The sequence below is a fragment of the Benincasa hispida genome, chromosome 9 (assembly GCF_027475165.1).
Source record: "Benincasa hispida cultivar pf3 chromosome 9, pf3_genome.v1.1, whole genome shotgun sequence".
Classification (NCBI taxonomy): Eukaryota; Viridiplantae; Streptophyta; class Magnoliopsida; order Cucurbitales; family Cucurbitaceae; genus Benincasa; species Benincasa hispida.
Genome location: NC_143486.1, coordinates 26,179,206 through 26,251,294, shown reverse-complemented (window position 1 = coordinate 26,251,294; position 72,089 = coordinate 26,179,206). Strand labels below are relative to the sequence as shown.

The 72,089-nt window shown below is 34.0% G+C and overlaps 2 protein-coding genes across 4 annotated transcripts; one reads left to right on the top strand and one right to left on the bottom strand.

Moving 5' to 3' along the window:
* Positions 1 to 60,815: 60,815 nt before the first annotated feature.
* Positions 60,816 to 63,197, top strand: LOC120085061 (uncharacterized). 2 transcript variants are annotated; one of them, XM_039040905.2, is made up of 3 exons: positions 60,816 to 61,152; positions 61,463 to 61,627; positions 62,481 to 63,197. In XM_039040905.2, the coding sequence occupies exons 2-3, from the start codon at positions 61,480 to 61,482 to the stop codon at positions 62,888 to 62,890; spliced, it is 558 nt and encodes a 185-aa protein (XP_038896833.1). In that variant the 5' UTR covers positions 60,816 to 61,152; positions 61,463 to 61,479; the 3' UTR covers positions 62,891 to 63,197. The 2 variants fall into 2 exon arrangements, with proteins under 2 accessions (XP_038896833.1, XP_038896834.1); XM_039040906.2 differs by having other exon boundaries at positions 60,951 to 61,152; positions 61,463 to 61,564.
* Positions 63,198 to 65,279: 2,082 nt separating this feature from the next.
* Positions 65,280 to 69,934, bottom strand: LOC120086029 (homocysteine S-methyltransferase 2). 2 transcript variants are annotated; one of them, XM_039042428.2, is made up of 7 exons: positions 69,559 to 69,934; positions 68,446 to 68,502; positions 68,131 to 68,360; positions 67,787 to 67,916; positions 67,326 to 67,529; positions 66,779 to 66,850; positions 65,280 to 65,790 (listed from the first exon to the last, which is right to left on the bottom strand). In XM_039042428.2, the coding sequence occupies exons 1-7, from the start codon at positions 69,739 to 69,741 to the stop codon at positions 65,650 to 65,652; spliced, it is 1,017 nt and encodes a 338-aa protein (XP_038898356.1). In that variant the 5' UTR covers positions 69,742 to 69,934; the 3' UTR covers positions 65,280 to 65,649. The 2 variants fall into 2 exon arrangements, with proteins under 2 accessions (XP_038898356.1, XP_038898357.1); XM_039042429.2 differs by having other exon boundaries at positions 68,889 to 69,874.
* Between the last annotated feature and the right edge of the window lie 2,155 nt (positions 69,935 to 72,089).

Here is a 72,089-nt window from a genome sequence, read left to right as displayed (position 1 = left end):
ATCTCAGCATTTGTGAGGTAAATAAATAAAATAGTTTTCCACCCATCTTAATTATTTTTTCTATTGTTTTTTTTTTTTTTTTTTTTTTGGGGGGGGGGGGGCCCCGCTTGTGACTACTTTTTCCCCCTTTGAGATGGGATTTTTTATTAATATGGGAGCACTTTGACCAATTGGATTACGTTTATAGATTTTTCTATTTTTGCTTTGGTGTTATAAATTAAACCATCTTGAAATAAATTTTATTTCCTTAAAATGTAATTTATTTATTTATTAATATTATAAAGCTGCAAATGTTGGTGGAATTGAATCTTACGGTCCATATGGTGTTTCCAAAACAAATCGCCACGTCAGATTTAAAAAGAAAATTTCAAATTAATAATGATGATGATATGATTATATTCTCAATTATTGGACCTTATTTCATTTCCGGCCCAATGGACCATACAATCACCGTAATCCTTTCTGCGCTTCTTCGATTTCTCGACCTTAAATGCATCAATGGACGCATTTACCCCTGAAGTGACATATATCTATTTATTTTTTATTTAGAAAAATATCCATTTACCCCCTAAATTTTATTATAACTTTATCGTTTTATCAGTTTATAATATCTGTTACATTTTATTTAGATAAATATCATGTAAAATCTATTAATTTATAAATTAAATCTATGAATTTTAGTAAGCAAATTAATTTATGCCTAATCATTTAGTTTTTTGTTTTTGTTTTTGAAAAATAAGTATATTTTATCTACATTTCTTACAATGATTTATCTTTCTTAAATACTTTCTTAAATACAATAGTTGAATTATTAGTCAAATTCCGAAAACAAAAACAACTTTTTAAAATATACTTTTTTTAGTTATCAAATTTTGACTTAGTTTTTTAAACTATTGGTGAAAAGTAGATAAGAAATGAAGAAATTTGAATGTGGAAAGAGTATTCAAAGACTTAATTTTTAAAAACAAAATGGTTACCGAAGGGAGCCTTAGATTCTTCATTATTTTTTCCTTTGAAAATTATGCATATATCCATCCTTATAGTCCATTTTGTTAACTTGACATTATAAGAAGTCTAGACATGTATAAGAATTGATGTGTAGATGGTTTTCAAATGTAACCTTAATAAAAAGTTTAAATTGATTCATTTATGGTATTTTAGGAGTTTAATTTATATAGTTATAGGTTTCACACGACGTTCTTCAAACGAAATGTGAAAGATTGTGTTAATTGATATACTTAGAGACTACTGATGTTAGACGATATAATATTAAATTTGTCTTCATCAGTAACTTAAGCTTTTGGATCAATCACTAATTAAGGGTCAACCGATGATTTAAGATGGTACCATAGCAGATTGGTTTAGGAGTTCATGTGTTCAAACTCTTGCCATGTTATTTATTTTTCCATTAATATTGATTTTTATTTGTTGAATCTTCATCATATTTAAACCCCTAAAATTTAAGGGTATAAATTGATTTTTTTTCTTCTTTTCTTTCATTGGGTTCAACACACTTGCGGGAATGAAAGTACTACAAGAAAACAGAGATTCCACAATACCTTAATCGTTAAATTGAACTAACGATGTTTGGTATCTTATTTATTAATTCCAATTAAGACAAAATATTATTAAGAAGTAGTTAGAATTATAATAAAATATGATTACATGCTCAATTGTTGATGAGCGGGTCTAATTTTGTTGTTATATTAGTTGATTTTTTTTATGTGTTGAGTAGTGTTTTCAAGTAACATATCTCATGTCAAAATAGGTTAATCAAACACCATTTTGTAATACACCAATTTTTTGTTAACTAGTTTTAACAAAATTTTTAGGCTTATTTAGTTGGATTTTTTTAATAAATTCAAATAATTGAAAATATAAAATAAAATGGTAATTTAAAGTGTTGAGATTAAAATGGTTTAAATTTTATTTTGTACATGATCCTTGAATAATATTCTATTTTGGTCCATAAATTTTTAAAAATGATAATTTTAGTTCTTAAATTTTGAACGATGTTTTATTTTTGTCCCTAAACTTTAAAAAATACTCGTTTTAGTCCTTAAGTTTTTAAAAAGTGCTTATTTTGGTTTATGATATATGAAATTTTGTTAACTCTTTGACAAAATGGTAAAGTGTCTTGTATTTTTTAATGGCTAGGTTATGCTAAAAAAATCTAGAGTTTCAATTTTGAATAAGGTGGCAAGGCGAGAGAATTTAAAAGACATTTTTAGTTTAAAATTTTGGTCATTCAACATTTTGGCGTGTTGGTTGGTGGTATTTTAATTCACGTTTATCTTGTCCAATACATCTAGAGCCTAGTCATAAAAAAATACAACTCTCTCACATGTCTCTTGAATAGTTAACATAATTTTAATAATAGAGATCAAAATAAATAATTTTTAAAAGTTTACAAATTAAAATGAACATTTTTAAAAGTTTAAGAACCAAAATAGAATCAGATTCAAAGTTAAGGACTAAAATAAGATTTAAACTAATTAAAATATACATTTTGAAAGTTTATGCATCAACATGGTTATCCTAATGTATATATTTTAAATATTTCAAAAAATTAAATTAAAGTAAACCTTAAAATATACATTTTGAAAGTTTATGCATCAACATGGTTATCCTAATGTATATATTTTAAATATTTCAAAAAATTAAATTAAAGTAAACCTTACAATTTCATCTCAAAACCAATTGTCTACATGCCTCCTCAAGATGGTGCTTCTTTTAGGTTCATCAATCTTGATCGGATCACAATTTCTTCTTATTGGACCGACATCACTCGTTTGGACTTAGTATGAGGTTCTATCTCAAAATCAATTGGCAATAAGAGGAGTAATCCATTTATCTTATAAAGAGTGTGAGTCTTCTTGATTTTTTTTGTGTAGGATTCTCAACCATCATAATACTATAATAGACCGAGAGTGAAAATGATGGGAAGGAAAAGAGAGGCTTACAATGGAAAAGAAAAACAAATATAATTTATATTTTTTTTCTTTTGATTTTGTTTTGATTGTATTGATGTGAAGGGTTTCACCTAGGATAGAAAAATGATGTGGAAATATAAAATAAAAGTTTTCATTATTATTTTCTTAAAAAAATAGATATATTGAGAAAGTGCATTGACCAGAGCAAAAATTCTGTCCCTATGTTGATACCAATTCAATGTCATAAAACCTGCATCACCACACCACCCATGTCCCCTATCAAATCAAAACAGGTATTGTCCATCATCTTCATTTAATGCCCAAATATTTTCCTTCACCATTTTTCTTCTTTTTGGAAAAAAAAAAACTTATCTTATACAAATTCACATTCCTTTACTATTTTTGTCCTTCTATATATATATATATACATATAATAAACATACTTATCTTTCTCCCTGTAAAGAAGAATATTTTATTAAGGTTAAGAAAATATAGAGGGGAAAGACAAAATTGGATGATGGACAAAATAAGAGAGGACAAAGATGTGGGTATTGAGAGTAAATGTGATATACATATATATATATATATATATTGCTTAATAACCCAGTATCTCAGTCTATGTTTGTACAAAGTAAATTTTTTCTTTCTTAAAAAAATATCAATTTTCTATTGTAGAGTCAATTTCTTTTTAAAAAAGTATGGACACACTATATTCATTTGCAACATTCTCATTACATTTAATAGCATATCAATGATAATATCAATATACTATATATTAAGTATATTAATTTCTTCTATAATTTTTTTAAAAGATATTTATAATTAAGTATGAAGTTGGTGAATTGAACACCTCAGACTTTGAGGTCGATAATACAAGCACTATGTCAGTTGAGTTACGCTCTTGTTGGCAATTTCTTCTATTATTTATATATAGATAAGTGGTATACTTAAATAATCGTTGCATATTAAGTATATCGAGAATGTACCTACATAGTTCATATACTTAAATATAAAGTATTTATAATTCATTTTTAACATATAATATCATTTATCAAATATAATAACAACTAAAGAAAAACATTTAAAAGTCAGTAATTACATCTCAGGTGTATCAATAGTACAAGTGTGTAACGTTGTAAAGTATATCCACAATATATTAGTCAAGTGTATCGACGGTATAAACATGATGTATATCATTATAAAGTATATCAGTAGTATATTAATCAAGTGAATCAACAGTATAAATGTGTGTATAATTATAAACTTTATCAACAATATATTAATCAAGTGTATCACAGTATAAACATGTGTATCATTATAAAGCACATCAACAATATATTAATTAAGTGTATTAGCATGTAAGCGAGTGTATCATTATAAAGTATATTAACAATATATCAGTAAAATTTATTCACAATTTCATTATAAAGTATATCAATAGTATGTTAGTCAAGTGTATCAACAATATGAACGAGTGTATTATTATAAAATATATCAACACTAGATCAGTAAAGTTTATTTGTGGTTTCATAATAAAGGATATCGATAGTATGTTAGTAAAATGTATTGACAATATAAATAAATGCATCATTATAAAGTATATCAACAAAATATCAATAAAGTTTATCAAGTATAAATATGTGTATCAATATAAACTATATTAATAGTATATCAATATTTTACCTCATCATTAGTTATCAACCATGGTACATTTTTTTAAAATTAATTAGTTGAAAAATATTGTACTTACTTCAAATAAATTAGTTAGATTTTTTTTCCAAATCAATTGGGAAGACGAAAAGTAGAAGAAAAAAATTGGGATTATTATAAATATTATGGTAATAGATGTTCATCAGGTGCTCATGCTTAGTGTCCATTGACCATGTGTCATGCCTCCATTTCTCAAAGTGTTGTCATGTGTCTCAACATTACATATTATTAGTATCCATGTAATCTACCTCCTACTTGGCAAATTGCTTATAAATAGTGGCATTTAGTGGGTTTTAGAAGATACACATATGCTGCAAATTCCATGAAAATTGGAGAAAGTAGGGAATTTAGATAAATTTCTTATTTTATATTTTACTAATTTATTTTATTTTGTTTATTTATATTTTATGTTTAATTTATTTTAATATTATTTATTTTATTATAATATAATATTATATTTATTTTAATATCATATTTTATTGGTATCCATATTCCTGTTGTGCTCCTCAAGCTTCTTTCATTTTCCTCGCTAAAGGTAGGTCCTAAAGGTATACTTATTTTTCTCCCTCTTCGTTATAATTAATAAATTAAATATTTTTTTACATATTTAATATATATTAAATTTCTAATATAAATACAATATTTTGTAAGAGTGTTACTATGAAAAAAATATTACAAAATTAGAATTTGTAGCATTTGATATTAATGGTAATAATTTTTTGTCATTAGTGCTTAACGCCAAAATACAACTGAATGCCATAAAAATGTGATTATCAGAAAATATTTTTTATTGCCACGTCATTCACTAAATTAATGGTAAAATTTCAAATAATTGGATTTGGGACCAATTAAAAGTTGACATGTATCTCCAAATTGAAGTTGAAGACATAAATTAACAAATTCCGATGATGTCACGTGTTTTCATCACAAGCGTTGGATTGAATGAAACTAATTTGACCCAATTTGATATTATAATTTGGGCTAAAGTCTAGTTGAGCATAAAAATGAGCTTAATTTGGACCAAATGTCAAAGTAGGTCCAAGTCCAACTAATTGGGTCCAAAGACCAGGCCCATGGACCAACCAAGCTCAAGTCCACGAATCCTAACAGAGAACTCTATAAATAGAGGAGTTCTCTTCATTTATAGGGGTTGAAAATTCTACACTCCAAAGAGCCTAGAAAGAATTCTCTATAATCAGAAGACTCTTGACTCCTGAAGCTGCACATCCCTTGAAGACACAAGTCTCTTGAAGATTCAAAGTTTCTTCCAAGACTTCAACTTCAAGAATATCACACGTTCTGCTTCTTTAAGTCAAGTGTACGCATTCAACTGAGAGAGAATCAGAGGATTAAGTACTAGAGATCAAACCACATCATATCAAATCAACATCAACATAAGTTCAACTTCACGACATAAGTTTCTTCAGAAACCTTGTGCAAACAAATTGGCATGCCTGGTGGGACCTCTCTATCTCTCATCTCTCTCTTGTCATCCAAATCAACAAATCAACAAATCAACAAATGACACCAAAGAAAGTTGCATCCAAAGCTACTGCCATATGCGACACTTACACAGGACCTGTCACCTGCAGCCATTCAAAAGAGATCATGCAGGAACAAGAACAATGTTCTATCCTCACAAAGAAAAGTTGGGAACAACTAATGGAATCTCCTAAAGGCGGGATCTTCATCAGAGAAAATTCCTTGTTCGACAACTATACTTCTACTTCTGAACTATTAGAGAAAGAATCACACTTTGATGTAGTGTCTCTAATAATAGGCAGAAATGCACGTTATCATAGTACTAAGTTCTTAAATAATATTGGATTGCGTTGATGAAATATGTTAAATTGCGTCCATTAAGCATAAATTCTATAATATTGCGGTCACACGCGTCCAACGCATTAGAGCAGTTGATCTTTATATTTTTATGCAGAATATGCATTAACGTAATGCAGAGATTGCAATCATAGGAATACATTGATCGAGCGCAGCTTCACCGCAAAACTTTGCGTTGATCGTGCTCGCAAACATTCGCCCAAGAAGAATCACCGCAACTTGGTGGGCGCATCTAGGTGAAAGGATAATTAAGATCGATGGGATAGAAAGCTAACGGCAGTCGGATCCAAATTAAGTTGACAGCCGATAATGGTCACAAAGTACATTCAGCTTTATTGGTGACAATTATCCAGCACATCAGTCAGGAATTAAAGTTGTCTCATCTGTACAACCAGGAGAGAGAAGCCGCCTTTCACCATGGAAACTCTATAAATACTGAGTGCATTCTTCAGAGAAGGGGTTAAGCAGTTGATTACTTCATCACGTTACAAGTTCACGCCTTGTCCATAGTTTTCTTCCATTTTAAGGCGGACGCAAGGAAGAAGGTGTACCGATAGATTGTTCCGGCAAGCTTGGGAAAGCACCGGAAGCTCCAAGATAGAGAGAGGGCCGACGCCTGCGGAAGCGGAAACATTTATAGATCAGAATAAAGATTAAGTGTAAAAAGCCTCGGTCAGCAAGGAATTGCTACCAGGCTCTCTACCTTTATTTTCCATTATCATTTTGTACTCAACTCAGTTATAAGAATAGAATGTCTATAAGAATGGAATGTCTTTCTCTATATTTGTTCACTCTCTATTATTTAAGCATGAGTAGCTAAATTAGTTGAATGGGTTGAGAAGTAGTTAGCTAGCATAACGATGGAATCTTCATCCTTGCGATTATCTTGTTTATGCATGCTTCATTCGTCTATTAGAGATACTCGGGAGGGTAGTCTAAGGATAGGATCTAGACTTGGGAAGGTCAGGTCAGAATCTAGGTTTGGAAGAACCAGATTAGAACGCATAAACGAGAGATAGGGGCTTAGGAATGAGCACTATTTGTTATTAACGCATCACATGCATCTTAGCAATAAGATATGATTGTATGTGGTCACCTTACTTTCATGCATTTTGCATCAACACATAGGACAAGAGTAGAGACTTAGGGATAAGCTCTAGGGACATTTTGCATTCAACACATGTGTCCTATACTTAGGAGCATCGCATTTACATTGGGAAATGACTTGTTGTGCATGGTTGTAACATGATCGAAAAGTTTTGACGCATTTTCGAGTAACGCTAGCTAAAGATCTTCTCGACCCATTCATCGTATACTCATTGCATCTATCAACGCAACTCTCTTTCTCAAATCCGCCACCTTTATTTACTTCTTTTTTCATCAAGCAACAACATACCCAACACCTTATTTATTTACTTGGTTACCACAAAATTTTCATAAATATTATCAACGCAACTATTTTCACAAGTCCTTGCGTTCGACCCTGGACTTACGAGGAAACTCAAAGGAATTTAAACTTGAATTCCACTGGGAAAACTTGAGTGCATCAACGCAATCCACTAACGCATATCATCCATATTTTCATTCATAAAAATAACGCATTAAGTTTTTGGCACCGTTGCCGGGGACTTCGGCAAAATAGTTGTTAACGGTAATTTTTTGTGATTTCTTTGCAGAACTCTCAATCTCTGGCGAACTACGACCCAGAGATTGAGAGAATATTTTGAAGGAGACTACAAGACCACCAACAGCAACCACAATTCGATAAAGAAGAGATGGTAGAGTAGTCTGGAGGAGGAGTACCAAATGATAATAATGACATGGCGAATTTGATTTTGTTGGCAAACGATTACAATAGGCCCATTAGGGACTATGCATCACCAAACCTCTATGATTTCTCTTTGGGAATCATGAGGCCTGCCCTCGACGGAAGCAGATTCGAGATGAAACCGGTAATGTTGCAGATCATCCAGACTGCAAGTCAATTCGGAGGAAGGCATGGTGAGGATCTACACACCCACCTCCGAAGTTTTATTGAAATCTGCAATAATTTTGTGTTCCTTAACTTCTCTGCTGAAGAAGTTCGACTAAAGTTGTTCCCATTTTCTCTCTGTGATCAGACCAGAAAATGGGCTTATTTGCTCAAACTAGGAGAGATTACTTCTTGGGAGCAGGTAGTGGAGAAATTCATGAAAAAGTATTTTCCACCTACCAAGAACGCAAGGCGAAGAAAGCTTATTACAAATTTTGAACAAGATATGGAAGAATCGCTTAATGATGCCTGGGCGAGGTTTAAAAGGTTGGTCCGAGATTGTCCGCATAATGGGCTGCCAGACTGTCTTCAAATGGAAATTTTCTATCACGGTTTGAATCCTGCTTTACAGACCGCTGCTAATGTGGCAGTCGTTGGTGGTCTGCTTGACAAAACTTACGAGAAGGCAAAGAATATTCTGGACCGCATCTCCAAGAACCATGAAGATTGAAGGGAGAGTGACCAGAGATTGAGACTTAAAGATTCCGACACAAATAACAGTGCCATTGTTTCATTACAAAACCAAATGACCGCAATGATGAATTTGATCCAAGGAATGGCGATCGGCAGCCCAACACCGCAAGGTGGACAAATTAACGCAATCAGTCAAAACACCACAAGGTGTACGACTTGCAGTGATGGGCATGCGATGGAAGATTTCCCGCAAAATCCATAGTCTATATATCTTGTAAAGAATAACCCCTTTTCAAACATTACAACCCCGGGTGGAGAAACCACCCCAATTTTTGCTTGGAAGAATCAACAACAAAATTTTCAATTTGTGGCGCAAAAGGAAGGACCACCAGGATTCTTTCAACGCAACAATGATCAACAGAGCAACCACGCAAGTAGCTCGCAACAACCAAAGAAATATATAGAGAAAAACGAGACAGTGCTTCAAAGTCAGGCTACGTCCATCCGATACCTTGAATTGCAAATAAGCCGGATTGCGAATGAGCTGAAGAGTCGACCGCAGGGGCGTTGTCAAGTTCTACCGAGCTTCCACGCAACCCAACGGGATCAGGTAAGGAGCAATGTCAGGTTATGACTTTGCGCAGTGGAAAGAATGTGGAGGGAGAAAAGAAGGATCAGAGTAGAACAACTTCCATCACAATTGAGCCCGAGATTGCGATAACGCAAGAAGAAGAAAGAGAAAACAAAGCAGTGGACCCTCAGGTTGCGTAAACCTCAAAGTCAAGTGAAACGGGAATCGTGAAAGTTCAGTTACCACCTTTCCCTTAGAGGCTAAGAAAGAAGAAAAACGAAGAGGTACAGTATCAACGCTTCTTATCTATGTTAAAGCAACTACATGTTAACATTCCTTTCAGTGAAGCGATTGAGGAAATGCTTGCCTATGCCAAGTTTCTGAAGGACATGGTAACTAAGAAAATAGGCACTGAAAAATTTGTCACGGTGGCATTAACGCAAAGTTCAAAATCTATTATTCCACCAAAGATGAGCGATCCTGGGAGCTTCACTATTCCTTGCTCCATAGGAGGACTCTATATTGAGTAAGCCCTGTATGACTTGGAGGCCAGCATAAATTTAATGCCGCTGTCAATCTTTCGACAATTAAATGTGGGGCAACTCGTGCCCACATCAGTGACTCTCCAATTGACTGACAGATCTCTGGTTCATCATGAAGGTAAGGTGAAGGATGTGTTGATCACGATTGATAAATTTATTTTGCCAGCTGATTTCATCATCCTAGATTATGAGGCCGACAAAGATGTGCCCATCATTTTGAGGCGACCTTTCCTATCAACGAGTCGTGCTCAAATTGATGTGCACAAGGGAGAAATCACTTTGAGCATAAACGGACAGAAGCTCAAATTTAATATAATTCGTGCCATGAAATTCCCGGATGAGAAAGATTTACAAGATTCTCACGATAACCTGAATTTGATTTAAGAAGAAAATTCTAATGAAGAGTGTGAAGAAGAGGATGCCAACGCATCCTAGTTGCCTGCAATGCGATCGTAGCAAAAAAAAAAACATAGAAGAAGGAACGATCGCAACGCAAGAAGAAGAACCAAAAGAAGAAAGAAAAACAATGCAACCTTCTAACACTTGAACTAAAGACCCTACCAACATATTTGAAGTACGCATTTCTAGGGCAGAATGAGAAGTTGTCAGTGATAATTTTCTCTGTGCTCAACGCAGATCAAGAGAATGCATTGATGAGCATTCTCAAGAAACATGAGCAAGCCATTGGCTGGACGCTCGCTGACATCAGAGGTATTAGCCCTGCATACTGCATGCACCACATTGGTCTTGAGGATGACCACAAAGAAACTATTGAAAATCAACACAGACTTAACTCTACGATGAAGGAAGTCGTCAAAAAGAAGATCATCAAATGGCTGGATGCGGGCATTATCTACCCCATTGCAGATGGTACGTGGGTCAGTCCCGTGCAATGTGTGCCGAAGAAGGGCGGAATGACGGTAGTCTCCAATGAAAATAATGAATTAATACCGCAAAGAACCATCATTGGATTGCGCATATGTATGGATTACCGCAAATTGAATGCGGCCACAAAGAAAGATCACTTCCCTCTGCCATTCATCGATCAAATGCTGGACAGATTAGTAGGGAATGACTTTTATTACTTTTTGGATGGATATGCCGGGTACAATCAAATCATGATAGCTCTTGAAGACCAAGACAAGACCACATTCACCTGCCTATATGGGACATTCGCTTTTCACAGCATGCCATTTGGCCTCTGCAATGCGCCGAGCACGTTTCAGAGGTGCGTGATGGCGATCTTTTCAGAATTTCTCGAAGACTCAGTGGAAATATTTATGGATGACTTCTTCGTTTATGGGAACACTTATGAAGTCTTCCTGACCAATTTGAAGAAAATTCTGAAAAGATGTGAAGATGCGAACCTAGTGCTCAAATGGGAAAAATGTCACTTCATGTGCAAGAGGGTATAGTGTTGGGACACAAGGTCTCCCGAAAAGGGTTGGAGGTGGATAAAGCAAAGATCGACGCAATTGAAAAGCTTCCACCTCTAACCAACGTGAAGGTTGTTCGAAGCTTCTTGGGGCATGTTGGATTCTATAGACGATTTGTTAAAGACTTTTCTAAGATTGCACGACCACTGAGTGCGTTGTTAGAAGCGGACAGAAAATTTGAATTTGACAACAATTGCCTCAATGCATTTTGAGTTTTAAAAGATGCGCTGATTACCGCGCCCGTTTTGATTGCACCGAATTGAACACTGTCGTTCGAGATCATGTGTAATGCAAGCAGGTATGCAATGGGAGCTGCGTTAGCGCAAAAGAAGAAAACTATTTTGCACCCCATCGCATATGCGAGTAAAACTCTGAACCCTGCTCAAATCAAGTATACCACCACTGAAAAAGAACTCTTGGCTATGATTTTTGCGTTGGAAAAATTTCGGGCATATCTATTGGGAACCAAGGTACTCATTCACACTGATCCTCGAAAATCAAATATTTGATGACAAAGAAGGATGCAAAGCTGAGGTTGATCAGATGGGTTCTCATCCTTTAAGAATTTGATATTGAAATAATTAATCGGAAGGGGACAGAGAACCAAGTTACGAATCACTTGTCTAGACTGGAAAACCCTGAGGTTGACCGTAATGAATTTGAAGTGAGTGTCGTGTTTTCGGATGAGCAGCTATTCTACATAGAAGAATTGCCCTAGTATGTGGACATCGTTAACTATTTGGTTTGTGAACAATTCCCTAAAGATTACACATACCATCAACAGAAGAAGCTCAAGCATGAATGCAAGTATTATTATTGGGATGAACCGAATCTGTATAAAAGAGGTGCAGAAAAAATCATTCGATTATGTGTACCAAACGCTGCTCAACAATGCATATTGTCACAGTGCCACGATTCGCCATATGGAGGGCACTTTGGAGGACAATGTATTGTAGCCAAAGTTTTGCAAAGTGGATTCTTTTGGCCTTCATTATTTAAGGATGTTGTGGACTATGCAATGAAATGTGATCGGTGTCAACGCATAGGCAACATTCCATGGAAGAACACAATGCCAATGAATACTATCTTGGAGCTGGAACTATTTGATGTATGGGGGATTGATTTCATGGGACCATTCCCTCCTTTAAACGATAAGCATTATATTTTATTAGTCGTCGACTATGTATCCAAATGGATAGAGGCGACTGCATGCGCCATAAGTGATGTGGCGGTAGTCTCCCAGTTCCTGAAGAAAAATATTTTCACTCGTTTTGGCATTCCCCGTGCCATCATAAGTGATGAAGGATCACACTTTATCAACCAAAATATAAAGGAGTTGTTGCGCAAGTACAATATCCTCCACAAGGTGGCCACCGCATACCACTCGCAAACAAATGGCCAGGCTGAAGTGTCCAATCGTGAAATTAAATTGATACTTGAGAAGGTAGTAAAACCTTCACGGAAGGATTAGGTAATGAAGCTTGATGATGCGTAGTGGGCATACCGAACTGCATTTAAAACACCTATAAATATGTCCTCCTATGCGTTGGTATTCGGCAAGGTATGTCATTTGCCTTTAGAGCTGGAGTATAAAGCATTATGAGCGGTCAAGAAACTGAATTTTGATTTAAATAAAGCTGCAGCTGGTCGAGCTAGACGAATGGAGGGTCAAGAAACTGCAGCTGGTTGATCTAGACGAATAGAGGGTCAACACATATGAGAATGCGAAGATTTACAAAGAGCGCACCAAGCGTTGGCATGATAAACGCATACACGCTAAAAACCTTCAAATCGGGCAAAAGGTCTTACTCTTCAATTCGAGATTGCGGCTCTTCTCGGGAAAATTAAAATCGCGCTGGTCTGGACTCTTCATCATCAAAGCAATATTTCCACATGGTGCGATGGAACTGATCACCGAGGATGGCAGTCGAACATTTAAAGTTAATGGGCAACGGATAAAGGCATATTGCAGAGGAGATTTTCAGCCAGACACAGTCTCCGCAAAGTTGAAAAACCCGAACTATCCCTTACTCAACTCTTAAACAACTCTTCGTCATTTTACTATTATCAGTATTTCAATTATTGCATAAAAAAAGGTGTTGTTTTGTTTTAAAATCATTTGACCCTCTCTTTATCTGTTTACAAGAATTAAGGCACAGGATTTCGAAGAAGCAAAGGATTTCACTCCATCTCCGCAATCCACAGAAGCAAAGATCGCCGCAAGGATGGATGTATCAATACACAATGCAGGCGACAACGCAAAATTTGGGGGTGTACTCTTCCTTATCTTTATTTCAAATTTTGCGCTGTCACATTGCATTTCACTTTCCAAAGTTTTATCACCGCATCCTCCTTAATTACCGCAATCATTTAAAAAATAGATAAATTTAGTAGTTCACCGCATGTTGTTTCTTTACCAAGTATGATTTCAATGATGATAAATATGCTTCTATGTCGCCCGTATATATCAGAATAATCTTAAGATAATCTTAAGATAGTCCCTCATGAAATATTTCTAGAAGTTAGAAGTTAACTAGTTTTCTCTCAAACTCTCTTTACAATGCGTTCTATGACCATCGCATGACTTATTTAAATTTCTTTTGGCAATGAGGACATTGTTGTATTTTAAATTTAGGGTTGAGGTATTTATTTTTGACCTTGTTATGTCTCTAAAAATAAATAAATAAATATACATATATAGAATAACAACTCCACTGTCAATGCAATGGGAAACCCATGTTGATAAGAGTTAAATTGTGAAAGGCACTTACCCGTAGTTGGATGTCCGCATGACACACGTGGGGGCAAGCCAAAACGAAAGTACGTCACCAGGATCAACGCATAAATCAATGACCGCAAGTCTACTACTAAATTGGTATGAGTTTAGTCTAAGAAAGAGTGCATTGCTCGTAGTTGGATGTCCGCATGACACACGTAAGGGCAAGCCAAAACGAAGGCAAAGCACTCGGATCAGCACAAGGTCAGAAAAAAATAACAATGAAGAAAATTTTTGTGCAAGGATAAATCATTTGACACCCCGGTGGAAAATTTACTTTTTGAAATAAATCATGCGATGTTCCGGAACTTAGTAAAGTCCTTTTGAAAGTTAAGCTTGCAATCCCTAAGTCTTAGAAATATTTTAGGAAGAAACTTGAATAAGACTTGAGGAAATTCTGGCATATAAGATTTGAACGAAGTATCCTTGAGAAATCTAAGGAAAGAACCTTGCGGTTAACTTGCTAAAGGAATCTTTAGCTTATGCTTGAGGACAAGCATTGTTTAAATTTGGGGGTATGATAACGGGCAGAAATGCATGTTATCATAGTACTAAGTTCTTAAACAATGTTGGATTGCGCTGACAAAATATGTTAAATTGCGTCTATTAAGCATAAATTCTATAATATTGCGGTTGCACGCGTCCAAAGCATTAGAGTTGTTGATCTTTATATTTTTGTGCAGAATATGCGTTAACGCAATGCAGAGATTGCGATCATAGGAATACATTGGTTGAGCGCAACTTCACCGCAAAACTTTGCATTGATCGTGCTCGTAAACATTCATCTAAGAAGAATCACCGCAACTTGGTCGTCGCAATATGGTGGTGTATCTGGGTGAAAGGATAATTAAGATCGATGGGACAGAAAGTTGATGGCAGTCGGATCCAAATTAAGTTGACAGCCGATAATGATCACAAAGTACATTCAGCTTTATCGGTGACAAATATCCAGCACATCAGTCAGGAATTAAAGTTGTCTCATCTGTACAACTAGGAGAGAGAAGCCGCCTTTCACCATGGAAACTCTATAAATACCAAGTGCATTCTTCAGAGAAGGGGTTAAGCAGTCGATTACTTCATCACGTTAGAAGTTCACGCCTTGTCCATAGTTTTCTTCCATTTTAAGGCGGACGCGAGGAAGAAGGTGTGCTGATAGATCGTTCCGGTAAGCTTGGAAAAGCATTAAAAGCTCCAAAACAGAGAGAGGGCTAACGTCTGCAGAAGCGGGAACATTTGTAGATTAGAATAGAGATTCAGTATAAAAAGCCTCGGTCAGCAAGGAATTGTTACTAGGTTCTCTACCTTTATTTTCCATTATTATTTTGTACTTAGTTATAAGAATGGAATGTCTTTCTCTATATCTATTCACTCTCTGTTATTTAAGCATGAGTAGCTAAATTAGTTGAATAGGTTGAGAAGTAGTTAGCTAATATCACGAGGGAATCTTCATCCTTACGATTATCTTGTTTATGTATACTTCATTCGTCTATTAGAGATACTCGGGAGGGTAGTCTAAGGACAGGATCTAGACTTGGGAAGGTCATGTTAGAATCTAGGTTTGGAAGACACAGATTAGAATGCATAAACGAGAGATAGGGGCTTAGGAATGAGCACTATTTGTTATTAACGCATCGCATGCATCTTAGCAATAAGATATGATTGTATGCGATCACTTTGCTTTCATGCATTTTGAATGAACGCATATGACAAGAGTAGAGACTTAGGGATAAGCTCTATGGACATTTTGCATTCAATACATTCGTCCTAAACTTAGGAGCATCACATTTACATTGGGAAATGACTTGCTGTGTATGGTTGTAACATGATCGCAAAGTTTGACGCATTCTCGAGTAACGCTAGCTAAAGATTTTCTCAACCCATTCATTGCATACTCATTGCATCTATCAATGCAACTCTTTTTCTCAAATCCGCCACCTTTATTTACTTCTTTTTTCATCAACGCAATAACACACCGAACACCTTATTTATTTACTTGATTATCACAAAGTTTTCATAAATATTATCAACACAACTATTTTCACAAGTCCCTATGTTCGACCCTGAACTTACCAGGAAACTCAGAGGAATTTACACTTGAATTCCGCTGGGGAAACTTGAGTTCATCAACTCAATCCACCAACGCATATCATCCATATTTTCATTCATAAAAATAACGCACCAGTCTTTCATGATGGCTGACATAACGGTTGAGTCAGCCATGGTAGGGATGGAGAAAAAGATAAATTTCCTAATGAAAGTTGTAGAGGAGTGAGATCATGAAATCACTATCTTAGAATAACAAATGCATGCTTATGAAGCTGCTTAGTGGAATCAAACTCCTATTGTTAAAGCCAATGATAAAGGGAAGACCGTGTTGTAGGAAAACCAATCACAACAATCAAATTTTTGTTGCCTTCTTGTCGATCCAGCAACTGTAGGATATGATCACCAACTCCATCAGAGCTCAGTATGGAGGCTCGTCTTAGACTTTTTTTATGTACTCCAAGTCGTACACTAAGAGATAGACAACTTGAGAATTTCTGTTGGGTATCAACCTCTAAAGTTCCAGCAGTTTGATAGAAAGGAAAATTCGAAACAACATGTTGCTCACTTCATCGAAACCTACGAAAATGCAGGAACTAGAGGAGACTAGCTAGTCAAGTAGTTCGTTCATACCTTGAAAAAAAAAAAGCTTTCAATTGGTATATTGGTCTAGAGCCGGAAGCGATTAACAACTAGGAATAGTTAGAAAGAGAATTCCTCAACCGTTTTTATAACACTAGGCGTATCGTCAAAATGATGGAGCTGACAAGCACCAAGCTGCGAATGAAGGAGTTGGTCATCAACTATATCATCTGATGGGGAGCTCTAAGCCTGGATTGCAAAGATAGACTCACAAAGTTATCCGCATTGGAGATGTGCACCCAAGGCATACACTAAGAGTTTCTCTACATCCTTCAAAGAATTAAACGTCATACATTTAAGGAGTTTGTAACTCACACTGATGACATGGAGCTGAGCATCACCAACAAGGGAACTAAAGATTTTTTAGTCCCTGAAGGGAAAAAGGATAAAAAAAAAAAATCAAAGGCACCGTAAAGATTGAGAATAATGCCATAACAGAATCTATGGTCATCAATACAACCCCGCTAAATTTTTCCTCCAAAGGAAAAGAAACAATATTTGAAAAAAAACATGATGGTGGCAAGAAGCATCGCCCAACTCTTAAAGAAAGGTAGGAAAAATTTTATCCATTCCCTGACTCTGATGTTGCCGACATGTTGGAACAATTATTAGAGAAACAAATTATTCAACTTTCGAAATGCAAACGACCGAAACAAGTAGGAAAATAGACTATCCTAATTGCTGTAGGTATCACCAAGTCATTAGCCACCCAGTGGAAAAGTGCTTCGTGCTAAAGGAGCTGATTCTAAAGTTAACTCATGAAAAGAAGATTGAGGTGGATCTTGATGAAGTAGATCAAACAAATCACGTCATTGTAGTGATGACTTCATGTTTTCCAACACTGCCTGTGTCTTATGATCAAAGAGAAAGCATGATCTAGTTTGGAACCTTTGAGCCTATAGTTGTTTGGTTCCAACAAGAGATTCAAACGATAGACTCCCAGAAGAAAGATGAGCCTATTGAAAATAACAACAAAGGATGGATCCACATGACTCGTCAAAAGAGAAGACAACCAAATTTCACCCAAAAAGAGTCGTGCTCCTATTGAAGCTATAGAAAAAGGAACAAAACTCATAAAAAGGAAGGAAAAAAAGACATGGAAGCCTAAGTCTGGTAAGGAAGAAGACAAGGACTTCCCTCAACTCCGATGGCCAGTAACTTTGGTAGAATTTCTCCCAAGAAACTTCCTCGATAATCATCCAGAGGAAGTATTAGAAGTTATTGTATACCATGCTGTCAACATAGAGGAAGTGAATAATAATCATATAACTATTGAAGAAGTCAATGATTAAAAAAAAAATCCAGCAAAGAGCTTATATCTTCGATCATATCAAACCTTTAACTACTTGATCTTCAGTCTTCCAAAGATTGAGTATGGCCACGATGGAAGAAGAAAACCAATGTCCAACTTCTACTTCCACTCGAACTTCAACCTTCAAAAGGTTAAGTATCTCCACATCAAAGAAAAATCGACCTTCAACATCTGCCTTTGATCGTCTTAAGATAACAAGCGATCAACGTAAAAGAAGGATCAAAATCTTGAAGGCAAAATAATTTCATGAAGAAAACAATGACGAAAATATTCACAGTCGTGTCCCTTCACGCATGAAGAAGAAGTTGTCTGTTTATATAAATATAGAAGGTTCCTTGTTGGTGAATCCAAAACTCATCATACTGATGAATCCTACAAATGAAGAGAACGATTAAATTCATCATGAAATAAGAGCTTTTGAAGTTTAAATGTAGAAGCTCCTTATCGATAAAGCCTAAACTGTATGTTGCTCCTAACCCGCATAAGCTTAAAAAGTGAATGGTCCTAATAAAAATACATTCTTTTTTAACTATGTTATGAATTGATCCTGTCATTGTAAAGGGTATGTAGGCAGGTTGAAGGAAACTTTAAGTTCAGTCAAACAAAAAAAAATCTCTGTGAACTACGTGATGAGTTGATCCCTATTTATCATAAAGAGTACATAGGCATCCTGAAGGAAAGTTTAAAATCAGTCTAAACAAAAAAATCTCTCTGCGAACTACGTCGTGACTTAATTCCTTTCTTCAAAGTTACGTAGGCAACTTAAAGAAATTTAAACCCAGTCCATAAAACAGGGTACCATAATCACCCTACGTGCAGTGCTACACAACAAATTGAAGATGTTCATCCCTACTAGGGGCAACACAAAAAATTGAAGATGCATGTTGTCTGCACGATGCTACACAGGTTGGATGTGTACAATAAGGTTATCACTCGAAAATTCAATCATCTTTTCGCTCACTTAAATAAAGAAGTAGTGTTGGGCGTTGTTTACTTCAAGTTTGAAGCATCACTCGTCTATAGTTCGACTCTTCATCTTCAGCTACAGATGCTCTTCAAGATCAAGTTCAGAAGTTTTGCCGATGCTTCATTAAATTCAAGTTTAGAGGCTTTTTCATGTTTTATAAAATTCAAGTTTAAAGGATTTTTCAATGTTTCATCAAATTTAAAGCTCAGAGGCTTTGTTGTTGTTTCTTATCTTCAAGTTTAAGGCATCCTTTATCTTCAACACTGGGACTTCACTCATCTGAAGTGGCATTTCATCTTCAAAGTCTGGTATGACTCGCTTCACTTCACTTGCTGAAGTTTAGAGAATCATTTATGCTCCCCCATCTTCAAATTCAGAGGCTTCGCGGATGCTTTTCCATCTTCAAGTTTAGAGGTTTCGTCGATACTCCTCCATCTTCAAGTTCAGAGGTTTCATCAATGTGTCTCCATCTTCAAATTAAGAGGCTTCATCAATGCTCCTCCATATTCAAGTTAAGAGGCTCCGTCGATGCTCATCTATCTTCAAGTTTAGAGGCTCCGTCGATGCTCCTCAATCTTCAAGTTCAGAGGCTCCATCGAAGCTCCTTCATTTTCAGTTCAGAGGCTCCGTCGATACCCCTTCATCTTCAAGTTTAGAGGCTCCATTGATGTTCCTCCATCTTCAAGTTTAGAGGCTTTGTCCATGCACCTCCATCTTCAAGTTTAGAGGCTTCGTCAGTACTCTTCCATCTTCAAGTTTAAAGGCTTCATCGATGCTCCTCCATTTTCAAGTTCAGAGGCTTCGTTAATGCTTCTCTATCTTCAAGTTTATAGGCTTCATCAATGCTCCTCCATCTTCAAGTTTAGAAGTTTCATCAATGCCCTATCTTCAAGTTTATAGGCTTCGTCAATGCTCCTCCATCTTCAAGTTTAGAAGTTTCATCAATGCTCTATCTTCATGCTCAAGTTTGGAGGCTTTTCAATGCCATCTTTATGCTTAAGTCCCAAAGTCAAGTTTAATGTGGAAGATGAAAATTCAAGTCCGATGCGGAAGGTGGAAAATCAAGTTTGATGCAACTGACGGAAAGACAAGTTTGATGTGACTTTGCTTCATCAAGTTTGATCTTTATGGCTTTGCCTCATTTGCGAGATCGAGTTTGGTCTGCCTTGTTTTGCATCATATGAAAGATCAACTCCGGTTCTCCTGGTTCCGCCTCATATGCGAGATTAAGTCTAGTTTTCCTTTCTCTGCCTCGTATGCAAGATTAAGTATAGTTCTCATGGCTCCACCCATATATGCGAGATCAAGTTCGGATTGTTTGCTTTGCCTCATCTACAAAATCGTGTGTGATCTTCTTGGCTCCGCCTCATATGCAAGTTTAAGTTCAATTCTCCTGGCTCCGCCAAATATACAAGATCAAGTCTGATCCTCATGGCTCCGCCCCATACGCGAGATCAAATCGAGTTGTTTGGCTCCACCTTATCTGCAAGATCTCATATCGTCTTCTTAGCTCTACCTCATATGTGAGATCAAGTCTGGTCTGCTTGGCTTCACCTCATATGCAAGATCAAGTCCGATCCTTATAGCTTCACCCCATACGTGAGATCAAGTTCAAGTTGTCTGACTCCACCTCATATGCGAGATTAACTCTAGTTTACCCAACGCCACCTTATATACGAGATCAACTTCGATCTTCTTGGCTCTACCTCATACGCAAGATCAACTCCGGTATACCTGGTCTGTCTCATATGTTACATCAACTTCGGTTCACCGGGCTTCGCCTCATCTCCAAAGATCAAGTCGGTCTGCCTGACTCTGCCTTATTTGCGATATTAAGTCTAATCTACCCAGCTCCACTCCAAGGCTTGGTGGCGTATTTGCCTCATCTTCAAGGCTCGATAGCATATCCGCTTCATCTTCAAAGCTTGATGACATATTCGTCCTATCTTCATAGCTTGATGGCATATCTGCCATATCTTCAAAGCTTGACGGCGTACCTGCCTCAACTTCAAAATCGAATCAAGGTTTAGTTGACATAGGGATGACCCTAGAAAGGTCTAAACAACCCTATTATGCCACTCATTGAAAATTTTGTGCATATTTGTTCATTCTTTAAAATGTTGGTGCAGTTTCGCTCCCTCTCCAAAATGTTAGGGCAACTTTTCTCCCTCTCCAAAATGTTGGTGCAGTTTTGATTCCTCTCCAAAATGTTGGTGCAACTTTGCTCTATCTCCAAAATGTTGATGCTTCGTCAAACTCAAATGCGGAGGATTCGCCAATGCTTCGTCAAACTCAAGTGTAGAGGATTTGCCGATGCTTTGTCAAGCTCAAGTGCGGAGGATTCGCCGATGTTTCATCAAGCTCAAGTGCGGAGGATTCGCCGATGTTTCATCAAGCTCAAGTGTGAAGGATTCGTCGATGCTTCACCAAGTTGATGGTCGAAGATTTATTGATGCTTCACTGAGCTTATACACTCTCTAAGGGTGAGGTGATTTAGCAAGGTCAGATGATCCGACCCGTACTATAGGCAAGATGATCCGGCCCTCACTAATTACAAGATGATCCAGCCCTATCTAAGGGTGAGACGATTCAGTAGGGTCAGATGATCCAACACTCACTAAGGGCAAGATGATCCGACCTTCTCCAAGGGAGGATGACGAGATCCTCACTAAGGGAAAGATGATCTTGTGCCCTCTAAGAGTGAGACGATTCGGTAGGGTCAAATGATCCGACCCTCACTAAGGGCAAGATGATTCTCCATAGGAAGATGGTCCGACTCTTTCTAAGGCCAAATTGATTCGGACCTCTCTAAGTCAAGATGATCTAGCCTAGATGAACCAGTCTTCCCTAAGATTAGCAAAGGTGGCGGTCGCATATTGAGACACTGTTGCAAAAAAATAAAATATAAAAAAGAAAAAAGAAAAAACCACCTTTTGCAAAGATATATGGAAAAAAAAAAAGAATACTCCTTCGAATGCAAGTTATAATAGCTTAAATCTTATAAAAGAAAATGAAGACACGTTAGTAAAAAAAAGTTATTAAAATTTCAAATGAAAAAAACAGAAAGAATAAAAAAAACAAAAGAACAGAAAAAAAGGAAAAGAAAAAGAAAAAAAGTTTCTTTGAAATTAAAGAAAAGGAAAAAGGAAAAAAAACGTAGAAAAACGGGAAAGATTGTAAAAATAAATAAATAAATAAATAAAAGAAAAAAATAAATGAAGGAAGAAAAAAAACGTATGAAGGAAGAAAAGAAAAGAAAGGTTATGGTAGTTTGAAGCATTAACACCTTAAAATCTCTCCCTCTTAAAATCTCTCTCCTTCCTCTTAAAATCTCTCTCCTTCCTCTTAAAATCTCTCCCTCTCAATTTCACACCATCATCGGCAAGGGAGCTCGAAAAACGTTGAAGCACTAACACTTTGTGATTCAATAAATTGGCAAATCCTATGTTGACGCCCAATTATTTATTCACTTTTCGTTCAAACCCAGACCAACGCCCCCTTTAGTCAGGATCTTTTATTGAAATATTGTAAATTTGAAAAGTAATTAGGAAAATATGGTAGTTTGAAAACTATTTAGAGATTGTGGTTGTTTCGTAATTTTGAGGCACTTACCAAAGGTTGAAGGTTCAACATGGAACTTGTCGAGTGTTGATCATTCGACCTGTGCTTTATGCTTGTCGAGTGTTCAACATTTGACCTCCTTAGGTCGAAAGTTCAACCCTCGACAAAGCTCTCATCCCATCGGTCTCCCTCGCCCCATGCCTCTGCCGAGATTCTCCTCTTCCCCATGTCTCAGCCGCATGCCTCTACCTGCCTCTACCGAGATTCTTCTGTGCTGCTTGCATGCTATCGGATTCTCAATCCAGCCACAACCTTCTCGTCACTCGACCTATGGCCTTTTAAAACCCCCCCTCCCACCTATTTCATGTCACATTACCACACTTTTTCATTGGATCAAAACTCCTTTCCTCCCATTTTACCTCACCGCTCCCCCCTTCGTCAGAAACCCCTCTCCTCCCGTTTTTTACTTCACTGCTTTCCATTTCCATTTCTCTTCTTCTATTTCGTCTGATACAAATTGTCCCCACACTTCTCTCTTGATCACAAATTATACTAGTTTGTTAATTTACTCTACTAGATTTCTAATTTTTTAAAAGAATAATTATAAATTTTGTTTTTGTTCTTATATTATTTTTTTATATAGTTTTATTGTTATTCGGGAAACAAAGATTCAAAAATAGGTATATGTTTGATCAACTAATTTACTATTTTTTTTTTTTTTATAAATTATAGATTCTAATATTATTTTATTTTTTGTAGTTATTGTTGTTAGATAACAAATAACAAAAAAAAGTGAACGTTATCACTTTGAAGGGAAAAAAATAACTACGGTCAATTTTGTGAGTTGAATTTTAATTTTTATTTATGAGTAGTTTTTTATTTTTAATATTTGTTTATGCTGAATATATTATTTTTATTCCTTATATTGATGTTAATAATTTTTTAATATTAGTTATATTTCTATATTATGCTAAATTTAATAATATTTTAGATATGTCATGTTTATGTTAGTCTACCATGTAAATGTTAATTTTTTTAAATATTATTTTTTAATTGAAGATCAAGAAGTAATTTTGTTTATTTGTCGTTTGTTATATGATATTCTATATTTTAGTATTGTTTTTTAGTTAATGAATTTAGTATTTTGTTTGTTTTTAATAAAAAAAAAGTTACTAATTTATTGTTTGTTTTTATTTAACTGTGATGTTTATAGTTTAAAAAGTTTAGTTTATTGTTATATTTAAAAAATTGATGTTTATAGTTTAAAAACTTTAGTATTTTTAGTTTAATACAAAATTATTGTGATTTTTTAATATATTTCTTATGATATTTGATTTTCTTTAGTATTAAATTTGAAAAAATAGTTTTAAAAAGTTTTGTTTATTGTTATGTTTAAAAATTTTATGTTTATAGTTTAAAAACTTTAGTATTTTTAGTTTAATATAAAATTATTGTGATTTTTTAAATATATTTCTTATGATATTTGATTTTTCTAGTATTAATTTTGATGTTTATAGTTTTTAAAAGTTTAGTTTATTATTATATTTAAAAAGTTGATGTTTATAGTTTAAAAATTTTAGTATTTTTAGTTTAATACAAAATTATTGTGATTTTTTAATATGTTTCTTATGATATTTAATTTTTTTAGTATTAATTGTGACGTTTATAGTTTAAAAAGTTCAGTTTATTGTTTTGTTAAAAAGTTGTTGTTTAGAGTTTAAAAACTTTAATATTTTTAATTTAATAAAAAATTATTGTGATTTTTAAATATATTTCTTATGATATTTGATTTTTTTATTATTAACTTTGAAAAAATAGTTTTAAAAAGTTTAGTTTATTGTTATGTTTAAAAAGTTGATGTTTATAATTTAAAAACTTTAGTATTTTTAGTTTAATACAAAATTATTGTGATTTTTTTAATATATTTTTTATGAGATTTGATTTTTTAGTATTAACTTTGATGCTTATAGTTTTAAAAAGTTTAGTTTATTGTTTTATTTAAAAATTAGTATTGTATCGTTTGTCCTTTTTTTTTTTTTTTTTTTTTTTTAGAAAATAGCAGACAAAGATTTTAGATTTATGTTGTTTACAAATGGTAATATGATTGATGGGGTTGATTATGACCAATCATCATATGGGAGTTTTAGTATAAATGTGAACAGTGAAATTGTATTTGAACAATTCATTGAAATGGTAAAGATGTCACTTCATGTAGATATGAGAACAAATCAGTTAGAAATAATATATAGACATCCTAATCTAGCACCATCAAGATCAATAAGGTTTATGTCATTCCCTATTCCGAATGAACAAGCTATGAACTTGATGTTCTCAATTACGATGTCACACCCAAATTTAGTGCATTTGTATGTAAATGTAAATAGGATAGGGTTGGATATAAACTTAAATGCACCCTTTAGTCAGTTTGAAGTTCCAACTCAATATATTGATTCTGATCCGGAATCAGTTGTATCGCCCTGTGATGATGAAGATATGATGGCTAACAATCAGTACAGAGATTTTAGAACAGAAACAGACGATGAACTTGAAGAGTTGGATTTTGATGGTCGTGTGAAGGAACTATTATCAAAGAGTACCTATGAGCAGAAGCAAGATCGTTCCAAAATCATTATGACAGAAATATCGTATTCACAAACAAACGTACAAGTTATACATCATAGAATAAATTATGGCATGCTTTTAACAATAATGAAAAAGGACCGAGAGACTCACCTTTGGAGAACGCTTCTGTCTTTCTCTTACTTTCGTCAAGATCAACAAATCTTGTTGTCACTGCAATGGCAAGCCAATCGTCTACCAAATCTCGTAGTTGCTCAGCAACCGAACGTACTTCTCTATGAACAGGCAGTAACTTGGATACTACCATTCAATGACTTTGGTATTCTCAAAGTGAGAATCCAGGAGGTATGGGCTCTGTTAGATTTGGTGGAGGGAAGGAGGAAACATGATGGTATTCAACGACCAAGCGAGTGAGAGAGATTTTGTGTCTATCGTATAGAGGGATACTTGATCATTTAGAAAAAGATGCATGATCATTTAGGTAATTGGGTCTGATCGTTTAACTAATCTCGCTCTCCCGCGCGATTGTTTAGTAAAAGCTATATGATTGTTTAGGTCAACTGCGCGTGTACACAATCGTTTAGGAAAACTTAAGCTATCATGTAGGCTTACACTAGCTATACAATGGGCAGTGTACAATTCGTGAAGCGATTATCCGATATCTTTGCAAATGAAAACATTTTTCATTTTATCCTTCAGTTATGAAAACCGAATGCAACCTCCCACTTTCACGCACGGTTATAGAGAAAACCACCAACAATTATCTTATAATTGTTTAATTATAAATAAATATAATAACTAACTTATAGTATCACATTTATAACCTATAGTTTTAATATCACATCATATGCAACATATAAACCCTAGTTCTTTTCTCTCCACTAGATATAAATCATATTTATATCATTTTCTTCCAATTAATGTATCTCATACATCATGTCAACTATATCATATATAACTGAACCAGTTTAACCATATCATATATAATCAAACTCCCTCTTGTCAATTTGAATACTTCAAACTGACCCAAAAACTGATTCTCAACTTGAATCCATTGAGCTACCAAGGGGACCTTATGGACTTGTGGCTTGAAGCTCCAACGGTACGTGAATAGCTGACTAAACTCTTTAACCACGAGATCCACCATCCGTTAACTACCAGGCACTCCATTAAAGACCGACAGCTGCACTCTTCTCACCACAGATATATTTCTATATCCATCGGATATAACAAGTCAATAGTACGATAACCATTCACAGATGCTCGTAAGTACAGCTGGGCCAATTTACTGTTTTGCCTTGTAGTTACATCTAACTCCTTAAGTACCACTGATCCCTCTAATGAATAATACAACATAGTCCTACTATATGTGGACACCTCTCGGGTCATGAGAAGGTGTGTCGTGCAACATCATTCAAGCCCTAGAATTAGCCCTTAAGGGAGCAATCTATCTACTTACCTCGGCTTCGAAAAAGAAGTGAATTCCATCTTGTGTAGCTGAGTTCCCAGCTCTTAAATTACACGAATCCTCAAAGTGGTAGGTTTGAGTCAGCAATCTGGCCACTCGCACCCATGTAAATCAAAGGATCGCCCTCAAAGGCAGGAGTTCCCAAGTCACTTAGGATTGAGGTCATGTTACCTATGGTCATCTTAGTGAAGTGAAGTCTCTGTCATGAACGACGTTATATAACGAGACTATAACACTTTGTGGTCCGGTCTTATACAAACTTTTTTGTATAGGACGCCCCGCTCGCATGTCTCCACATGAATGATCAGGATCAGACCATCTGTAGTAAGTCACAACACTTGCAACTCTCTACAAAGCGGGTCACATCCGTAGTGTCACCAGGATAAGGTTTCCCTCTTATATCCATATACTACAGACCATTTTGGTTATCATTTAAGACATGATCCACCTGTATGTCTCCACATACATGCTTAAGTTACAACGACAACCAGGGATCTTAGTTTATTGGTTTGTGGTAAAGCAAATAAAACATCCCATATTTCATAGACAACAAAGAAGAATATATTATATATTATTACATCAAAAGCATTTGTTCAATACAATAAAGAAAATATTATATATTATTACATCAAAAGCATTTGTTCAATACAATATTTACAAACTAAAGAACCCAACGAGAGTTTAGGGCATCAACCCCAACAATCTCCCACTTGTCCTAAAGCGAGTGGGTGTACAATACAACTAGTACAAAACCATAAACTAGAGCACTAAGGCCCAGTACAAAAATCTCCCACTTGCCCTAGTCCAGCCGCGGGCGATCCTGTAAACCCATGCTTTAAAGGTGATCTTAAAAAACTGTAGACGTGAGAGCCTTCGTAAATAGGTCAGCAACGTTATGCTCCGAAGCGATTTGTGTGACTATCACATCCTTTCAATGCACTATGTCGCGGATGAGATGATACTTCCGCTCTATATGTTTGCCGCGCTTATGACTCCTGGGCTCCATAGAGTTTGCCACAGCACCACTATTGTCACAATAGAGGGTGATGGGCATAGACATATCTAGAATAACTTTCAGATAAATTAGGAACTTTCTGAGCCAAACAGCCTTCTTAGCAGCTTCACAAGCTGCTACAGACTCGGCCTCCATCGTGGAGTCTGCGATGTACCCCTGTTTAGTGCTTCACCACACTATTGCTACTTCATTAAGAGTGAACGTTGACCCTGAAGTGGATTTTCGAGAATCCTTGTCAGTCTGAAAGTTAGAGCCCATGTATCTAGTAAGGACCAAATACTTAGTTCCATACACGAGCATGTAGTCTTTCGTTCTCCGAAGATACTTGAGGATGTTCTTGACGACGGTTCAGTGACTTTATCCTAGATTAGATTGATACCTACTGACTATCCCCACAATGTAGCAGATGTTTAGTCTAGTATAGAGCATCACATGCATCAAACTGCCAACGGTAGATGCATAGGGGATCTGTCTCATCTTCTCAACCTCTTGAGGCATCTTAGGACACATTTCTTTAGACCATGTAACTCCATGCCTGAATGGAAGTAGGCCCATTTTGAAGTTCTGCATCGAGTACTGAGCAACATCTTGTCAATATATGATGCCTGAGATAGCACTAGCACTTTGTTCTTCTGATCCCGAAATATATGAATACCAAGAACATAAGCCTCTCCCAAATATTTCATTTGGAATTGGTTCGCTAGCCAGTTCTTAACGAAAGTCATTAGTCCTACATCAGTCCCAATGAATAGGATATCGTCACATACAACACTAGGAAAACTACTTAATTGTTGACGATTTTCTTGTAGACACAAGGGTCATCAATGTTTTGATCAAAGCAATACGATTTGGTCGCAGTATCAAACCGAATGTTCCAGGATCGAGATGCCTGTTTCAGCCCATAAATGGACCAATTCAATTTGCAAACCTTTTGCTCTTGACGCTTGGGTTATGAATCCCTCGGGATGTACCATATAAATGGTCTCCTCAAGATTACCATTTAGAAAGGCAGTCTTGACGTCCATTTGCCATATCTCATAATCATAAAATGTGACAATGGACAGGAGGATGCAGATAGACTTCAATATGGCAACAGGCGAGAAAGTCTCCTCACAGTCGACTTCCTCCACCTGGGTATAACCTTTTGCCACAAGTCTAGCCTTGAAGGTTTGCACCTTCCCATCGGCACCCCGTTTCCTCTTGTAGATCTATTTGCAACCTATAGGTTTATCAGATTGATCTACAATATCGCATACTGAGTTAAAGTACATCGACTCCATCTTGAGATCCATGCCTTTGACCTATTCATCCTAGTTAACATCCTCCATTGCCTTTTGATAAGAAAACGGATCCTTAACCTTGCCATCGGCTACCATAGCCAGGATTTTCGTGAAACCCATATAGCGAACAAGTGGGTTCGCAACCCTCCCACTACGTCGAGGTTCCTTCAACTATTGAGGTGGAACTGACTTATCAGATGAACTACCATTAACAACTCTTGCTAATAGAGCAGGCCCTTCAACCACTCCACTTGATGTTTCGGTAGTTTCCTTGGAAAGCTCACGTAACATGATCTTACTACGTAGACTGTGCTCCCTAATATGATCCTCCTCTAGGAAGGTAGTGTTCGTAGACACAAACACTCTATTTTCCATAGGATCATAAAAGTCACCCCCTCGTGTACCTTTGGGGTAGCCTATAAAGAGGCACAACCTCGTCTGTGGTTCCAATTTCTTTGGATTAGCCTCAAGCACATGTGTTGGGCAACCCCATATGCGAAAGTGATGTAAACTAGCTTTACGCCTATTCTACAACTCCAAAGGTGTTCTCGCAACACTCTTGAAAGGAACACAGTTGAGGATATACACTGCAGTCTCCACTGTAAAACCCCAAAATGAGTCCGGTAAGGAAAGGTAACTCATCATCGACCGGTCCAACAAGATTCTGTTTCTCCTCTCCGTTACACCATTCTACTAAGGTGTACCTGGAATTGAGAGTTGAGACATGATTTCATGTTTTATCAAATAGTTATGAAACCCTGAATCCAAAAACTCTCCACCCCGATCCGATCAAAGTGTTTTAATTCGTCTATCCAATGCATTTTCAACTTCAGCCTTGAACTCTCTGAACTTTTCAAAGGATTCAGATTTTCGTTACATCAAATAAACATACCCATACCGAGAGTAATCATCAGTAAAAGTGATGAAATACTCATAACCTCCCCTGACTCGCAATTCATCAGACCTCAAAGGTCGGAATGCACTAACTCTAGAGGCTCTTTGGCTCGATAACCTTTTCCAATAAAAGGTCTTTTAGTTATCTTGCCCTCAAGGCAAGATTTGCACACCGGTAAAGAATATTTCTCTAACTCTCATAGAAGTCCATTCTTCACCAACCTCTCAATTCTATTAAGCCTAATGTGCCCTAACCGAAGGTGCCAAAGTTGGATAAACCTTTTTGTCATTTATTTTGAGTTACGAAAATTTTAAAAATCACTATGTTATAAAGGGAACTCGTTGCTAACGGCCTTAGCACATACAAGTTATTTTCCAGATTTGCTGAACAGATTTCAACTCCATCTTTATGAATAAACACTTTATTCAGATTAAAATTAAGAGTATAATTACACTGTATCAGACTTAATTACACTGTATCAGACACTTTACAGAAATCAAGTTCCTCTTTAACTCGGGAACTACATAAACATCATTCAAAATGATAAACTTCTTCTGTAAAGTCAATTGGAGCTCTCCCACTGCCATAGCTGAGACGACGTGCCCAGTGCCTACTCGCATCGTCATCTCTCCAGCCTCTAGCTGTCGCTAGGATTTAATCCTTTGAAAAGAAGAACAAACATGATAAGTGGCCCCAGAGTCAATAATCCAGGTAGAATCATCATTCTCCACTAAACAGGTTTCCAAAACTTATAAATCATATTTATCTTGTTTTGCCTTGGCCTTAGCCTTCTTCTTCTTCATGATTTAGCGAGGACAATTCCTCTTCCAGTGCCCATCCTGGTTGCAGTGGAAACACTTTCCCTTATCAACCGACACTGGACACCTACCCCGCTGAAGGTGCCTTCCCCTTCCCCTTACCACCCTTCTTTTTCTTCCACTTGGAAGTGTTAGAAGTAGAAGGTTCAGACTTCGTTTCTGAGGTCAAACCCTTATGGAACTTCTTTGATGATGAGGCAACATTTTCCTCACCAACCTTCTTCTCCTTACTTTTCACCAAGGATTGGAATGTCTGCAACTGGTTGAGGAGAGTTGTAAGGGTATAGTCCACTTTGCTCAGAATTGTATTACTGAAAAAGTGTAGGAAGCTATCTAGCAACGAATGCAGAATGATGCTAACCTGATTGCCCTCATCAATGCGTGACCCATTCATCTCCGCCACGTTGAAGTGGACCATCATATTAAGAAAATGTTCACCAACAGAGGTGCCTTCCTCTATTTTAGAGTTGAAGATGCATTTGCGAGCTTCGTGCTTGAGCTGTCCAGATGGTTGTTCGAACATCCCTCGCAAAGACTCTATGATCTCACGTGCTCAGACCATAGACTCGTGCTTCTTGGCTAAAACGTCGTTAAGACTGGCCAAGATGTAAGCTCGGGCCTTCTCGATCGCCTGTGTCGAACGCTCATAAGCCTCCTAAATGTTTCGAGTCGTTTTTTGAGGTGGAATAGAAGGACACCCTCCGTAAGGACGAACCTCATATCACCGATGATTAAAATGGTTGTGATCGTGTGCTTCCAACTAACGTAGTTTTCAACAGTCTGTTTATCGGTGCTTAATAGAGCTAATATGGTTGTAGCCATAATTACGTTGCTGAAAAACAAACAAACTTAATAAGTCTATGTAATTCCACATTTTAACACCAATTTTAGTTTTAGCAAAATAGTTTCCCAAGTACCCTAAGTGAAAAGACTTTTATTTCGTAATGATGCCCCAGCGAGGCAGGACAAACGTCACCGGTGGGGTGATCAGATGCCTCTTCACTGAGATGAGACACTCTCAACCATTAGGCAGAAACAACTCTTGACACTGACCCTAATAGTCACCATTTTTTCGGTCCAAAACTGTTAACTCTTAACAATTCCGCATAAGTGTAACCCTTCATTTTAGTGTTGGGTTTTATGTCCCAAAAACTTGTAGTTTGTAAAATAATAAACACTTTCTATTATCAATATACTTGTTATTGATCTCATAAATTGTATGAAAGTCTAAATCCAATAAACTAAGACCCATGACTATTGTATGAATACTTGAACTTTATGTGGAGACATAAGAGTGGATCAGGTTCGACTAAATAGTCAAAATGATCTATGGTACATGAATAAGGTTGGGTACCTTATTCTGGTAACACCATTGGATCCGGCCTACTCTATAGTTGTTACAAAAAGTTGTAAAGTGCTACATACGATGTGATCCTAATTCGTACGTGTTATGACATAAGGAGTGGGGGCATCCTATGCAATGAGTTTGCATGAGATCAGGACCAAGAAATAACTCACTCTTAATTTATAACGTTGTTTACTATTTAAGATTGAACATTTCACCCAGATGACCTAGGTAACTCGATCTTAATCCTAAGCTAACTATAAACTCCTATTTATTCGAGATTGCCCTTAGATTTGCATAGTTGAGGGTTGGCTCAACAGGACCGGCTCAATAAGACTCCCATTTCAAGGGTAAGACTGGATAGATAGCTGGGGACATAGGGTACAAGACGGAGTTCACGCCTACCCGATTTAGGGGTAGAAGAAAGGTTGTTCTCCTAAGTACTGAATCTAGGTCTTGAACAAAGGGCCCCACCCTCTCACTGGGCTGAGAGAGTTTGGTTTGGTGATTGGATCACAAACCAGTTGTTCATTAGAGGATCAGTAGGGACTTAGGAATAAGACATAATCTCGAGGGTAAAACAGATATTTGACCCAGCCGTTATTACGAACAACCTGCAAAGGGTCGACTTGCTGATTATGGTTAAATCATAAGGACATAATATATCTACGTGGGGGGAGTGCAACTATGGGCTTTAGTGGAATGACCCATTAGTTAACGAATGGAGATTAATTTGGTCTAATGAGTTTAGCCAATTAATCTCGGATTTTTGGAGCCCATGATCTGTAGGTCCGCGAAGTCCCCCTACTAGCTCATAACGGACTGGCTCTAGAATAGCGTGATAAATTAATTTGAAACGTTCAAATTAGAATTAAGGAAATTAGTAATTATATGAGATATAATTATATGTTCAATTTTAGAATTAAACGGAAGAGGAGAATTTATATATTCAAATATGATTTAAATATATAAAGACGGATATGTGTTAAAATTAATTTAATATTTGATATTAAATTAATTAAGTTTTATTTAATAATTAATTTGTGAAATTAATTAATTTTTCATTTTTAAAATCAAATAGTTTTTTTTAAATTAAAATTTTATTTTTAGATGAAATTGAAAAATTGATAAACAAAAACACAAAATGGAAAAATAAATTTTTCCATTATCCAGCACCATGTAGCTCACACATATTGTATTGTCTTGGCCTTGTCTTCTCCAATCATGAGCTGCAACCCATGCAACTCTTCTCTTTATATGTTGATTTGCAATATAATGAGAAGATTGGTGTGAAAATCAGGCATGCAATCTATAGAATTTTGAGAGAAAATTCGGTTTGAAGAAAGGTTCTTCAACAAAGGTTCCTGCAGTGAGCTTTTCTCCTTCATCCCTTGATTCAAACTTGTTTTGAGTCCCACAACTCAATCTAGAGCACCAAGAGAATAGTGGGGAAGATCTGGAGGTGGTCTACAATAAGATATGGAGAAGATTGCAGTTGGAAAAGGAGCTTTGAAGAAGTTCTACAAGAGGTATGTCTTGAAACCCATTTTTCTGCAGAAGCATGCTTTATATTATGCAAAAAATAGTGAATTTGAATGCTTAGATGATCCTTGTGCTTCTGTTGCTGTTGATACAATCCTACGTTTCGACCCTAGAGTCCCGTCCTAATGCGCCCACCATAGGGAAAAAACATATTAGGACAAGAGACTGAAGCGACCTTATCCTATATAGGAGATTAGATAAAGAGTCATGCAAAACTGCCATCCTATAGGGGGACACTCCCAAGGTACCTCGAGGCAATGCACAAAAACGTTATCCAACCTAACGAGGGAGACTGTGGGATATGTTGTCGCACGTCCCGCTCCCACTTACTATGAACATTCTCTCCATTCACCTTGATATTGACCTACCCAAACGCCATCCTTTAGGGGGACACTCCCAAGGTGCCACGAGGCCGAGGATAGATCTCCCAGTGTAAACATAAAGGGAGAAACGTGAAGAGGTTTAAATGAAGTATCATATACCCTAAGTACCTCCCACTGAATGTTCTGCCTAGGGGTTCATTAACTTAGACCATCCGACTACTGATTTTATCTAAGTCAGTTTAATTTGCTTTGTCTTTGAAATCAAATAAGTTCAAGTAGTCCCATTTAACTCTTTAACGGCCTGTCCTCAAATTTGCATGCATACATCAAATCTATCTAATTCACCTTTTCAGGTAGGTTCCTAGGTATGGGTGTTCCGTTTCTGTCAGCTTAAGTACCTCAGCCTAGACAGAACCCGCCTTAGACAAAAGGTCCCTTATAGATAGATTTGCTACATTTTTAATCTTTTATTAGTCAATTTAATCTTATTAAACTGATTAAAAGATTAAACCGTAGGTTGCTAATCTCATTAGAACCGTGATCTTAGGTCTATCTCCACCAAGTTTGAAAACACTTTTAAAACCATGATTCAAGTCTAAGTTCTCATGCATGTCTTTCTTATTGATTTTAGTTCTAATTTCCCTTATAACCCTTATAAAAAAAACAACCAAAACCCATACACATTGCCATGCATAACTAGGTATATATAACACTTATAAATTTTAACCTATGTGTCATGCTTCATGTAATGTCTATTCATTACTATATATAACTTTTATATACTTGTAATGAACTAAGCAAACATGCTTCCATACACCCTTATACTATAACACTTATAATATAAAGAAGATGCATGTCTAAGCTTAATGCATGCATAAATATAACTCTTATATTATATGATGCATGAGCATGCTCTTATGTAATTTAAATCATGCAAACTCTAATCATAACTCTTACAATATAGAGATGATGAATGACCAATGCATAACCTAAGGTGGGATTTCAACTATATGGCATACCATAAGATATATAATCAAACATACATCCTATGTACATTCACCAAAGACTAATGGACCGGGAAGATCAGCCTCAAAAAACGGAAAAAATATCTATCTATTACAAACATCCATCGAGCAAATCGGTTCACAGGCGAACTGGGTCTTGAACCGCCTGGGTGAAGCTTCTCTAATCGTTTAGTAAACCGGCCAAGTATCCACGATCATTTAGCTATGATCGAGTACCATTTACAATACGATGAAGCATGAGGCACTTGATTATTTAGCGCACCAAATTCAAACACGCAAGTCTAAACGATCGTTTAGACGACGACGTTTCTGTGAAGCACGATTGTCTAGACGATCATAGAACAAGTGTTTAAGTAACATTTACTCCGCAATTGTGTAGTCAGTAACTAAGCGATAAAGCTTGCTAAGCTACACGATCGTCTAATGCGCGCGCGTTCACCTTGTTGCCGAGTATCCAATACTCAACGATCGTTTACCCTATCGTTTACACGACCTGACCAACGCTTGGTCGTTTTCATCCTTGAAGAATAGTGCAACTTCTTGCCTTGAAGCCTCATCACGAGCGACTCACAGTGACTCAAACCCTTTAAATTACAGACTCGATAGCAAGTTAATATATCCAAAATCATAGAGGCTCTTACAATTAACTTTGAATGTAAAAGAATTAAATAACCAAAGGCATCATCCCATAAAACTCCATTAATCCACATCTACAAAACTATTTAACACTTAAACAAAATGCTGACATGCTTTACCCACCAAGAATGTAAATGCTATTCTATACAACAAAGGATTTGGAATATCAGAGCCTGACTCTAATACCAATTGAAGGAACTTTTATCAAAGAGTACCTATGAACGGAAGCAAGATCGTTCCAAATTCATTGTGACAGAAATACCATATTCACAAACAAACATACAAGTTATGCATCATAGAATAAATTATGGCATGCTTTTAACAATAATGACAAAGGACTGAGAGACTCACCTTTAAAGAACACTTATTCTATCTTTCTCTTGCTCTTATCAAGATCAGCAACTCTCAATGTCATTGCAACGCCAAGCCAATCGTCTACCAAATCTCGTTGTCACTCAGCAGCCAAACGTACTTCTCCACGAACAGGCAGCAACTTGGACACCACCACTCAGTAACCTTGGTATTTTTGGAGTGAGAATCCATGAGGTGTGGGCTCTGTTAGATTTGGTAGAAGGAAAGAGGAAACACAATCGTATTCAATGGCCAAGCAAGTAGGAGAGATTTTATGTCTATCATATAGATGAATGCTTGATCGTTTAGAAAAAAGTGCACAATCGTTTAGTTAATCGGGTCTGATCATTTAGACGATCGTTTAAGTAATCTCGCTCTCACGTACGATTGTTTAGTAAAAGCTATACGATCGTTTAGGTTGACTGCGCATGTACACGATCGTTTAGGAAAACTTGAGCTATCATGTAGGCTCTCATTAGATATACTATGGGCAATATACAATTCGTGAAGCGATTATCCGATATCTTTGCAAAAATGAAAACATTTTCCATTTTATCCTTCAGCTATGAAAACTGAATGCAAGCTCCCACTTTCACGCACGGTTATGGAGAAAACCACCAACAATTATCTTATAATAGTTTAATTATAAATAAATATAATAACTAACTTATCATATTATATTTATAAGCTATAGTTTTAATATCACATCATATGCAACATATAAACCATAGTCCTTTTCTCCTCCACTAGATATAAATCATATTTATATCATTTTCCTCCAATTAATGTATCTAATACATCATGTCAATTATATCATATATAACTGAACTCGTTTAATCATATCATATATAATCAAACTCCCTCTTGTCAATTTGAACACTTCAAACTGACCCAAAAATTGATTCTCAACTTGAATCCATTGAGCTACCAAAGGAACCTTATGAACCTGTGACTTAAAACTCTAACGGTATGTGAATAGTTGACTAAAATCTTTAGCCACGAGATCCACCATCCGTTAACTGCCAGACACTCTACTAAAGACCGACAGCTGCACTCTTCTCATCAGAGATATATTTTTGTGTCCATCGAATATAACCAGTCAACAGTATGATAACCCTTCACAGATGCTCGTACGTACAGTTGGGCCAATTTATCGTTTTTCTCCTGTAGTTACATCTAACTCCTTAAGTACCACTGATCCCTCTAATGAACAATATAACATAGTCCTACTATGTGTGGCACCTCTCGAGCCATGAGAAGATGTGTGGCGCCACATCGTTCAAGCTACGGAATTAGTCCTTAAGGGAGCAATCTATCTACTTATCCCTGCTTCGGGGAAGGATTGAATTTCATCTTGTGTAGCTAAGTTCCCAACTCCTAAATTAGATGAATCCCTAAAGCGGTAGGTTTGAGTCCGCAATCTAGCCATTCGTACCCATGCAAATCAAAGGACCGTTCTCAAAGGTAGGAGTTCTCAACTCACTCCGGATTGAGGTCATGTTCTCTATGGTAATCCTAGTGAAGTGAAGTCTCTGTCATGAACGACGTTATATAACGAGACTATAACACTTTGTGGTTCGGTCTTATACAAACTCCTTTGTATAGGACACCCCTATTTGTATGTCTCCATATGAATGATCAGGATCATACCATTTGTAGTATGTCATAACACTTGTAACTCTCTACTAAGCGGGCCGCATCTGTAGTGTCACAAGGATAAGGTTTCCCTCCTATATCCATATATTACAGACCATTTTGGTTATCACTTAAGGCATGATCCACCTTATGTCTCCACATACATGCTTAGTTACAACTACAACTAAGGATCTTAATTTATTGGTTTGTGGTAAAGCAAATAAAACATCCCATGTTTCATAGACAACAGTGAAGAAAATATCATATATTATTACATCACAAGCGTTTGTTCAATACAGTGTTTACAAACTACAGAACCCAACGAGATTTTAGGGCATCAACCCCAACATCGTGAATATGAGTTACCTTCAAATACATTCAACGATTTGGATATGAATGCACTAGATTGAAGGAAACTCAAAAACAGAGATCCAATGAGCTATCATTGGGTTTTATGTCCTAAAAGTTAAACATATTCTATAGTAAATAAACTTATTATTGATTCTACAAATTGCATATGTAAAAGTCTAAATTCAATAAACTAAGGTCCATGACTATTATATTAATATTTGAACTTTATGTAGAGACATAGAGATGGATCAAGTTCTAGTAAATAGCCAAAACGGTCTATAGTACATGATTATGGTTGGGTACCTTATTCTAGTAACACTATTGGATGCGGCCTACTCTGTAGTTGTTACAAAGAGTTGTAAAGATACTACAAATGAAGTGATCCAGATTCATTCATGTATTGACATGAGGAGTGAGAGTGTCTTATGCAATGAGTTTGCATAAGATCGGACCAAGAAATAAGTCACTCTTACTTTATAACATTGTTTACTGTATAAGACTGACTATTTCACTTAGATGACCTAGGTAACTCGATCTTAATCCTGAGCTAAATATGAACTCCTGTTTATTCGAGATTATACTTAGATTTTCATAGATGAGGGTTCGCTCAACGGCACCGACTCAATAAGCCTCCCATTTCAGGGGTAAAATCGGGTAGATAGTTAGGGACATAGGGTGAAAGACGGAATTCACGCCTACTCGATTTAGGGATAGAAGAAATGTTGTTCTCTTAAGTACTTAATCCAAGTCTTGAACAAGGGACCTCACCTTCTCATTAGGCTGAGAAGGATTTGGTTTAGTGACTAGATCACAAGCCAATTGTTCATTAGAGAATCATTAGAAACTTCAGGAACAAGACGTAATATCGGGGGTAAAACAGCATATTGACCCAACCGTTATTACGAACAACCTGTGAAGGGTCGACTTACTAGTTATAGTTAAATCATGTAGACACAAATATATCTATAGTGAGGAGAGTGCAACTATCGAGCCATAGTGGTGTGACTTGATAGTTAACAAATACTGATTAATTTGGTAAAAGTTTTAGCCAATTAATCTTAATCGTTGGAGCTCATGATCTATAGGTCCATAAAATCCCTCTACTAGCTATAGAACATGAACACCTTGAATTATTAAATTGAGTGAATTTGGAATGATATCAATTTGAAATATTCAAATTCAAATTAGGGTTTGAATTTTGATAAATTCAAATTCAAATTAAGGTTTGTATAAATTATATTTAATATAATTATTTAACGTTTAATTTATTGAAATTAAACGAAATTGGAGGGTTTATAATATTTAAATATTGATTTAAATATCAATTACATGAATTAGATTCATGTTTAAATTTAATGTGTGATTAATTTGATATTTGGTATTAAATTAATTATTTAATTAATTCAAATTCAAATTAATTTCCAATTTTAAATTTAATTTAAGAAATTGAATTTTGATATTTGATTAATTATGAATTGGTTAAATCAATTTTTGATTAATTGATTGTTGAAATGGAAAAATTGGAAAAACTGGATTTGGAATAGTAGAGCATAGTAGAGAAGATCTCTTAGTGGTTCATTATCGATTTGGAATTGATTTGGACTAAAGAGCAGCTTGGATTCGTGAGAAATCATCAAAGGTATGTTCTTCTTGAAACTCTCTTTTGAATTTATGAAATATCATGATTTAGAACTCAAATTCAATGTAATTAGAGTGCTTATTGATTCTGTTTGCTTCCGTTACATGCTTGTGTGTTCCACCAAGTGAATTGTTCCAAATTTCATTGAGAAAGAACACAAACAGTTACTGTCTAAAAGAACATATTATGCATAAACAATAAATTACAAGTATACTTCTTTAATTGAACAAACAAGGGATGGAGTATGTAAACCTTTGAAAAACCCTTTCTTCAAGTATCCCTCGATCATTCAGCAACTTATTCAACAGCACAAACTCGAATGCAACGATCAGAACTCGATCTCAACGAACAACTGGATGAACCTCGATCACAATCGAGTTCAACTCGATCCTCGACCCTCAAATGAAACAAGAACACCACCACAAGAGTTACCTTAGTATTCTCAGTGTGAGAATCCAGAAATTATGGGCTCTATATGACTTTGGATAGAGGAATGAAGGAGGTAAACGATCAAGTATAAGACAGAGGAAGGAAGTCTATCGTATAGACTTGATATTCGATCGTGTAGAAGAAGAAGCCTATCGTATAGACTTGCTACTCGATCATGTAGTAATGAGTAACTATCGTATAGTAAACTCGATACTTGATCTCTAGTCTATGAGATGCTATCGTTTAGTAAAACTCTTTTACTCGATAGTCTTTCTTTTTGTGATACTGATTCAATGAATCATCAGCATCTGATTTTTAGAAAACCATTTTCCTTTTTATCTCATAGTTACCATAACCGTGGATAACCTTCCACTCAAGTTGGTTATTAAATAAAAAGAATAATTAATTATCATATAATTAATATATTATAAATAAATATAATAACTAACTTATCATATTATATTTATAACGTATAGTTTTAATATTTCATCATATGAAACATGTAAACCATAGTTCTTTTTCTATTTTATGGCGTTTAATATAAATCACATTTATATTAATTCTTCCAATAATAATGTATCAAATACATCATATCAATTATATCACATATAATTGAATTAATTTGATTATATCACATATATTCAAATTCCCTCTTAATAATTTGAACATATCAAACTAACCCAAAATCTGATTCTCAACTTGAATCCACTGAGATACCAAGAGAACCTTATGGACTTGTAGCTTGAAGCTCCAACGGTACGTGAATAACTGACTAAACTCTTTAATCACGAGATCCACCATCCGTTAACTGTAAGTCACTCCACTAAAGATCGACCAACTGCACTCTTCGCACTATAGATATATTTCTGTGTCCATACAACCAATCAATAGTGCGATGACCTTTCACAAATCGCTCGTAAGTACAACTTGGCCAGTTTACCATTTTGCCCCTGTAGTTACATCTAATTCCTTAAGTACCATTGATAATAAACAATAAGTCATTGTCCTATTATGACTGAGTCTTCTCTTCCTAAGAAAGGGTGTGACCTCTATGTTCAAGACACGCAATCAGCTATGTTTTAAGGGAGCAATTTATCTACTTATCCCTGCTTCGGGGAAGGAATGAATTCCGCCTTGTGTAGCTAAGTTTCCAACTCCCCAATCAGACGAATCCCCAAAATAGTAGGCTTGTTGAGTTGGCAATCTGGCCATTCTCACCCATACAAATCAAAGGACCGCCCTCATTACCAGGAGTTCCTAACTCACTCAGGATTAAAGTCATGTCACCTATGGTCATCCTAGTGAAATGTAAGTCTTAATTATGAATGGTATTATATAAAGAGATTAATCATTTCGTGGTCCATTCTTATACAAACTCTTTGTATAGGATACCCCTACTTGCATGTCTCCACATGAATGGTCAGGATCAGACCAATTGTAGCACTTTACAACACTTGTAACATCTACAAAGCGGACTGTATCCCTAGTGTCATCAGGATAAGGTATCCTTCCTTTATCCATATATTACAGACCATTTAGTTATTACTTAAGGCATGATCTATTTGTAATAAGTGGTAAGCATTTGACATTCCATGCTCGCATTTTATGACAGTTTGCTCACATTTTAACATGAACAATGAAGATTTTATTGAGTACTACTATAAAATGTCGACGTATACTACATATTACTCTCTTCAATTTTAACCTATACCACATGAAGATTATTGGATCACGCACCCTAATATGCCCGTTTTACATGCTGACCATCGTTGTTTAGAAAATCAGGTAAACCAAAGAGTTCATGTTACCATAACGAGAATTGTTGTTGACTGGTTGTTCATATACGCCTTCTCTGTTATGAGGATTTAAAAGACTAGATGTGCATAGAGATATTTGAATGCTAGCATGATTTGAGTATATTATTATTCTATGAGATTCTATTTGATCTGAGGATGATGAGATGTATGTCTATGTTATAGAACCATGTTATGATGCCTATGAGTTGCAATAGTAATAGCGTCCTCACTATTAGTTAGATACCCACCAGAGGTTGTGTTTCCTTCGAGATTCGCTAGAGGTGGTGTTTTTCTTCGAGATTCACCAGAGGTTGCGTTTCCTTCAAGATTCACTAGAGGTGGTGTTTTCCTTCGAAATTCACCAGAGGTTATGTTTCCTTCGAGATTCACTAGAGGTGGTGCCTCTTTTAGGGTTCACCAAAGGTTGTTGGTCCTACGGGACTTACTAGAGGTAGTGGGTATACTTAACTATAGTGGGATGAAGTTCAGTTAGTGTCCCATGAGGACTAGGGGTGTGCTTACGTTCCACCAGAGGTAGGCATCTATATCCTCCAGATGAGTATTTTATACTAACCCTTTCTCATGTTTATGTTTCAGGTAAGGGTAGGGACGCACCGTTGAATGATAAGAGGAATCTATGAATGAGCCATTGGGGACCAGTTTTAATGCTTCCGCTCATGTTTTAAGAGTTTTTTTTTATGTTTTTAACTTTCGGTCTTGAAATTTGAAACTTATCGTTTGAGATTTGTTTCCAGACTTATTTATTTCCATTTATGACTTATGGATACCTTATCATTTGATTTTAATATTTTAATTTAATGAAGATCTTTTAAGTTACCTTATTTATTTAGCATTTATTTCACTATAAAAAGGATGTTGTTTTAACTTCCATGCATGCATATGTTTAGTAATGGCCTAGCTTGAGTCCTGGGAAGTCGGGTAGTTACAACCCAATTTTATAAGGGGATGATTTTTCATGACAAAGAAATGCTATAACATGCGGTCAAATGTTTTGCTATTAAATGTCATACACCATATGAGGTTGTGGAATCGACACCGACGATTTGGGCAATTCAATGTAAGAAGTGGGACGAAGGTTACAAATGGAGACTTCGTGCAATAAAGAAAAAGTCGCATGACTTGTTCGAGATCACTAAGTATGTTGAGCAACATACATGTTTTTATTCAGAACTGAGTCAAAGTCATATGCAATTAGATTCATCAGTGATTGCACTAGAGTTTTGTGATGCCGTCAGAGAAAAATCATTTATCAGCGTGGCACAACTACAGTCCGACATAAAATCAAAATTTGGATATTATGTTCTTTACCATAGGTGTAGGAGGGCAAAAGAAAAACGTTGGCTAATGTATTCGGTGACTGGGATGAGTTATACAAATTATTACCTAGGTAACTGTATATGGTTAAGCAGACCAATCCTGGAACACATGTAGAGTGGAGAGTGAAAGAAATGCCTACTGAAGGCCATATTATCCTAACTTCTGTATTTTGGACATTTGGACCTTGTATAGAAGCTTTTAATAAATGTTGGCCAGTAATTAGAATAGATGGCACCCACTTGTATGGTAAATATCGAGGAAAGTTACTAATTGCTACATTAGTTGATTCAAACGGGCATCTTCTTCCACTTGCATTCGTCGTTCCAGATGAGAAGTCTACAGACTCATGGGGATGGTTCCTGAAACACTTGAGAGAAATTGTAACACACGAAGAGGTGTGTGTAATTTCATATCGACATGTTGGCATCATCGCAGCAGTGAACAATCCAGCAAATGGTTAAATGAGACCAAAATATCACCATTGTTTCTGCTTACGACATATCGTCAGCAACTTCAATAAAAAAAAAATACAAATTCAATACATTAAAAAATTATGTTTATCATTCTGGGTGTCAATTTCAAATTTGAAAGTTTAACAAAGCCATTAAGGACATCAAAGGAATAAATTAGAGTTGTCTGAGTTATTTTGACAATATTGGTATAAAGAAATGGACTCAAACACATGATGGAGGATTCAAATATGGGTGGATGATGAAAAATCTATTAGAGTGTATAAATGGCATCCTCAAAGGAGGTTGAATGTTGCCGATAAATGCTCTTACTCAATAACATTCTTCAAGTGCGTAAATTATTTCAAAAAAAGAATGGAAGAAATAAGAGTTTCTTTGGAGCGTAAGATAAATACACCAAGTAATATTATTATAAGATAAATACACCCAGTAATATTATTATTATTATTATTATTATTATTATTATTATTATTATTATTATTATTATTATTATTATTATTATTATTAAATATATATATATATATATATATATATATATATAATTAACAATTTGTTTCAAGCATATTTATAATACTAAGTGAAGTAAAAATTCAAGTACGCACACAAAAAATTAATAAATTGACTGTAAGATCTAGTAAACATGAAGTACATACGATCGATATGAAAGTGTGTTTCATGTGAAGACCGGACATCACAACCTCAATGCTAAGGGATGAAATGATCAAATATTTAGGCTAAATGGGTCAGAGCGGTACTGTTCATATAATAAGTGGCAAGCATTTGACATTCCATGCTCGCATTTTATGACAGTTTGCTCACATTTTAACATGAACAACGAAGATTTTATTGAGTACTACTATAAAATGTTGACGTATGCTACATGTTACTCTCCTCAATTTTAACCTATACAACATGAAGATTATTGGATCACGCACCCTAATATGCCTGTCTTACATGCTGGCCCATCATTGTTGAGAAAATCTGGTAGACCAAAGTGTTCATGTTACAATAACGAGATGGATTGGATATAACCAAACGTTCGACTACGATGTGGGTTTTGTAATCAGTTAAGTCATAATCGAAGGAAGTGTCCTTCGCTACTAAGACAGGCTCCAGACAGTTAGGATTTTTTTATTATTAATACTTTTTATCTTGTAAAACTATTATGATACTTTTATTGTATATTTAATTTTTTTTATTATAATTTATTAAGTTGTACATTATTATTTTTAATTAAGTTGTACATTATCTTTTTTAATTAAATTGTATATTATTTAATTGAGAAATAAATAATTTATTATTAATAATAAATTAATACTTTTTAGCTAACCTCTATGATGCGGGACGATATTCTTAGGGTGGAGTATGTTTAGCATGATTATATAGACAACTGTACAAAGCAACAAAACCTGAAGTTCGCGAGATAGCTGCATCTCTGATACTTTTGTAATTATGGGTTTGGGAACGATTTCGAACAATGGCTCTACAACTACAATGGGTTTGGGATTATGATATTCTCAGTTAGCTAGACGAGCCTACGATTCTCAGTATGTTATTTTAATTCAATTTAATTTTTATATGACTGATCTAGTTAATTCTGAATCTAAATTATCAATTTAAAAGTTTAGGTGGAGAGAAAAATTTTGTGTGACTAGGACAGCCACATGTAGTAAGCCAGTATAGATACATGTTTGATCTGCTTCAACCTGATCAGGTACATTAATACTGAACCAAATTGATTTTTTTGGAAACAAATTTTTATTGTATTTGTCTTTAATATTTCTTAATATAATATTTTGTGTTTCAGATTAATTGAGACCCTTACAAACTTGTTATGCACACTTTGCCAATTTCTATACAAATGTCAAAACATATGGGGGACGATAAGTCCTCTCATATATTTTCACATTGGTAAGTAGCATCTTCCTGAAAGGGTAATGAGACAATTCAATTTTCAGCAGGATGTCCTATCGCCTTATAATATTGAACCCCTATTGCATGACATTGACTTAAGAACTGGAGATTGGTCCGAAAAAGTTGCACATTTGATAGTGATGGCACTATCGTGCAAGGTTTATTGCAATGGGGGTTTCTATTGGACAGTTTGATAGGGATGTCACTCAAAACTATATCAACTAGTATAATGATATCACAAGGCACTACGTTATTCGCCTGGGAGCATCTGTGGGTCATCTGGTAAATAAATGAATATTATCTAATTATTTTTAATTTAAATTTATTTTAAATATTTTCTAATTCACAAAAATCAAACAACAGTAGACTCCGTGATGTTGCGAATGATTCGAACTAGGTTCTTGCTATATGTAGTGACAACCAGAGCTATATGGAGGAGATACATTATATCTACGATATACCTATTATTCCTCCACTAGTTCTTAGACATAGATGACCTGTTCGAGAAAAAGAAGAAGAGTTTGATGAGGTTGCCCACAATGTGGAAGAAATTCCCCCCCCCCCCCCCCCCCATGATGTAAACGCAGAGCCACACTGATTATGTTAGTCCGACGATGATGATTTCAACATTTGGTTTAGGATATTATGACTCAGAGGTTGGTCCATCGTCTTCATATGTGCATGGACATGGTCACGGTCGTGGAGAGCATAATGAATATATATATTATGAAGCGTCTGCAGAGGTATCAGAGCAACATCAAGAGGAACCAAAGCAACCTCAACTTTGAAGTCAACAACGACAACCAGCTGAAATGATATAATAGTTGTATTTACATGAATATTTTAATTTACACTTTATCATTTTTAAATTATCTTCTATGATTTTTTTAGAGTTAAGTTAAAAAGGTGATAAAAAATAATAACAAAGTGAAAGTGAGGTAGAATATAACAAATAATAAAATGAAAAAAGGGAGGAGGTGAAATATTAAAATAATAAAATGGGGTAGGAAATCAAGTATTCAAAACTCGACATAGCCTTGTCGAGTTTTGGGCTATGTCGAGTTTTGAATACTCAACCTCCTTCGTCGAGTTTTCAAAACTCGACATAGAAAAAACAAACTACAATATTTTTCTAAATTGTTTTAAAACAACAATATTTTTTATAAATACTTTTAAAAACCACAATATTTCCCTAATTTTTCCCTTTAGTTAGCTCAAATTTCATCATTGGCACATGTTCCGAAAGTTTGTTGAAGATTAAAGTGTGTGTGAAGATTTTAACGAATAAGATGAAAGAGAGCCCAGGGAGGTTAAGGAGTTGGTTGCCAAGATTGTGAAGTATTGGTCCAACTTTGTCCCAAGTTCAAATTATTGAGTTTATATCTTCAAATCAAAATAGATTACATATAGAGTTTAAAATTTATCTCAAATTAAAATTTGGTCATATTCCAAGATTTATCACAAATTTTAATCAATATTATATACGAAATTCATAGTTTGATTAATTGACACGTCAAACAGAGTCAAACCCAAGAACTTGTAACTTGTATTTTGACTCAATTTTGACTCAAATTTCATCTTTTTCGAGATTCACTCACCCATATACATGCATAAATCTTGAAAAATGGCATTTGTTGAATAAAAAATTTTGGACCAATCACAAATTGACACGTCATTCACTAAATTAATCGCGAAATTTCAAATAATTGAATTTGGGATCAATTAAAAGTTGACATGTATTCCCAAATTTAAGTTGAAGACATAAATTGTCAAATTCCAACGATGCCGCTTGTTTTCATCACAAGCGTTGAATTTATGGATGGCAACAGAGTCGGGGCACTAAATTAGTATTATTGTTACATATATTTGTTTAAATTAACAATTAAAAAAAATATTTTAATGTTTTCTATTATAAAATTTATTATATTAGAAAATTAACATTAAAAAAAATAACTGAAACAGTAGCTTGAACCTACTATTTTAGTAGTTTATATATATTAGTTTTTTTTAATGTTTTTTATAAAATTAGAAAAAAAAAGTTATAATTAAAATTAGTTTTTATAGCTACTGTTTTAGTTTTTTTTCTAATTATAATAATTATTATTATATGTGTGTGTATATATATGTGTGTATGTGTTAATAATTAAAAAATCGGGGCGAGGGCGGGGGTCGGGGATCCCCTCCCCGTCCCGCCCCTTAAATCCCCAGTTTGCTCCCATACCTAGTCAAACCGGAGATTCCCGTCCCTCGTAGGGAATTTTGCCATCTCTAGTTGGATTTGGTGAAATTAATTTAGCCAATTTGATATTATAATTTGGGCTAAAGTCCAGTTGAGACTAAAAATGGGCTTAATTTGGCCCAAATGTTAAGGTAGGTTCAAGTCCAACTAATTGGGCCCAAAGGCCAAACCCATGGACCAACCAAGCCCAAGTCCACGAAGCCCACCAAAGAACTCTATAGACAGAAGAGCTTTCTTCATTTGTGGGGGTTGACAATTCTACATTCCAGAGAGACTAGAGAGAATTCTTTACAATCAGAAAACTTCTAACTTCTGAATCTACACTTCTCAAGACACAAGTCTCCTAAAGATTCAAAGTTTCTTCTAAGACTTTGACTTCAAGAACATTACGCACTCTTCAAGTCAAGTGTACACATTTAACTGAGAGAGAATCAGAGGATTAAGTACTAGAGATCGAACCACATCGCATCAAATCAACATCAACATAAGTTCAATTCCATGAAATAAGTTTTTTTGGAAACCTCGTGCAAACAGATGCACTTGAGGCTCTAAAATTTTAAATCAATATGTTAGAGAAGATATTTTTCAATATTTCGGATATCCTTCTACAGTAGCAATATTGAGAGAAAGGTTTTAAACAGTATTCTGAACTAATTTCATGTCTTCTCATGGCCGAACAAAATAACGAGTTATTGATGAAAAATCATGAATCTTGACCAATTAGAACAATACAATTTCCTTAAGTGAATGTTGTGAATGTTAATAATCGTGATTGAGGTCGTGGTCACGGTCGAGGTTGTGACCATGGCAGAGGAAGAAATAATTATTATTTTCATGATGGTCATTCTAATCATTCAAATTTCAAAAGAACCATACAAAATGATGAACACAAAGAAAAAGCTCCACAAGATAAGTGTTGAAAATAAGTACTTTTGATGAGGAATGATTGGACATTTATCTGTCATATGTCAAAACACTTAGTTGATCTCTATCAAGCATCCCTTAAGGAAAAAGAAAAAAAGAATATGGAAACAAATTTTGCGTTCCAGGATAATGACATATTTGACCCATCCTATATGACAAATTTGGATGTGATGGACTTCTTTGAATCTCTTGAAAAAAAAATTGTAGAATTTATGGAACATCAAGTGTTTTCTTTGACTTTAAAAATATCTACATTTAATGGTTTTTTTTAAAATTCTTCATGTGTTTTTTCGTCTCTCAGTAGATGTTAACCTTTGTATATTCCAAATGTTCTTTTTCTTATTGTAATTATTTTATTTTAATGAATAAACTTGGATCATTTTCATATGTTGGGTGACTAAAAAATGAGTAAAGAAGATCCATGTCTGGCAGACAGTGGAACTACACATACAATATTTAGAAGTAGAAAATATTTTTCTATACTAACAATACTAGAAGCAAAAGTCAATATAATATTAGGTTCTGCAGACCTAATTGAAGAATTTGGAAAAGGAAATATTAGTTTTCCTTGAGGAATAAAATTTACAATTGATAATGTATTGTTCTCTAGTCAATAAAGAGAATTCTACTTAGTTTTAAAGATATACGTTGCAATGTTATCATATTGAGACTGATAGAAAGAATTACATAGAGTATCTTTATATCATATCTACTGTCTCATATGAAAAACATATACTAAAAGAGTTGCCTACTTAATCTTATGGATTATATTATACTCATATACGAATAATTGAAATATACGCAACAATGAACTTGAAGTTCATGAATCCAGACATATTTACAATTTAGCATGACAGATTAGACCATCTAGGGTTTATAATGATGAGAAAAATTATTGAGAATTCAAATGGACATCCATTAAAGAGCCAGGAGATTCTTCAATCTAATGAATTATCATGTGATGCTTGCTCTCAAGGCAAATTAATCATTAGACCATCACTAGTCAAAGCAGGGATTGAATCACCTGCATTTTGAGAAAAAATTCATGGTGATATATGAGATCCTATTGCCAAGTGGACCATTTAGATATTTTATGGTATTGATAGACGCATCCAACAAATGATCACACATGTGCTTATTATCAAGTCGAAATCTTTCATTTACAAGATTACTTGCTCAAATAATTAAGTTAAAAGCACAATTTTCTAATTATAAAATTAAGACCATTCGTCTTGATAATGCTAGTGAATTTACATCCCAATCTTTTGATAATTATTGTATGTCAATTGGGATAAGTGTTGAACATCCTATAGCTCATATTCATATACAAAATGGTTTAGCAGAATCATTTATAAAATGTTTGCAATTAATTGCAAGACCATTACTTATGAGAGCTAAGCTTCCTTCATCTGTATTCATATTCATATTCATATTCATCTGTATGGGGACATGCTATTTTGCATGCAGCGTCATTTATACACATTATACCAGTAGCTTATCATAAGTATTCACTATTACAATTAGCTTATGACCATGAGCCAAATATTTCTCATCTAAGAATTTTTAGATGTGTAGTATATATCCAATTGTTCCACCACAACGTATTAAGATGTGTCTTCAAAAGAGGTTAGGAATATATATTGGATATGATTCTCCATCAATTATTAAATATCTTGAATCACTGACGAGTGATGTATTTACTGCACAATTTGCTAATTCTTATTTTTAATGAGACAAATTTTCCAACATTAGGGGATGAAGTAAGAAGTTGGAAAAAGAAATTACATGTAATGCATCGTTATTGTCTCATTTAGATCTCAGTACAGATTAATGTGAACTTGAAGTTCAAAAGATAATTTATTTACAAAATATAGCAAATCAGTTACCATATGCATTTATAGATGCAAAGAAAGTAACTAAGTCACATATACCAGTTGCAAAAATTAATATCCCAACACAGCAAGTTATCACTAATGAGACTGAGACACGCCAGAAGCGTGATGGACCGGTGAGTTCCAAAGATAAAAATCGTAGAAAAATAATAAATAGTAAAGAAGACTTAGTTGAGGATATAAATACCCATAAAGAAATCCTTGACATGACTAGTGAGGAAGGTGACATACCTAAAGATAATAATGAAATTTCAATAAACTATGTTATGACAGGAAAAAGACAGAACTGAACTCATTTAGTTATTGACAACATTTTTACGTATAACGTTGCTCTTGATATTATATCTAAAAGTGAGGATCCTAAACCAAAATCTGTTGAAGAATGTCGACATAGAAAATATTGGCTTCATTGGAAAGAAGTAATCGACGCAAAATTAAACTCACTTTCAAAACGTCAGATTTTTAGACTAATAGTCCAAACACTATAAGGTGTCAAATATATGGGATACAAATGGGTATTTGTAAGAAAAAAAATGAAAATAATGTGGTCACAATATATAAAGCAAGACTAGTTGCACAAGGTTTCTCACAAAGATCTAGTATTAATTATGAGGAGACATATTATACAGTGGTGGATGCAATTACATTAAGATATTTAATTAGTCTGCTTGTGTATGAAAATCTAGACATGCATCTTATAGATGTCACAACATATTTATATGGATCCCTAGATAATGATATTTATATGAGAATCTCAGAAGGATTTAAGGTATCTGAAACATATAAATCAAATTCTCGAAAATTGTGTTCAATAAAGTTACAAAGATTGCTACATGGATTGAAACAATCAGGACTAATATGGTGCAATTGCTCGAGTGGATATTTGTTGAAAGAAGAATATCAAAACAATCCAATATGTCCATGTGTTTTTATAAAGAAATCATAGTCAAGATTTGCTATTATAACTGTATATGTTAATGATTTAAATATAATTAGAACTTCTGAAGTGATTTCAAAGGAAATAAAATATCTTAAGAAAGAATTTGAGATGAAAAATCTCAAAAAAAAAAATTACCTTGGCTTACAAATTGAGCATTTAGCATATAGGATATTTGTTCATTAGTTAACTTGTACAGGAATTTTTTTAAAAAGGGTCTATATGGACAAAGCACTCCACTAAACATTCCAATAGAAGTTCGTTCACTAGATGTGAAGAAAGATATATTTCGACCTCAAGACGATAATGAAGAATTTATTGGTCCTAGAGTACCATATCTTAGTGCAGTTGATGTACTTATGTATCTTGCTAATAATACAATACTAGATATTGCATTTTCAGTAAATTTATTAGCAAGATATAGTTTTTCTCCAACAAAAAGATGTAGAAACGGAATCAAGCATATACTTTGTTATCTCTAAGAAATGATCGATATAAGCTTTTTTATTCAAATAAATCAAATTTTGATCTAGTTGGTTATGCAGATTCTGGATATTTATCTGATCCACACAAACTAGATCTTAAACAGGTTATCTATTCATATGTGGTGGAATTGTTATATTGTGGCGGTCAATGAAACATACCATAACAGCTACTTCCTCAAATCATGCTGAAATTCTTGCAATTCATGAGGCTAGTCGAGAATGTGTATGGCTAAAATCAATGACTCAACTAAAGGAACTCTTATCAAAGAGTACCTCTGAGCAGAAGCAAGATCGTTCCAGACTTATTGTGACAGAATTAACGCATTCATAATCTAACAGACTAGTTATGCAATATACAACAAATTAACAACATGCTTTAAAAACTAAACAATAAAGAGAAGAGATACATACCAGTTGAAGAACCCTTCTTCATAGAAAATCTCGTTCTCGCCAAGGATTGCTCCTCTTGCTCTTGTAGAGAATGCCCAAGTAATCGTCCACCAAAAACCTAGTCGTCTACCCACGAACGGACTCTACACGAACACAATAGAAAGGAGGACACCACCACTTAGAACCCTCGGTATTCTCGGTGTGAGAATCCAAGAGGTGTGAGATATGTTAGATTTGGCAGAGGGAAGGAGAAAGAGACGATCATATACCACGACCAAGCAAGTGGGAGAATATCAGAGGTCTATCGTATAAACGATGCTTGATCATTTAAGAAGAGGTACACGATCGTTTAATAAAAGGGTCATGATCATATAGACGATCGTTTAGTAAACGCTCAGGCGTGCGATCGTTTAGGAAAAATCTAGATGATCATTTAGCAAATCCTATGCAATCGTTTATTAAGTTGCGTGTGTGTATACAATCGTTTAGAAACGTTGAACTATCGTGTAGGCTCTCGATTTGCTATGCGATAGGCAGTATACACCAAATATGAGCAAATGTCTGATTTCTTTGCAAAATGAAATGTAGGCTCTTGATTTGCTAGGCGTTAGGCAGTATACACCAAATGTGAGCGAATGTCTGATTACTTTGCAAAATGAAATGTTGGCTCTCGGTTTGCTATGCGATAGGCAGTATACACCAAATGTGAGCAAATGTTTGATCTCTTTGCAAAATGAAAACGATTTTCATTTTATTCTTCAGTTACAAAAACTGAATTAACCTCTACTATCACACGGTTTCAGAGAAAATGCCAGCACAATTATCCTATAATCGTCCAAAAATAAGTAATAAATATAATCATATTATATTCATTAATTTATGGTTTAATATCACATCAAATGTAACATATGAACCATAGCCTCTTATCCTCCACTAGATATAAATCATATTTATATCATTTTTCTCCAAATAATGCATCTCATACATAATGTCAATCATATCGTATATAATTAACCAGTTCAATTATACATATAATGAACTCCCTCTTGTCAATTTGAACATTTCAAATTGGCCCAAAAACTGATTCTCAACTTGAATCCATTGAGCTACCAAGGGGACCTTATGGATCTATGGCTCAAAGCTCCAACGGTACGTGAATAGCTGACTAAACTCTTTAGCCACAAAATCTACCATCCGTTAACTGTCAGGCATTCTACTAAAGACTGACAACTGCACTCTTCTCACCACATATATATTTCTGTGTCCATCGGATATAACCAATCAACAGTAGATAACCCTTCACAGATGCTCGTAAGTATAACTGGGCCAATTTATCGTTTTGCCCCTGTAGTTACATCTAACTCGTTAAGTACTACTGATCTCTCTAATGAACAATACAACATAGTCCTACTATGTGTGGATACTTCTCGGGCTATGAGAAGGTGTGTGGCGCCACATCGTTCAAGCCCCGGAATTAGCCCTTAAGGGAGAAATCTATCTACTTACCCTACTTCGGAGAAGGAGTGAATTCCATCTCGTGTAGTTGAGTTCCCAGCTCCCAAATCAGACGAATCCCAAAAGTGGTAGGTTTGAGTCGGCGATTTGGCCACTCGCACCCATGCAAATCAAAGGACCGCCCTCAAAGGCAGGAGTTTCCAACTCACTCAGGATTGAGGTCATGTTACCTATGGTCATCTTAGTGAAGTGAAATCTCTGTCATTAACGACGTTATATAACGAGACTATAACACTTCGTGGTCCAGTCGTATACAAACTCCTTTGTATAGGACGCTCTCACTTGCATGTCCCCACATGAATGATCAGAATCAGACCATTTGTAGCAAGTCACAACACTTGTAACTATCCTACAAAGTGGGCCGCATCCTTAGCGTTACCAAGATAAGGTTTCCCTCCTATATCCATATACTACAGACCATTTTGGTTATCACTTAAGATATGATCCACCTGTATGTCTCCACATACATGCTTAAGTTATAAACGACAACCAGAGATCTTAATTTATTGGTTTGTGGTAAAGCAAATAAAACATCCAATGTTCATAGACAAAAGTGAAGAAAATATCATATATTATACATCACAAGCATTTGTTCAAAATTTTGTTTACAAACTACAGGACACGAGAGTTTAGGGCATCATCCTGAACACATTTGTTGAACATGTGATTTGTCTTCTAATAAAAGACTTCTAACAATATTATACAAAGACAACACAACATGCATATCTCAAATCAAATGAAGATATATTAAAGGAGATAGAACAAAGCATATTTCACCAAAGCTTTTCTATACTCATGATCTTGAAGAAAATGACGACATCACTATATAACAAGTTTGTTCGAAAGATAACCTGACAGACTTATTTATAAAAGCATTACCTACTACAACCTTTGAAAAATTGGTGCACAATATTGGAATACAACGACTTAGAGATTTTGAGTGATGTTTTCATGAGGGGGAACAAATATATTCTTGTAAAAGTATAGATTATATGAAATATGTACTCTTTTTCCTTTACTAGGAATTTTTTCCTATGAGGTTTTTTCCTAGTAAGGTTTTAGTGAGACATATTTCATATATATAATGGGCATATAAGGGGAAGTATTATAAATATTATGATAATAGATACCCATTAGGTGCTCATGCTTAGTGTCTATTGACCATGTGTTATGCCCCCATTTCCCAAAGTATTGTCTATGTGTCTCAACATTACACATTATTAGTGTCCATGTAATCCACCTCCTACTTGTCAAATTGCTTATAAATAGTGGCATTTTGTGGATTTTGGAAGATATACACATTGGGCAAATTCCATGAAAATTGGAGAAAGTGAAGAATTTAGATAAATTTCTTATTTTATATTTTACTATTTTATTTTATTTTATTTATTTATATATTATGTTCAATTAATTTATTTTATTATTATATTAATTTTATTATTATATTTTATTGGTATCTGTGTTTCGTTGTGCTTCTCAAATTCACAACAGAGATAAAATAAAATCCTAAATTTTAGGAAATGTGTCGTGAATAGCAGGATTATATATCTGTGGGCTAGGCTTCTATTTTGCTATTTTTGCAAACATAAAAAGTGTGGGTTATGAGCTTAATTATCCTAATCACTTTTACCATTTTTTGTGAGTAACTCTACCATTAAAAGTATTTGTAATATAACACAATAAAAAAGAATTTTAAATATAACAAATTTTAGATTCATACGGCTAATAGAAGTTCGTTAATGATTAAGAATAAGAGTCTATCGGCGATATAGTCTATCACTAATAAATTTTTCTATATTTGTGTAATTCTTTAAAAATATTAGTATATACTTAATTATTAATTTTAAGAGTGCTTCTCAATCTAAATGCCATATATATTGATTTAAACCAAATTTTATTTGAACAAATCTAAAAAACATAAGAATTTATTATAACTCTTAGAAAGAAGCTACTATTATAACAATCACACACAATTTTCTTTTAAAATTCTTGCGGAAAAAAAAAAAAAACCCTTTGAAACAAAGTGCACTTATTTTAACAACATAATTGATTTATTGATTTTGTCATGGTTACTTATTCTTGTCTTCCTACAATGCATTAATTCAAAATATAATATGGATGTCTTTAATAACATTTTTTTATACAAATTTGAAATGTTTTGTTGGATGCCTAGAAAAAAAACAAGAAATTTATGGTATATTAGTGAGAAAAATTATCTTCGATGTTACAAATTTTTTTTAGTGAAATTAAAAATAAAATCATATTTTTGTAAAGATATATAGTTGGTTGTTCTTAATAATTGGTATTAGACTTATGATCATCTTAATATTAATAGACTTAATTTTTTAAAAAAATTAAATAGTTATCAAACGGAACATGTAAAATAATTATTCATTAGATAGATTTTATTATTTTTTTTAAAAAAATGTTAACAATGGTGAAACTTAATTCCATATATTGAGTCAATGACAAAGTTAGAAATAAAGGTCAAAATATCATTTGGTCCTTGCAATTTGAAGTTTTTTCAATTTTAACCTCTGCACTTTCAAATGTCTGATTTGAGTTTTTGTATTTTCAATAAATTTTAAATTTAATCCTTCAAAATTAACTTATATTAAATTGGTCAAGTAATAATAATAATTTTATGTAAGAAAATATAAATATGTATCCAAAATTTATAGTAAAAATGTTAATAGATAATAAAAAAGTTCGGAAAAGAATTAGTAACAAACTTATAATAGGGACTAAATTTAAAATTTATTGGAATTATAAAAATTAAAATTGAACATTTGAAAATATAGGTTAAAATTAAACAAATTCTAAAATTTAGAATTCAAAATGATATTTTAACCAACAATTAAATTAAGAATGTACAAGTCAAGCTAGTTTAGTTTGGTATAAAATATTCACTTCCATTTCGTCAAAATAAATCTCAACCATCAACAAGAACTTAGTTCAACATGCATATGTACAGAAGACTAGGATGTCCGTGTGTTAAATTATCTCACCTCAACTATTCAAAGAAAAAACAAATAAATAAACTCAGCCTTGATTATTAGCGACTTTTTGTTTCAGTTGCCTCTTTGATTTTAGTTGTTGCAAAAAAAAAAAAAAAAAAATTAACTTAACCCTTTCTATATTATTATGAACAATAATTATGTGAGATTGTATTTAATTCAATATTTTTTATACACAATTAAAAAAATCAAATTTTTTAAAAAGACTATTTGTCACGTTAATTTTTCTTAATGATTATCTTACCGTTTAGAGATAGGTGCACCTAATTAATACCAAATTTATTTATTTATTTATTGCACTAAACAAATAACTTTATCCAAACCAAAACTCCACACATGATTTATTGAGGTCTATATTATTTTCAAATCAAAATTAAGTTGCATTTATTTACTTTGTCCTTATTTACAACAAAATGATTTGCCCACATTTTGAAATTTTCTTTGTGAAGGTACATAAATACAAGGTTGATTGTTGCATGCATTTCTGTCGGTGTCAATTTTCAATCACTTTCACACATATTGCCAAATATCATGTGGCTCTATATCTTTACAAGAAACCCACAAATTCAACCTAATTGATTGGATTTGGGATACAACCTCTTTTTTTTCTTTCTTTCTCTTTTTCAAATTAACTCAGACTTAAAAATTTCCATAAAAATATTTTAGATTATCTTTAACCCATTCTAAAACAATTTTGGTAATATAGGGTTAAACAAATAATATAGGGTTAATTAGTAATATATAAGGTTTCAATCTTGACTATCAAAATAAAAACATCATTTCCAACGTTAAAACTTCAATCTTGTTGTATCATTTTCTTCTCAGATAAATACCATGTAAACTTCTAAACTCATGAACGAAAAAAATATTAAGAAAGTATTTATCAAATTTACTATAGCCCCTATCCATTAATTTTATTTGAAAGAACTTTACGAAGTTGTGAACTTAACAAATTATTGTAATAATTATGGTAGAGTATTTTTGTATAGTTCATTTTGTGCCCATGTTTTAGTGTTTTTACTAAAATAATAAGATTTTTAGGACATTGTTTTCTATTTCTTGTTTGATAAATGTTGATATTTCTCATTTCTTAAAAAAAAAAAATCGAAAATCATATGAAAGATTACAAAAATAAAAAGATCAAGTTTCTTGTTCTTTCTCGCTTTTAGTTTTTTTTTTTTTTTTCTCTCAAAACGGAAATAAAAGCACTATTGATCATTCTCAACTTATAAAATGCGTAATAAATACTTTTTAAACAAATTAAAGCACATAAATTGAATATATAAATTTAAAATTTATATTTTTTAATCTAAAATCTTGGAGAACAAGAAACGATCAATTATATTATATTAAACATATTTGGTTTATTTTTCAATAAAAGGAAAATAGAAACAAGAAATAATTATGAAACACAATTTTTTTTATTTATTAAAAAATGACATCTAGTGTGGGTTTTACATTGGTAAAAATTAAAAAACTAATTTAGTAAAATAAATTTTAAAAAAAACCTACAATCTTATCTTATAAGGAAATTTGTAATGAATAGTAATTTAAAAATACTATAAAACAAGCGTGTCACCCATATTTTTTATTTTGCAAATGTGGTAAAATTTTCAAATCGGGAACTTAGTATATTATTTACTCCAAAATTGCCCATATTTCACGTTCCTCCTTTTTTTTTTTCCTCCACTACGATTTTTTTTTTTAATTTGATTTAGGAGATTCTTCCTCCTTGATAAGTTAGTATCGTCATAATTAAAAAATAAAAGATTTATCAAAGTTTTTTAAATGCCCTAAATTTTATAACTCATTTAAAAGTGGATTCTCGTCATATTGACTTTGCCTTCTTCATTATTGGTGACATTACAAGTTGTTTCCTCTTTTCACTATCTTTTTTCTTTGATTTTGTAGGGTCTTGTGGTTGAAAACACTTTGATATTTCTTTTCTCTGTTTTTTCTTGAGATTTTTTTTTTAATTAAATTGAATTGTGGTGACGAACATCATAATGTTGAATGGAGTTTTTATGTTATTTCCTTCTTTACAAATGTATCAATTCTAAACAGGTGTATTTTTATCATTTTTCTTCTTATATATATATTGCTCAAACTTCAAATTTCATATTAAAACCAATAAATCAAAATTTCCTAATTCAATTCTAAATTTCTAAATTTCAAATATTTCAAATTATCCAAATCCTCAATTATCAAATCTCATATCAAACTACGTAAAATAATTATGGTATCAATTATCCCAATTATGGCGTCAAACATCAAACGGAAATTGCATGATAATCAGACAATCGCAAAGTACTCAATATCAAATAGCAATTAAATAGTAATCAAATAGTAATCGGTATTTGATTGTTGTAATCAGACAACAATTAGTATCAATGTAAGATAGCAATTAGATAACAATCAGTATCAAATAACAATCATTCAGTAATCAGACAATAATCAGTATATCATATAGTAATCAGATAACAATCATATAATAATAAATATCAAATGAAAATCAAATAACAATCATATAACAATCACATAGAAAATAGAACACAATCAAATTTCGTGTTAAAAGTCAGTGAAGAAGGAGGAGAATTAATGTCATAAATAAGCTAATTAGAAAGCTAAATTTGTTATGGGCCAAATGGGCTATGTTAAAGGCTAGTTGGAGCAGGCCCAACATTAAAAGCAGCAAAATCATACCAACTGTGTTTTGTTTGCATGATTATATGCTAGTTTAAAATTTTGCAACTTCAAATATTTTAATTGATATTTATTTGTTTGGTATTTTGTAACAACTTCATATTCTAAAAACGAAAACAAGTCTTTTAAAAAACAAAAATTCCACTTGTTAATCATTTGATTTTTTATTTTTAAAAATTAAGTATATAAAAACTCCTTCCACTCTTAAATTTCTTGTCGTGCTATTTACTTTTTACCAATATTTTTAAAAATGAAGCCAATTTTTTAAAACTAGAAAAAATAGTTTTTGAAAATTTATTTTTGTTTTTGGAATTTTGATAATAATTCAACTCATGTAGTTAAGAAATATGTAAACCATTGTAAGAATGAAAAGAAATAGATTTAATTTTCAAAAATAAAAAACAAAAAACAAAATGATTACGAGCATAAATAGTTATCAAAGGGGATCTAAGTGTATTGGAAACCGATAAGCCAACCTAAATATAGTTTAGATAAGAATTATATTGTCCACCAAAAGATTAGAGATTCAAAAATATACTTTATCCAACAAATTGGGTTATTAGTGATTTGTTGGTGTAAGACACTCGTACTTTTTAAACCATCGTAATCATAAATTTTTATTTTAGAAAAACCATTCTAAAAGTTTGAGTTTTGTGAAACAAAAAAAATGGTCTAAAAGGTCAAGTTAATAGACACACCTAAAACAAACGACCTATTAAACGAAAATTAAAAGTTTGTGCTCTTTTAGTATCTACAAAATTAACAATTTATAACTCAAAAAAAAAAAAAAAGAGTTTATAATTTTTTTCTTAGTGACTTTCTAAAGACAATTAAAATAACCTACTTTAAATTTTTTTAAAAAATGAACCTATTATAAAATAATAGAGGAGAATTTTCAAAGTTAACCATGTGATTAAATTTCTATTTATATGTTGACATCTTCACATTCCCTCAGGATCAATAATCAACATCAATATAAGATAAGGTTGACCTTTCTATTACATTGTAAAAGAATTACAATATATAAAAATAAAAAAAAATGTCACTACTTTAAATATAATAAAAATAATACAAAAATAACGAAAAAAACGAATAGATATCGATAAATTTCTATTGATATCTATTAAATAATATTAAAATTTTACTTAAATAATTTTTATTATTTTTTTAATTATAAAAATTCTCTAAATATTTATAATTAGAATAACAATTTGATCTTCATCATTTGAAATAAAATTTATTCAAATTGAGTCACTATACTTCCAATGATCCAATTTTGATGGTCGTGAACCCATTCGAAAGAACCCTAAGCCCCATGAACCCATCCGGGAAAGGGCTTTACTTTCCTCTTCCAGATTCTCACAATCCCTAAATTTCAAATCAAAGCTCATTCGCCAGCTTCGGGCTTCAAATTTCTACTTGGTATTACTCTCCTCCTTCTATCTTTCTCCATGAATCTTGTTGTTTATTCCAATTTCGAATTGCACGAAGCATTTCCTCTGTTGCGGTTTATGCTTTTCGGCTTTACAAATGAACTCCATTTTGCTCAGTTTTGACGTTGTTTAATGAACCAACTTATTGTGTTATGTGTACTGGAGTTGACTTCAATTAAATTATTTTGCTGATTCTGGGTTTTTTCCATTGAGTATTGTGATTGTGGGGAGGGGGTTTTCTTTTTCATTATTTGGATTCTGGTTGATTGATTTGAAGTTTGAACCATAATTTGCTTCAGATTCAACTTGCTTTGCCATGAAAAGGGCAATTCCATGGAGTGATGAAGAGGACAATTCCTCATCTTTATCACAGTCAGATTCAGACGCTGATGAAGATAATGGTGAGACAAAAGCAAGCTTTCGAGTTAAAGCTGGCCGTTCCTCTAAAGAAAAAGACGTGGAAGGTTATAATTACTTTGCTTGAGAATATTTCTAGTACTGCTGAATATGAAATTGTAATCTAAAGCTTCATGGAATCCGTTTAATTGTCTGTCTCTCTGTTTTGCATTTTCAGTAAATAAAGTAATCCGTATTGTGTCAGAAAGTAATGAAAAAAGTAATCTATACACTGATACAAGGGAGCTCTAATGCTAGTTATTTTCCCCTACATGATACATTTTGTTTGAATTGCATAACCGTAGTTATTCTTCTGAGTATATTGCTTTCAATTTTTGGACTTAATATATATAAGATAAAGGTAATTAGTTTGAGCCATACAGTTATGGGTATTTAAGTTTTCCTGAGTTCATTCAAGTTGAATTGATAGGACTAGGCTCCCTTAAACGATGTGAATGCATAACATCTGTTTCTTATGGGGCTCTCCCTAAGTTCTTCGTGCCTCTTAGTTTATGGTAGGCCTGTTTTCTTCATTTGTTGTGTTGGTCTCCAATATTTGTCCTATATTTGGAGTTGTTGTATTTTGGAGCTGTAGTCTTTTTTCATTATATCAATGAATTTTTTGTTTTTGTTTAAGAGAAAGAGTAATCTTGGTTTGTTAATACGTTTAAGGAAGAGCTGGGACCTTTTGACCTTCCTGGAAGGCTGATACATATTTTCTATCTTTAAGTACTGTAAACATGAAGGGTCTAGAAGATTCGAATGTGAACGAAGAAAACAACTCATTGAATATGTAGTTCGAATATAACAAATTGAGACAATATCCCATGTAATATTTGCAACATCTCTCTCTATTCTAAATATGATAAACAAAGCCATTAGCTTCCTCATGGTTGTGTATGTGTTGCTTCATGTTTACAGTCAAATCTGGAGGAAAGCGGAAGAGCGTTGCTGTGGACTTTGATACATTGAAACGCCACGGCTACAAAGGTGGTCCATCAGTCTTGAAAGTACCACCTCCAAAAGAGAATGAGAAGCAAGATTGGTCATGGTCTACTGGCAGGGAGACTCGGGAAAACAGAGAAACCGAAGAATCGTATGAAGAGAGACAGAAAACAAGAGCTGCATTAGAAAATGGAGAGCAGCTGCTGACCGCACAAACTCGGAAGGAGAAGGAGAAGGAGAAGGAGAAGGAGAAGAAGAATGTTTCCTTCTCCCAGAAAGAAAAGAGGAAAAGAGAGCTTGGTCAAGCAAGCAGGGGAAAAAACTATGTCGAAGAAGAAAAGAGAATGTTGAGGGAGAGTGGCATCTACTCTGGTTTTGATACTTGATCTTCCGTTGCAACTAAATTGTTAACAATGCATTGCATGTCAAAGCTCTATGCTACAAGGTTATATTTACAATGGACTATATTATGAAAAAAAAGCAGCTGACAGGAACCGAAGTCATTCACTGTAAAATATCAACAAAAGCTATTCGTTTCGGGTTTGGTTCCCATATGTAAAGGCAACAATCATTTTCACAGATTTAAGGTACATATGAACATGGGGTGTAGCTGATTTTGTACCATTTTTACTGGTAGTTCAGTTGTATCAAGTATGATGTTTTTCATGGTAATAGATAAAACAGCTTCATTAACCCAACAGTTGTATATAATGGTGACAGATGATGTTTATCACCAAGAACTGGTAATCGACCAAATTTCAACTGGATATTTTTCTTTGATTCACCATAAATTTAACCATATCAATTTGAATCTTAAACTTTCAATTTCATCAAAGAAACGTTGACATTTTAATCACACTTCTATTTTTTAAAAAATATAACTCAAACTTGATAATTTCAATTAAGTTAGGCTTTGTACCAATTATAATTTTTTTTTCTTTCGACTATTTTGGTAAAAATGGATAAATCTCATCCAAAAAGAAAAAGTTTAGCTCTTAGATTGTTTTCCATTAAAGGCATAAAGAAAAAAAGTCTTTTTATTCCTTTAGAAGAAAACATACTTCATTAAACAGAAATAACCCTGATCGGGTTACAAACTAGAGCATCATGCTTAATCACAAGCTTAAGCCACATGGATTCATATTAGAGATAGTCTACCCAACTAATTTATGAGAAATGAAATTAAAGCCCAAAATATGAATACGAATCATCCACTCTCTAATCTCATCTAAAATAACTCCAAAATGGGATTAGTCCATAGAGTTTTCATAAATGACCTTTACAAATATTTGGGAATCAAATTCAACCCAAAACATTTGTAAGACCTATCTCACCAACTATTTGGCCCAAACAGAAGGCTCAAAATCTTCCACCAACAAACTCCAAAAATTTTGAACTAGCAGCCATCACCTCACCTTTGGAACTGCGCAATACAACTCCCAGCCCCGTACTCGTCGATTCCACTGACCTATCCGTTTAGTTAAAGCGCCAAATTAAACGGTAGCTCCAGTTACAGCCAGTCGAATGCCTCTCCACCACGCGTCCCACCTGCTGAACAACCGTATTCACGTACGGCTGCTCCACATGCTCCTGAGCATCGTAAAAAACCCATTCCGCAAGTAGCTTCACCTTTTCCATCGGTAGTACCTGATTTACAGAGTTTCGACCCATCCACAATCTCCAATACCTCACGCAGAAACGAGAGAACTCCAATTTAGACCTATTTTCTGTCACCTACATACCCACATTGAATGGAGACACCAACAGTCGCAAAGTCTAGAACAGAAGGTGCAATCAACTTCCCCAATTGTTTTGCCCTGTCCCAACGTCCCAAAGTTCCTTCCCACAACACATACCCCACTGATTAATTTATACTTGGAAGGGAAAATATTATTATACAATTTCCACCACTTCCACAAACTCTCCAGTGAACTAGAACTAAGCATGTTTGGATTGATAAACAACTTATAAGCACTTATAAGTAGTATTTATAAACTTAACAAAATTGGTTTTTTCCCTGTCTTTCTCAAACTTATTTTCCATTCTTTTAACGATTAGACAGTTTCAGGTTTCATGTTCTGGAAAAAAAAAAGGAATAAATTCAAGTGATTGCATTCTTGTATGGTTCCATTTTTCAATTTACTCTGCTTCACATATCATTTTTAAACCCTTTCAAACTCACTCATTTTTCTCTATTTTTAACTCTATAATCAACTAAAATAGCCAATCAAATATAGTGTTACTTTTTGCCAACTTTTTTTTTTTTTTTTTGGGTCAAATATTCAGATATGGGGTGACAAACAACTTGTGAGACATGACCAAATCATATATATAGGAACTCAACTGTTTCAATCCATATTTGAGTTTCAAATAATCCTTAAAATCAAACTTAACACTATAACTTGATTAGTATTAGAGTTTAATTGCAACGATTTCAAAAGTTTCGGGGTATCATTGATAAGCTCATCACCTGTCCATGAGATTCAGAATAGCAAACTGATTGTTACATGTCTGCAAAGATGTGGATTTTTCATATTCTACTTCAATTAACAGAATAATTTATAGTAACTCAGATATGACAATTAGGACTTACCATTTGAGAGGAATGACAAAAGGTTCAAACTCCCTAGAAAATGCACAGGTTCCAGAATTTTCTGACCGAAATGGCCAGCTAATTCTCTTGGCAATTTCAATCCTCTTTATAGGTCTTAAGAGAAGACTGTTTTTTCTATAACTACCAATTAAAGAAAACCTATCCATCAGATAAGATAATAGTTTCACATTCAAATGAACCTGCATACGTAACATAGCAGCACTTGTATTGAAATGAATCCGTTTTACCAGTGCATCCATGCAACATTTTACCCGAATCCTTGCCACCATAAACGAAACATAAGCCGAATAACGATATACAATACAACAAATAAACTCATGATTCAGGAGAAACTAAGAACAAGCAAAAGGAGGAGATAAGTAATCTACTTCCAGAAAATATAATCCTTACATTCATCAGCCGATTCTTACCGTCAAATTCGATGAAAGATAAGTCGCCATATATGAATCCAAGAGACATCCTTAGATTGGACTTACCTGAGATGTTACTCCTTGAAATGCACCAAAACGGTTACTTTAGAGAATAGTTTTCTTATCTCTTTGAGAGGGTCCTGTAAATAGCTCTGATTGTATTTGGAGTGGTTCGACAGCAACCTCCAACTAATGATGCCCCGGCCTCACACCATTCGTTTACATAAGATACAAAATCATCATCAGAGACCCCTGTATTTTGCTGCGGCACATAGTAAACAAGATCCAATTTAAAATACCGTAGTTAAGGGCTAAGTGAAACAGTTTGTTCCTCTTATTTCTAGCTTTAAACTGTGGGAAATGATAACAAACCTGTCCCTTCAGAAATGAAATTTAGATCACTTTTTAAAGAGAGAAGAATTCATGGAATTTAGTTATGTCAGAACTCTTACGAACTGCAAAATACTATCACAATGGAACTTCAATTTCAATGATTTGTAAATTTAGAAGTAGATCATCTACTAGCATTGGACACAAATTACCATCAATGGTTAGCCTTGGTATAGGAATGATCTCTATACTAACAAGGTGATGGTTGTTTGGATTATAGGAGAATTTTATATTTCACTATTTATACAAACCAAATCATTCAATACATATTCTAAAGCCCAATCTGGTCATCACCGACCTATTAAATGTCCTACAAGTTTTTAGACACAATGAAATAGGATCAAGTGGTTGCCTAATCGAATTAATGGAGGTGAATGCAAGCTGCTTGAGCAACTAAAATCATAAGGGTGGCAAAAGAAATGGGGACACAAAAGTTCCTCATTGGTCCTTACCTTGTTCAATTTTCAACTCTGAACTGGCTTCGTGTTCTTTATCAAATGTACTTCAATTTAGATTTTCCAATAGACTTGTTATGATTCACTAGCTTCAGACGGTAATTTTTTTAAAAAAAAATTAGATGGAGCATTAGAACTAGAAATTTTTTTTGTAATTGACATGCGTTAAGTCTATCAAAGCTAAGAAAAGATTGAAAGGTGTTCCACCGCATGAAGATTTTTCCATAATGTATATTGAATTTCCGTCTCAGCATGGTAAGAAACCAAAAAATAATGAAACCATACAATTTCTCTTATCTGTTCTTCCATAAATGTTTAGAAAGTGCAGTGGAGAAATACATTCATTTCAACCAAAGAAATGTCTCGAAAAAAGAGAGACAAAGATTAGTTATGAAATGTACTTACCACCCATTCCTTTCGATCCGCATCATAACTTTCACCGCTATTTGGATATATCACTATAGGCTTTGTAGTGACCTGAAAGAGTGATTCATTAAAAAAAATTAGTTCTCCACTAATGCTAGCCAGATAAGGAACTAAGGATGTATCCATTTAAAAAATAAGAAATGACTCACATGATATGATTGACAGATAAAAAAATAATTATAAAAAAGAAGAAAAAAAAAAAAAAGGAAAAAAAACACACTTCCACTTTTCTATAATTTATCACGAGTGAAGAATAAAAGAAATTCAAGAAAGGGAGAAGAAAGAACATTAACGCAATAAACAAGTAACTTTTCTTTTGACTTTAAATTTTATACAGAGATTAACAGAAGAACCAATAAAAGGTTATATATATCCCTTGGTATTGACCTCGTAAAACTCTAACATTCAACTCTCTGAAACAAAAATGACAGACAAATGAAATACATTACTCAATTGCTGTACTTCAACAGAAGTGCATCGTTTAATTGAGACTATTAAATAAAAAAATAAAAATGAGGTATCTTACCTTCTTAATGGAAGATATTAGACCATGAATAAACCTAGGCGGTGTACAGTTGATTCCAATTGCCACAGTATTTCTGCACGATTCAGCAATCGAAACACATTCATAATAAGAATCACCACTAACCACATGGATACCATCTTTCGAGTTGAAAGCAAACCATGCAGGAATGCTTATATTTTCTTCCTCCAAGAGTTCAGCATATGCCTGTCACATATCATGCATAATCAAAAGAATTGTCCATGCACACTTTACACGGCATGCAACAATGATGAGTAAAGTGGTCGTTTTACCAGAAACTAGTGAGCCCCAAAAACCAAAAGCAACGATGGGGAAATTGCATATTGTACTATAAAATTTCGACTAAAAGAAATGGTCAAAGATATGGCAAATATACAAAAATCCAAAATGCAACACCATGAAAAGATGACATACTTGTTATTCGATGCATTAGGATCCAATACCTTAGCTTCAAGTTTATTGGGAATGGTTTCCAATGCAATCAGGTCAGCCCCCGACTCTGCAAGCACCTTTACCCTTCTCCTATGGAATTCTTTCAGAGCCTCAAGTGTAATATTGTCACCATAAATACCACTACGAAGAGCAGAAACAAAAAGAACATTGAATCACTTCAGAGTTGAAAATGGACAGAAATTTCTGCATCGGTAATAGTTGGCATAAAAAATTTATAAATAAGAGATTGCATTCTGTTGAAACATCCAATCAAACTTCATATATCGATGTAAAAGCCCCCCGAAAAATAGTATTTAGATAAAATGAAAGTAATAATAATAACGAATCAACTCACCTGTACTCAGACCCATCAGCCAAATATGCTCCATAGCTCCCCACAGAAGCTGCTATAAGTATCTGCCGTTTTTTGAAAATTTTACCATCTGGAGTCTCATCAGGAGTACTTGATTTACACCTGTCATAATAATTATCCCGTGCTGAACAGGCGATCTCCACACTCTTTCTTAACAAGGATTCACTTTCATCTCTTGAAAGTCCTTTGGACTCAAATCCCTGGATTGTGGCCTGGGGAGATAAAATGACACTTGGTTTGACTTTTTTTTTTTTTTTATGATTGAAACATCATTAGAAATTCAGAACGGAGAATTACTTGATAAGATGCTGTGATGATAATATCTGCCCCTGCTTCAAGGTAATCCATGTGTACCTGCACCACACAATACCAAAGAAATTATTGAAACCAAGCCAATAATGACTCATAAAATTCTACTAGAATTCTAAATTCTAATTATTAATTGTTGTCATCGTCGTCATCATCATCATTAACATCAACATATTACTTGACTGCATTGTCTTTCATCATTTCATACTTTATTATCAGTCTCACTCCATACGAGCTTTATATCCCACTTCTAAAGGTTCTTGTTGACAAATAAAATAACATCATAGAAAATGATCAATATTTTTTTAATAAAGTAAGCAAAGTGACAAAATTCAGAAAACCACAAAACAAAAAAAGTTCATATAGACAAATGACATCATAGAAAATGCTGAATTATAAAGTAAGAAAATTAAGAAAAATCAGAAAACCACCAGATAGAAGGGCCTCTGTCATCTGGCTTGTTACTTTGTTCCTACTTTTGCTTCATACAACCATGAAGGCAATAAAAGCTATGTTTAGAAATAACCAAGTTAAAAACACATATATATATACTGTCAAATAAAATTTATCATACTCGGGAGAAACATAAAAATGGTTTTCAAGAAAAGTCAAAAGTACCATGAATGCTTTTAAGAGCTATAGAACCACACATCAAAGTTATTAACCTAAACTAAAAGAACTTTTTAGCACTCTCAAACGAACCTAAAAGTGAGCTGATAAGTGATAAACTCAAAATCGAATGGGTGAATGCAAATTTCTAAATTCAACATCCAGGAAACCGAAAACAGAATTTAATTCCTTACAAACTAGAGCTATTTGCATGAAAGGAGTAAAATATCAGCTGAAAAAACCTTCATCCACCTACATGAATAACGAACAATCATATAAATAAGTAAAAGCGAGATCCTAAAGTGAGGTTAACAGATAAGCCAAACCAACATTATAATTGGGTTTTCAGAACAACATGAGGTCACTAGAATTTGAGATTAAAAAAAATTGAGAAAGCAATCATCCAAATTATGATTATATTAAGGTTAACAATTTCCTTCCACCAAACCACCAGGAGAAAAACAAATAAGAAACCAAAAGCTAAAGATATACTCTGTGAATAAGGTGAGGGGAAGTGAGGAGACATTTGGCACTCCAAAGCGGATCATTAAGGTCGGCGCCGTGTTGTTCCAGCTCAGTGGCCAAACCACCATCAATAATGGCGGTGCCACCGGCTTTTCTAAGAAATTCTGTCATGAACGCCGATGATAATGGGTCGGAAGTAGTATCCGCCATTGCAGATATTGAAATACTCAAAAGCAAAGATTCGATGATTCACAGAACGGGAAATTTCGAGTATGAATTTGTTCGTCAGCCGTCAGAGCTTCGTTAGGCTAATCAAGATTCGAGGAGTTAGAAGGGCGTTTTCAACTGTTCGTTTCATTCACCCAAACAGAAATGGGTTTTAATTCGGAAAATTTCACAAAATGATTTAAAAATAAAAAAATTTTCTACTAATAACCTCTTTCTAAAAACTTTTCTATCACTTACTTTTTGTCCATGTAAAATTTCAAAATTATCCCAATTTTAAAAAGTCGTTTGATATCCGCGCACCTCTATGAATATTTTATAACAATAGATCCCTTCATTTCCTTCTCAAATCACTTCTCTTCAAAGAATTTTCTCTCAAATTTGCTCCCATTTTATCTCCGAATTTTTGTCGAGAACTCCTCACAGTTTTCTCGCCGGTCGTCTCTATGCACTTGCCATTATCGTCATAATCTGAAAGTTATGAGACTATTCTTCTTGAAGAATGCATGTTGATATTCAAGGTTTGACTATATTTTAGGGTTTAATCGCGTATTTGTTCGTAATCAATTGTTGAGAGAATATTAAGCGATTGGATAGAGAATACTGAGCGAGCGTTTAGAGATAGAGATGTCCACGAGCAGGGCCAGGGATGCCATTCCCCATCCCCGTCCCCGTTCCCCATTTCATTCCTCATCCCTATAAAATTCCCCACGGGAATCAGGGCAGAGATTTCCCGCGGGGAATTTTTCCCATTACTTTTTTTTTTTGTAAAAACTAATTAATTCGTTTAGATTTTCTGGGTTCTGAAGATTGTCCATATCCATGTTCAATATTGAACTGTGAAGTATATCTTGGTTCACATCGTAAAAAAAATTATGTGACCTTCCATTCTGTTCATACCAATATTATTCAATGCTATTGGTAGAATATTAGTTGGGAATAAATTTTGGTGGAATGTTGGTGTTATATTGAATACACATTGAGTGGTTGAAGGAAGAAGATGAAAGACTTTATTCCGAAGACTTTTTAAAATTGGGGTTAATTTTGGAATTTCGCATGGGTAAAAAATAAAGGTCAGTGGTAGAAAAGTTTTTAGGAAGAGATCATTGGTAGAAAAGTTTTTGGTTTTTGGGTCATTTTGTGAAATTTTCCTTTTAGTTTTAGTAAAATTATCAGAAATAACCATAAAAAAATTTTAATTTTCAAAACTAGCTCGTTAAACTAGTTTTTCTTGATCCATGCGAGATCAATCATCAAAATTTAGTTAAAAAATTAATTTTTTTTCTAATTATTAATTGTTTTGGACCTTCGATGAAATCTTTGACATATTAACATCCTTCTTCTAATTTTTTTTCAAATATTATGTAATCTTTCCAAATTTACAAATGAATTTACCAATTATAATTTTTCAGGATCTCAAGTGCCCTCCAATTTTTAAATTTTGTATGAGATCAAACAAATAAAAAAATTAAGATTTGGGAAATATAAAGAATGTTAACAATCTGCTTGAGATTTTACTAGAAAATCCTAAATATATAGAATCTTAGTGTTAGTTTTCCTGACATACACGGAGATTCTTTATATCTCCCAAACTTTATCTAATTTTTGGCAAATTTGATGTTTGGACGGAAAGATTTGAAAATTTTGATATAAATTTTGGAAAGGTTACATAATATTTAAAAAAATGGATAGAATCTTGGTGTTAACAGACAAAATAATCCATAAGTTAGAAAAAGTTAAATTTTTATGTAAATCTCGGTGGCCGATGTTGATGTCGGACAAGATGGATCGAAAAAAATAACGAGTTTTCTGAAATGGTGCTAGTTTTTAAAGATGAAAACTTAGAGATTACTTCTGACAATTTCCCTCTAATTTTATCAAAAATTATTGACTTTATGATTATTGAGCAGCCTTTTATATATGAAATCGAATATTATGCTTACATTATTACGCAATACCATATTTTGTGGCCATCCCTAACTTATACGTTATAAAATGTGTCCAGTCTATTTTGTTTTGTCCAATTTAATCACTACCATATTTTTTCATAGTAAAAAAATAGAGATCGCAATAGAGGTGATCATTGTGTTAAGGCTACAATAGAGATAGTCATCCCTAATACGATACATTCATTTGTGAGGGATAGGTTATCAATCATAAAAATAGTTGTGAATTGGTCATCAAACAAAAAAAACTCAATGGGTTATGGGTTCACACTCCAAATATTGTTAAGAGTGATGCAATTAAAACACATAAAATTGATCACAATTTAGAGAAATGACATTAAGTTTTTTTCCCTGAAATTTCTGAATTTTAACAAAATTATTTATGGG

Excerpts from the sequence above, each read along its gene's own strand:
- LOC120085061 (XM_039040905.2), top strand. The coding sequence starts at position 61,480 with ATGAAAAGGGCAATTCCATGGAGTGATGAAGAGGACAATTCCTCATCT. Across the intron at positions 61,628-62,480 it reads TAAAGAAAAAGACGTGGAAG|TCAAATCTGGAGGAAAGCGG; the intron begins GTTATAATTACT and ends TCATGTTTACAG.
- LOC120086029 (XM_039042428.2), bottom strand. The coding sequence starts at position 69,741 with ATGGCGGATACTACTTCCGACCCATTATCATCGGCGTTCATGACAGAA. Across the intron at positions 68,503-69,558 it reads CCCCTCACCTTATTCACAGA|GTACACATGGATTACCTTGA; the intron begins GTATATCTTTAG and ends TGTGTGGTGCAG. Across the intron at positions 65,791-66,778 it reads CGGATCGAAAGGAATGGGTG|CAAAATACAGGGGTCTCTGA; the intron begins GTAAGTACATTT and ends TATGTGCCGCAG.